General features: G+C 47.8%; 2 protein-coding genes across 3 annotated transcripts; one reads left to right on the top strand and one right to left on the bottom strand.

The window, feature by feature from the left end:
* Nucleotides 1-7,987: 7,987 nt before the first annotated feature.
* On the bottom strand, nt 7,988-12,634 carry RPL6 (ribosomal protein L6). The gene is made up of 6 exons (XM_068163365.1): nt 12,374-12,634; nt 12,193-12,291; nt 11,454-11,597; nt 9,884-9,932; nt 9,284-9,468; nt 7,988-8,189 (listed from the first exon to the last, which is right to left on the bottom strand). Exons 1-6 carry the CDS (start codon nt 12,605-12,607, stop codon nt 8,037-8,039), a joined length of 864 nt encoding a protein of 287 aa, XP_068019466.1. The 5' UTR covers nt 12,608-12,634; the 3' UTR covers nt 7,988-8,036.
* A 1,147-nt stretch (nt 12,635-13,781) lies between these two features.
* On the top strand, nt 13,782-49,683 carry PTPN11 (protein tyrosine phosphatase non-receptor type 11). 2 transcript variants are annotated; one of them, XM_068163364.1, is made up of 16 exons: nt 13,782-13,959; nt 18,966-19,088; nt 20,230-20,424; nt 21,627-21,819; nt 23,135-23,251; nt 23,722-23,835; nt 28,643-28,739; nt 29,343-29,422; nt 29,542-29,700; nt 34,663-34,794; nt 36,027-36,181; nt 37,122-37,189; nt 38,646-38,797; nt 43,401-43,513; nt 43,903-44,000; nt 45,183-49,683. In XM_068163364.1, exons 1-15 carry the CDS (start codon nt 13,946-13,948, stop codon nt 43,970-43,972), a joined length of 1,782 nt encoding a protein of 593 aa, XP_068019465.1. In that variant the 5' UTR covers nt 13,782-13,945; the 3' UTR covers nt 43,973-44,000; nt 45,183-49,683. The 2 variants fall into 2 exon arrangements, with proteins under 2 accessions (XP_068019465.1, XP_068019464.1); XM_068163363.1 differs by having other exon boundaries at nt 43,903-44,004; nt 45,183-49,682.
* The last annotated feature ends 17,225 nt before the right edge of the window (nt 49,684-66,908 follow it).

Here is a 66,908-nt window from a genome sequence, read left to right as displayed (position 1 = left end):
TTTGCTCTGGTTTAGTCTCCTGTTTTCTTCATGAGGTTTAAAGCCTTTCTTAGTGCTGCTTGGTGTGGTTCTCTGTGCCCCCCTGACTCACTCCAAGGGATTGAAGAAATAACTTTATTTTTGTGGACAGATTCTTGGTGTTATAATGGCAGCTTTTACCTCTGCTGGGTACCAGGAGGCCAATGTATGTGAAGTAGAAGTAGTTGTTTGTCATCATCATTAAAACATTCCACAGGCAAAGTGCTGGTAACTGCCAACTGGGGGTGTTTAAGAGCAGGCTGGATGAGGCTCTGGCCAGCCTGATCTAGTGTAGGGTGTCCCTGCCCAGGGGGTTGGAACTAGCTGATCCTTGTGGTCCCTTCCAACCCTGAATGAAACTATGAAACTATGAAAATGCAGAGACCCAGAGTGTCACCAGAGACTAAACCTTTTAGTTGTGCAAATAAAATGACATTACAACTGATAAAGAGGACTATGGAAAACATTTACTCCTCATGCTGCCTGTGTCAGTTCTTCAGCACCACACAGTGTTTTTATTGTACTAAACGTTGTGGTGTCCCTCAGGAGCCTGTGCTGGGACTGATGCTGTTTAATATCTTCATCAGTGATGTAGTAGCATCATGTGCACCTTCAGCAAGTTTGCAGGTAACACCAAGCTGAGTGGTGCAGCTGACATGCCTAAGGATGGGATCCATCCAGAAGGACCAGGACAAGTTGGAGTAGGAGCCTCATGAAGTTCAACAAGGCCGAAGCCAAGGTCCTTGCACCTGGATCAGGGAAATCCTTGGTATCCAGGTATCAACACAGACTGGGTGAAGGGCTGGAGAGCAGCCTGTGGAGAAGGACTGGGGGGTGCTGGTAGGTGAAAAGCTGGACATAAGCTGGTACTGTGCACTCACAGCCCAGAGCCAACCCTATCCTGGGCTGATCCACAGCAGTGTGGGCAGCAGGTCTAAAGAGGGGATTCTGCCCCTCTTCTCTGCTCTATTGAGATCCCACTTGCAGTGCTAGGGCCAGCTCTGGAGTCCTCAGCACAGCATGGATCTGTTGGAGCAGGGCCAGAGCAGGCCACAGCAATGATCCAAGGAGGGATGGAACCTCTCTGCTGAGTGAGGCTGAGAGAGTTGGGGTTGTCTGGCCTGGAGAAGAGAAGGCTCTAAGGAGACCTTCTGGTAGCCTTTCAGTGTTTAAAAAGCTGAGCAGAAAGCTGGGGACAAACTTTTGAGCAGGGCTTGTTGTGACAGGACAAGGGGTGATGGTTTAAACTAAAAGAGGGAGATTCAGACTGGAGAGAAGGAAGAAATATTTGACAATGAGGGTGGTGAGAACCTGCCCCAGGTTGCCCAGAGAAGTAGGACATGCCCCATTCCTGGAGCTATTGCAGGTTGGGTTGGTTTGGGCTCTGAGCAACCTGCTCTAGTTGCAGATGTCCCTGCTGAGTGCGGGGAGGTTGGACTTGGATGATCTTTAAAGGTCCCTTCCAACCCAAACCATCCCACAATTCTCTGACATACTCTCTGTGGGAGAGGATCAGAATGATGGATTGAGCTCCTTCAAGCACAGATTTTTTATTCTTTTAGGTGCTTTAGGGCAGTGTCATAAATTGTACATCTACAGGAGTTTAAAGTGCTTCCTGAGACCCTGTATAAGAAAGCACTGCTGCTGTTCTGCAGCAATAGGAACACTGAGCTCTTGGAAATTGAGCTACTTCCTCAGGATCACACAGAAGATCAATAGAGCTAAGAAAAAAAACCTAAGGAATGTCTTTAATCTGCAGGAATATTTTGACTACAGTGCTTCCTCTCTCCTTGTCATTATTGCTACCTATAAATAGTGGCATCTGGTATGGTGTGAACCATGGTTAGGTCATAGAATTTGCTGGCTGTGTGCTCAATCTATCATACAAAGCCATTTCCACTAAGAAAGATCAACATTGAATCACTGAGGAAAAAAAAAAACATACAAAAAAACCCAAACCAGGATCAACAAGTCAAAAAAGCAGTCAGGGGACAAAAATGGGGTTTGGCTCTTCATCTGCCAGAAGGTTCAACACTGGCTTCATCTAAAAAAAACCCCAAACAACAACCAACCAAACAAGAAATGCCATGGGTGGTCACTGGCAAGCATGTCAGGTTCCACATGTCATCAACAGACCAACCCTTCTGTGTGACTCAGTGCCAGTGCTAGCCACAGCCAGTAGGACTGGCTCTGCTCAATTAGTGGCTTCCTGAACAATAAGAAAGAAAAAATACTGAGAATTATTATGAGGTCCTTGTAAAAATATGTATTTAATTGCTCTAATTGCTTAACAATGAGCTGTCAAGTGCCTAGTGCAGACTGTAATGCAGAGGAACTGGAGAAATCAAATTAACAGGTAAATAGTTCCTCTTTCCTTGCATCCTTATAGTCCCACACAAGTCAGTGGAAACTTCAGATGTTGTCTCCAAAGCAGAAGAGGAGCAGGAGCTCTTAATGCTGTCCCCACACAATTATGTTGAGATGATGCAGGATGAGAGGAAATGGCCTCAAGTTGCACCAGGGGAAGTTTAGGTTGGACATTAGGAGAAACTTCTTCACTGAAAAGATTCTAAAGACTAGAATATATTAATAGAATAGAATAATAAACCAGGTTGGAAGAGACCTTCAAGATCATCATGTCCAACCCATCAACCAATCCAACCCACCTAAACAACTAACCCATGGCAACAAGCACCCCATCAAGTCTCCTCCTGAACACCTCCAGTGATGGTGACTCCACCACCTCCCCAGGCAGCCCATTCCAATGGGCAATCACTCTCTCTGTATAGAACTTCTTCCTAACATCCAACCTAAACCTCCCCTGGTGCAGCCTGAGACTGTGTCCTCTTGGTACTGGCTGCCTGGGAGAAGAGACCAACATCTGCCTGTCTACAGCTTCCCTTCAGGTAGTTGTAGAGAGCAATAAGGTCACCTCTGAGTCTCCTCCTCTCCAGGCTAAGCAACCCCAGCTCCCTCAGTCTCTCCTTGTAGGGCTTGTGTTCCAAACTCCTCACCAGCTTCGTTGCCCTTCTCTGGACTCATTCCAGCAAGTCAACATCCTTCCTAACCTGAGGTGCTAGACAGGTTCCTCAAGGAGGTGCTCAAATCCCCATCCCTAGAGGGGTTTAAAAGATGCAGAGAAGTGGTCTTGAATGATATGGATTAGCACAAGGCTTGGTAGAGTTAGAAAATGGTTGGACTTAGAGTCCCATCTTAAAGGTTTTTTCCAACCAAAACCACTCCATGATTTCAGAGGCAGGTAAAAAAAGGTGTTTGTAGATAACATGATACTGCATCTTATCACTAATTCCCCCAGAAAGCCAACAGCCCTCTCCTGCCTCTCCAAAGGATGCTGTATTGTAATTACACATCATTTTATTAGGCAGCTGAAGCAAAGAGCACATTTGATGCTAATGAAGTGCTGCTGTGGTTGAGCCTGTCACTATTTTTGGAGCTGCTCATCTCCAGCACTTTTGATTGGGTGGCTGAGGCTTTGGATGTCTCTGGCTTCTTCTGTGGGGGCTGCTGGGTGCAAAGCAGTGACTCAGCGAGCCAGGGCTGCAGAACTGTTTACAGGCTCCCAATGAAAAAAGCTGCAGGACAGCCAGAATGCAGACAAAAGCTCTTTATGCGCTGGAAGTCTTTTCCAGGTAGTGGACAGCATTATCTAGATCAAAAACCCCTCCTGAATACTCACTTTGTTTCTGGATTGGCTCATCTGTACAGTCCTTGTTTGGCCTCTTTTCCATCCCCCCACCCCAGAGCATTTCAGATAAATGCCAGATTTCACACAACCCAGGAAAATATTTTACAGGCTAAGAGGGAGATGGATCACAGCTGTCCACCTTGTGCTACACAAGAGGAGGAATTTGCTTCACCATTTTCTGCAGCAGAGCTTGAGGAGCTGCTTGGTGCTGTGAAGACATGATTTGGTGTTGTGAAGACATGATTGGTGTTGAAACCTGACTTCCCAGCTACTGCCTCCAGAACTATGGAATGGTTTGAGTGGGAAGGGGACTTAAAGATCATTTAGTTCCAACCACTCTGCTGTGGGCAGGGACACCTTCCACTAGACCAGGCTGCTCAAAGCCCCATCCAGCTTGGTCTTGAACACCTCCAGGGAGAGGGCATCCACAGGCTCTCTGGGCAACCTGTTCCAGTGTCTTACCACCCTCACTGAAGAATTTCTTCCTAAAGAAGAGCAGGCCTGCTCCCATGCCCCTTTGTGCCAACAGCTGCATTCAACTGGTCCCACCATGACTCAGTTCAGGGAGCTAAACCACCATGAAAATACTCCTTCCTTCCTTCATTTCTCTCCACATCCTGCAGGGTTCTGTTATTGATCTCCAGCCAGCGTGACACATGACAGGGCTGGGGCGAGGGAGGTGATGGCAGCACATGAGATCTTTCCTTCAACAAAGCTCATTAAGACAATTGAACTCTATTATCAAATCACTTCCTGCCAGCACACAGAGCCTCCCCTTTCAGTAAACAAGGTGAGTGGTTGCAGGTACCACCTCGTGTCTTCTGATGCACAAATGAGTGCCAGGATAATCAGCAATTATACAACATGTCACAGAATCCCAGTGTGGTAGGGCTTGGAAGGGACCTCTGGAGATCATCCACTATCTGTGACACTATGTGCTGCTACAAACTGTTTCAGCTAAATGTCTGCTTGCTGGTTTGGGGCTTGTCCCATGAAAGTGTTCAAGACCAGGTTGGTTGTGGCCTTGAGCAACCTGGTTTAGTGGGGTATGTCCCTGCCTATGGCAGGGGACTTGGAGTTCATAGTATCATAGTATCAGTCAGGGTTGGAAGGGACCACAAGGATCAGCTAGTTCCAACCCCCCTGCCATGGGCAGGGACACCCCACACTAGAGCAGGCTGGCCAGAGCCTCATCTAGCCTGGGCTTAAACACCTCCAGGGACGGGGCCCCAACCACCTCCCTGGACAACCCATTCCAGGGCTTCACCACTCTCATGGTGAAGAACTTCCTCCTCACCTCCAGCCTGAATCTCCCCACCTCCAGCTTCATTCCATTCCCCCTAGTCCTATCACTACCTGACATCCTGAGCAGTCCCTCCCCAGCCTTCCTGTAGGCCCCCTTCAGATACTGGAAGGCCACAATTAGGTCACCTCAGAGCCTTCTCTTCTCCAGACTGAACAGCCCCAACTCCTTCAGTCTGAGTTAGATGAGCTTTAAGGTCCTTTCCAACCCAAACCATTCTATGACTACAGTAAGTGTTCCCATAACCAGTTTTTCCTTTCTTTGGTAATATCAGTAAACTTAGTACCAGCAGTGAGATGCATGCAACACCCCTGGCAGAGCTGATTTGTACAAACCACTGCAGTGTACCTCACATCAACTTAAGAAACATCTGCCTATACCCATCACCCACCAAACCACATAGAGCAGAAGTAACAACTCCTCACAGATGTAGCTCTGATGACACTGAAAAAGGAGGAACACGTTCCAGGAGCACCACAGGTTCAGATCCTAGCTGACACCAGGCCTGCACCCAGCCGGTTCTGCACTGGAGACAGCTTGCTCATGGGCTCCCTCTGCTGAAGCACACTCAGATATAACATGCTAATGAGCAAGACAGTGGAAGAGCAACCCGGGCTATGTAATTCCATACTGCAGCATCAGCTGCAGTTGACCATGTTCAGTGAGAGAATCCACCCAAGTGTTCTGAATCCACCTGGTATTCTGCAGGGATTGGGAGTTTTTTGTTGCCTCTGGAGCATCTGAGGCCCAGTTCCTTTGTCCCATTAAAGGTGGCATGTATGTGACATGGCTTCCACCTCAGTGAGGGTTTCTCACTCCCTTTTCTAGTCCCTTTTCATGAGTCTCTGAAATCTCTGCTCCTCATCAAGTTTGACCCCCTTGGCTTCTTTCAGCTAAGAATTAATGGTTAGACAGATGGTGCAGTTACATAAGCCTTGTTTCCTGCCCAGCTCTGGCTAAGAAAGCGCTGGAGCCTGCCAGGTTTGTTAATATGGACATCCTCAGCTTTTGTAGGAGCAGAGCTATTGCTACCCAAGTCTTCCAGATAGCTGCTAACTGACCTCACCAAAGAAAACAGACAGGACTCTCAACTTGCTTTCTGCCAGCTTCTGAGACAGGAAAAAAAACACGTTGTGAGTCTGGAAGTCTCCCAGGATCAAAAAATATTTGCCTTGCACAGAAACAGCTTCTCCTTAACTCATTTCTGAGCCTACAGAATGAAGACTCACATTTTTGCTTTCTGATCCAAGCAGGTGGTTTTCTTCCTGAGTAGAAGTCTTACATTCCACATGGATAAACAAAAAACAGGGGAAAAGTACAAGATTTGGGAAGGGACCAATAGTCCAAGTCCTGTTGTTTCTGCGGATGATGTTAGCCTGAAAAACTCTGAACTTTCTTCAGAATGCAAGGTACAGCTCCTGAAACCACCTAAAAAGTTGCTGTTTGCTGAGGTTTAGGTGGGGATCAATGCATCAAAGCTCATCATCAGGAAAACCATCTCAAAGCTACTGAGATGTTTCAAAATGCTAATGAGGTGCCTAACAGAAGTTGTTGCCAAGACCTGGTTCCTCACAAAAAGTACCTGAAGCATTGGTCTCAGCACAGCCAAGGGGCCCAGAGAAATTGCCAGCATCAGGCTGGACATTTAGAATTATAGAATCATTCTGGTTGGAAAAGACCTTTAGGAATCCACCATTATCTAACTTACCAAGTCTGATGCTAAACCATGTCCCTCAGCATATCTCTTGCCTCTTTTAAACCCCTTCAGGAATGAGGATTCAAGCACCTTCCCCTGAAGAGCCTGTTCCTCTCTTTAAGAACCCTTTCAGTGAAGTAGTATCTCCTAATATCCCAACCTAAAGCTCCTCTGTTGGAACTTGAGGCTGTTTCCTCTTGTCCTATCACTTATTCTCCTGTCCTATCACTTACACTCCATGGCAGAAGAGACCAACTCCCACCTAGCTCTAGCCTCCTTTGAGGGAGCTGTAGAGAGCCAGAAGTTGTAGAGAGTCTCTCAGACTCCTTTTCTCCAGGCTGAACAACCTCACTTCCCTCAGCTGCTCCTCATCAGACCTGTTCTCCAGGCCCTTCACCAGCCCTATTGTCTTTCTCTGGACCCACTCCAGCACCTCAATACCCTTTGTGTAGTGAGGGCAGTTACAGTGAGGACTGTGTCCTATAAGCAGTCAATCCAGAACATGCATCCTCTTTTATCAAGAGAAACTGTTTGTTTTTTCTCCTCCCACCTCATTCCTGGTTAAGAAAGCTCAAATTCAAGTGCTAATTTGCTTCTGGTCGTACTAAACAGCAAAAAAACCAACCCCACCCATCCCCAAACTGCCCAACCAAATGAAACCTTCACCCCAAAACCCTGTCCACCCAAAATTCCAGTCATCTAGATAAGCATCAAGAGCCACCTACACAACAGCAAGAATAGAATAGAAAAAAACAGGTTGGAAGAGACCTTCAAGATCATCGTGTCCAACCTATCACCCAACACCACCTAATCAACTAAACCATGGCACCAAGCACCCCATCAAGTCTCCTCCTGTACACCTCCAATGATGGTGACTCCACCACCTCCCCAGGCAGCACATTCCAATGGGCAATCACTCTCTCTGTGTAGAATTTCTTCCTAACATCCAGCCTGAACCTCCCCTGGGACAGCTTAAGACTGTGTCCTTGTGTTCTGGTGCTGGTTGCCTGGGAGATGAGACCAGCCCGCATCTGTCTACAACCTCCCTTCAGGTAGCTGTAGACAGCAATAAGGTCTCCCCTGAGCCTCCTCTGCTCTATCTACATGCGATGCCTCAGGATTTCATACCACCAGCAGGTCCCCTATCAAAGAGTAGTTAGGGTTGGAAGGGACCTTCAGAGACTGTCTCATCCAACCCTAGCCCTGAAGTAACACACAATGTTTGTTCAACACGTTCCTTTACGGACTGCAATGAGAACACCAGGAACCCTTGCTTTTTTCCATTCAGATTTAATGTGGTGATTTCAGAAGAGTTAGAACACCAACTTGTGTGGGTAAACTCCATTTGAGAGACTGAATGTAGAGCGCAGGTAGCCACGAAGCTGAGGCACCTTCTTGATTTGTGCCAGGACCTGGGAATCCACAGTCTTCTGGTCTGCCTTGCGCTGCTCCGTTAGCTCGTATTTCTAGAAAGTACAAAGGATGGTGTTAAAACCCTGCAGTGACTTCAGACTCTTCTGTGGAGAGGAGGAAATTCAGGGCAAGCCCCAGCTCCTGGCATTTTCAAGAAAGCTTTTCTCCCTTTAGTCTAAATACAGGAAAGGTGGCAGGAGACCAGAGGTGGCAGAGAGAACAGAAGCCAGTGTTTGGCTTTTGTCACGGGTATCGCAGCCAGCAGCATGCTGTTTGCAGTAGCAAAACAGTAAAGGTCTCTTCATCAGAGAGGGGAAAAAATAAACATTGGTGGAATAATCCCAAAGTCCCAGCATGGTGGGGGGTTGGAAGAGACCTCTGGAGATCATCCAGATCAACTCCACTGCTCAAGCAGGGGCACCCACAGCAGCTTGCCCAGGAGCACAATGGCCAGGAGGGTTTGAAATCCCTCCAAAGGAGTCTCCACAACCTCTCTGGGCAGCCTGCTCCAGGGCTCCAGCAACTTCACAGCAAAGAAGTTTCTCCTCCTGCTCAGACTGAAGCTCCTGGGTTCCAGTTTGTGCCCACTGCCCCTTGTCCTGTCACTGCACACCACTGAGGAGAGTCTGGCCCCATCCTCTTGCACCCCACAGGTCCTTTAGCTCTTGCTGAGCAATGAAAACATCCCCACTCAGGCAGCTCTTCAGGCTAAACAGTCCCAGGTTTCTCAGCCTCTCCTCCTCACAGAGATTATTCAGTCCTCTCAGCATCCTTGTAGCCTCTGCTGGACACTATACAACAGTTCCCTGTCTCTCCTGAACTGGGAAGCCTAGAACTGGAGCAAATACTCAAGATGTGGCCTCAGTAAGGCAGAGTGGAGAGCAAAGAAAACCTTCCTTGACCTGTTGGTCACACTTTTCTTCATGCACCCCAGGAGACCATTTGCCTTCTTGCCAGGTTCTGCTTGGGTAGCAGCAAAGAATCCCCCAATTTAAATGGTGTTCATCACAATGCTGCTAAATTAGTTCAGTTAAATGGCATCCCCTCACTTCAGATTCAATTGTCCAAAGCACTCCTCTCCAGTCTGGCTTTTTGTTTTTTAAGCACCATGGACACTCAGCACAGGCTGAGCAATCCTGCTCCTTACCTCTTTCTCCGTGTCGAAGATCTCGCCTTCCTGGTGCTTGGGCTTACGCAGCCTCTTCTTCTTGAAGTAGGCATCAGTGAGATGCTTGGGAATTTTCACTCCTGAGATATCAACCTTTGTGGAAGTGGCAATAACAAATTTCTGATGGGCCCTACGCAGAGGAACACGATTGATAACCAAGGGTCCTAAAGGCAGAAGAGGAAATGAGGTCAGCTGTCTTGGCAACAACCACTGGCTCCGGAGTTGAGGTTTTGTAGTGTGTCAGATGACTTGTTCCTTCAGAGATGCTGACAGCCAGATCTAAACAATCCATAAAGCCCTTCCCACAGCCTCTAGAAAAGCGAAAAAGTGCTTCTGGATCTCCTCCAGATTCAGACTCAGATACTGAAGCTTAATTATCTCCCTTTCACCTCCAGGAGCCACACCATGTGGTTCCACATAGTTACAGGAACACACATTGCACCAAACCATCCATGCGCATACCTGCAGCACTACTGACCCCCAAGACAAACTCCAACTTAAAACACACCCCCAAAACCCCCATATCCACAACCCCCCCCCCCAAACCAATAGCACCATGCTTCTGTAGAAGTATTTTACCTGTAACAAGCAAAAGGCCAGTTGCAAGCTGCTTCAAGAAGACAACACGCTGAAAAGGGAAGACATGCGACGTTAGTCCTCACAGAATGGTTTGGGTTGGAATGGACCTTTAACATCATCTAGTTTCAACCCCCCTCCTCCATGGGCATAACACACATAACACCAGACCAGGTTCCTCAAGGGCTCATCCAACCTCACCTTGAACACTTTTAGGGAAGGAGCACCCACAACCTCCCTGGGCAACCTGTTCCACTGTCTCACCATCCTCAGTGTCAAGGATTTCTTCCTGATCTCCAGTCTAAATCATCTCTCTTCCAGCTCAAAGCCATTGCCCCTTGTCCTATCACTACAAGCCCTAGTAAAATGTGCCAGCACTCTGCAATGCTGTACTGAACCAGGACTGTGCCTACCCTTAACCTGTGTTGCTGGTGTAAGCATCAACCAAGCACCCAGGAATGGGCACCACTGTATGACTCGAGAAGGAGCCGCCACACAAGTCAAGCTGCTAAGACTTAACCCAGTACAGCTTTGACCATTACCTCATCTCCACCAAATCTCTGTGGGCTTCACCATTCGAGGCTGAGCAAAGCCTCTGCCTGTTTTACAGGGTGGTGGGAAAGCTCTCATGTCACCAAAACTCTTTGTAGGTGACAATGGCAGGAACTGATTAAAACCCAGAAGGGCACCACAACCTATCACACAAGCAGAGCCAAACCTCAGCTGCATTTTATTATTTCTGGTCAAGTTTTCCTTCCCTGAACAGTGCTCTTCAGAAACATGACATTGAATAATTCCAGAAAACAACAGATGGCAGTCAAGATCTATCAGTAAACACCATTAAGATGAACACACCTAAATATAACAATAATAATTTTGTATTAAGAATGAAAATGTCTTCCTTCCTGTGCAACAGCTACTCTAAGGTGAAATTCTGTCCTCACTGCAACACCAACAGGCAACAGCTCTGACATTTTGCAGTGCATGGGCTCTATTTTGTCCAAGCAACTGGCCTGGCTTGTTCAACCTCCAAGCTTTGTGTAGAAAATTAGAAACTCCTTCCACTAAAAGAAGGACAAGAGGAAAGCCCCTACATAGGATCCACAGGAAAGGAGATCTGTGGATTCACATCTCCTGGGTGGGCAGCGCCCTGCGAAATCATAGTTTCATTCAGGGTTGGAAGGGACCACAAGGATCATCTAGTTCCAACCCCCCTGCCATGGGCAGGGACACCCTACACTAGATCAGGCTGGCCAGAGCCTCATCCAGCCTGCTCTTAAACACCCCCAGGGATGGGGCCTCGACCACCTCCCTGGACAACCCATTCCAGGGTCTCAGCACTCTCATGGTGAAGAACTTCCTCCTCACATCTAGCCTGAATCCCCCCACCTCCAGCTTCATTCCATTCCCCCTAGTCCTATCACTCCCTGAGATCCTGAGAAGTCCTTCCCCAGCCTTCCTGTATGCCCCCTTCACATACTGAAATCAGCACATAAATTTGTGGTATCTGCTTGTCATGATGGTTTCAGCACAGAAACGCTGTAAAGCCACCTGAAAAGTCCCCAACTATTACCTTGCCTCTGTGACGACCAGTCAGAAGGATAAGAACAGTTCCTGGGGTAATAGAGGCCCGCAGCCTCCTCTTGTGCTGGCAAAAGGGCTTTTTGCCGTGACTCAAAAGCTTGCGAGGAACGTCTTCAGTGGGGTAGTACCTGGGCTAGAAAGAGAAACAAACGTTGTACCAGTGTTGAACCACCCTGAGTTCCACAGCAACACAGATCGCAAAGGACAACCCACTGCCACCCACTAACCATCCCCTAAACTACCATCACCTCCCCTGACGACAAGCACTAGTTCCATATCTCAAGGAGACAACTGCCAGCAGCCCAGTGAAGCACAGGGTGGACTGCAGCTGCTACATCATCCCAGGTAAGAGATGCATCAATCAGCCCAAAACCAAACGTAACGGCCTTAAGCCTTCTCTTGCCCCAAATCAAACATAACGGCCTTAAGCCTTCTCTTGCCCCAAATCAAACATAACGGCCTTAAGCCTTCTCTTGCCCAAAACCAAACACAACGGCCTTAAGCCTTCTCTTGCCCAAAACCAAACATAACGGACTTAAGCCTTCTCTTGCCCCAAATCAAACATAATGGACTTAAACCTTCTCTTGCCCCAAATCAAACATAATGGACTTAAACCTTCTCTTGCCCCAAATCAAACATAATGGCCTTAAGCCTTCTCTTGCCCCAAATCAAACATAATGGCCTTAAGCCTTCTCTTGCCCAAAATCAAACCTTAAGCCTTCTCTTACCATCTTGCGGATTTTAACCACTCGACTGCCTCCGTTCTTGTCTCCCCCCACTGGCTTGGTGATGGTGGCCCGTGGCTTCTCCTTCTTCTTCTTTTCTATCTGCAGGCAATAAAAAGTGACGTTTCAAACTAAAGCCACCACGAAGGAGGCAAGCATTTGAACAGAGTATTTCTCACCCTACCTTTGTTTCCGGAGCAGTGTACTTGCGCTTGTAGAGGGCTTTCCTGACGTACATGGCTGACCGGGAGTATCTCCCGATGCCACGGGCCAGGGCAGGGTTACGGCTGCAATGATACTTCTTCCCCTTCTTCTTCTCACCTGCTCCCTTCTGGCCTGCTTTCTGCTCACCTGGCTTCTTCTCGGCCGGCTTCTTCTTAGCCGGTGCCTTCTCCATTGTCTTTTTCTCACCTGCCATCTGCAGAGCCAAGCAAAACAGGAATTATAACTTAACTGCAAGATACAGAGGAGCCTCCAAGTTGCAGAAACAACTAGAATTTGACTTCTTGCTCCCTTTCAATACTCTTCAGTCACCTCTTTGACTGTTGCGAACACAGACACTACAGAGCCAGAAAGCATTCAGTTTGCTGCACACCCACCATGCAAAAGGCTCCTCCACGGTACTTCCACAACTATAAGCTCCTCATCAAGAAGCCCAACCACAGGCCGAAGATGCAATCGACCCCACCGGCCCAGCGGGAAAGCAAAGCCGCCCTGTGCTCCAGCCCCGCTGGAGTTGCGGGGCCCTGCCACATCGCAGGGCTACGCCGGCCATGCCCGGGTTACCATCGCTCAGCCCTGCAGGGGCCCCCAGTCCGGTTCAAGCCATGTCCTGCTCCCACCTCCCTGCTGGCCGCCAGCGCGCCCTTATAAACTCCGACTTGCCCTGGGAGGCTCCAACTCCATCAGTCACGGCCCAGCGCGGCCTCCATCACCAGCCGCGGCCAGGCCTGCTCACAAATAGCTACACTTCTTTCATCCCCTATCTCCAGATCGGTCTCCAGCCCTTACTACCGCCTCCCTAAAGGTTCCGAGCCAGGCCCATGAGTCCAGTGCAGCCACCCCAGGGCAGATGGCAGCGGATGACGCTCGCCGTATCTGAGCCCTACACATCGCCGATCCGCCATTCTTACCTTCCGGTGAAGGAAAGGGACCTACATCCGGGTACCGGTGGCCTAAAGAGAGCGCTGCGTCTGACGTCACCACGCCGCCCGCAGAACACACTGGGATTTGTAGTCTGGGAGGCCCCCATGTCCCCCTCTCAGTTCCAGGTCACCCGGGGAGAGGGGTAAAGCACCGGCCACCTGCGGCCCGTCTCCGTGGGGACTATGCACTGACTGCCGGCCCCGGCAGCGGGCTTCATGGTCCTGCCCCTTTCTCCAGCCCGGGGCATGGCCGAGGTAAGACTTCGCGCTCGGCTTTGGGAGATGAGACTCCGCTATTTCTATGGCTGGTATCACTCAGGGACCGCTCCTAGGGTGGGTCCCTGCATTCCTCCCTCCACAAACCGCCTCCCCCGTGCTCCCGGTTGCGGCGGGGGTGGGGCGGCGTCGCAGCCGGATGACGCCCGGGTGGGTGACGCAGGGCGGGCCGCGCCGCGCTCCGTGCGCCTCCGGGGCCTGAAGCTGCTGTTGTTCACGCTCCCTTCAGGGCGCCCGTAGGCCGCGGCCCGCGCCGGGGGGACCCCTCCATGTGAGAGGCGGCCGTCGAGGGGGGCGGCCGGGCGCACCGCCACCCACCAGCGCCACGGGGGAAAATGACATCGCGGAGGTGAGGCGGGAGCGAGCAGCGCCGAGCCCGGCGGGGGACTGTGGGGGGAGGGGAAGGGGGCCGGGCAGGGGGCTGCCTGTCTCCAAGGCGTGCAGGGCCCGGGCCCCTTAGCACCCGCTCTTGGGGGGCCGCCGGACTCGGCCTTCTCTCCGCGGCCGCGCTGGACGGGTAGGGCCTCCCGCGCCCCATGGCTGCGGCGCAAGGGCAGCCCCCACCTCGCCGCCCGCAGCCGCGTCCCTGCCCCACTCCCCGCCCGTTCCTGGGGCGGGATGTGCTCCCTCCTGGTGCTGTGGGGCTGCGGCTGCCGCCTCGCCTTGGCTTGGGGCCTGGCTCACTCTGTTGGTCTCGCCTCCCCTTCCTCGGCGAGCAGACCCTCGCCCAACCGGTGCGGCACGGCAGGGAGGGACTGACTCCCTCCCCGGGGTGGGTGGGTTTGGATGGTTTTAGGCTCCACCGACCCCGTTCAGAGGCCAGAGCTGCCCCAATAACATTGGCTTTGGGGAGCGTCCAGACGAGTCTCTCCGCGGCCGCGTGTGCCTTTGATCTCGCGTTGAGGGGTGAATTTTATCCCTGTGCCAGCCCACTCAGCCCAGAATCCGAGGCCGGGGAGGGCCGTGTTGCTGTCGGTGGTCCAGCACTGGTGACCTTACTGAAACCAAACCATGAGCCAACTCCGAAATGAGCCGTTGTAAGCTGACCTGAGCCGGGCTCTCCTTTTATTAGCAGCATCGCTCTAATTACAAAACCTTATGGTGTTGCAAAATCAGGATGATCAACAGTCGAATATGTTCTTTGTTGTAGTTGCTCATTGTCCTTTCAACGTTACTTTGATGTTTGTCTTATCGGTCCTCTTTTGGGCTGAGAGGGTAAGATAAATGATGGATTTAAGAGGAATTATTGCCATAGAAAAAGAAAAAAAAGATGCTTTTATTCTTACCTATCATACCTATTCTAAACTCTGATACATCTCTAAGTAATATCTCTTTAAAGCATAACTTCTCCATTTCATGTTCTGTGTGAGATGGTGACACTAATTGGGTCAGTTTTGAGTCCATTGGCCATTTACAGCTGGATTTGGCTTTGGGGCTCTTCTGAAAGGTGTGGAGGTGTATGCTGGGGTTTCTGAATATCCCTGCTCACACACTGTATAGAAGTTACCTTCTGGAAACACTTGTGAACTTCCTCCTTGTCAGGAGTAAATCCTTTTGATTCTGCTCAGAACTTTAAATGGTAGCTTGTGGGGGGGACTGGGGAAAAGATGAGAAATACAAACTGATGAGCCTATAAATAGAAATAATTAAACTACCAGCCACTGCCTTCCTGAGTGCTACCGTTGTGACAGCTGAGACTCAGAACTGATTTAATCTCTCCTGCTCTTGAAAAGGTGATTAGAAAAGCTCAATCACAGCATGGAAAAATGTATTGATTGCTTCTTTTCTCTCTTCCGTTTGGTAAAAGAGAAATATGCTGGCAGTGGATGACTTAAAAAACACAGGCTGGGCTGATCTGGTGTGCATAATGCTGTCAAAAAAAAGAGAGGATTTTAGCAAGGCCATATTTCTTCACCTGTGTTTTTTCCTCAAAAGGTTTCTTGCTTAGCTGCTATCTCCTTAATTTTATAAATGAGTTTCCCCCTCCATTTCACTGGTTACTTTTTGGCCAACGTTATCATCTTGCTGTAAACTAAGAAGGGACTTGGAATAATCTGCTGCTGAACCCCCAAATCAGAAGTGCTGTGAGGAGTATTCCCTGCATAGTGAGGACAGCCAGCTTAATTAGAGTGTGGGTTTATGTGTGTGTGTGTAGCTTTCCTGATTGTATTTATTGGCTGTGACGCCCTTTGCTTGGGACAGGCTCTGCACCTGCTCCCAGAAGAGGTTGGAGAAGGAAAGGAGGAAAAGGTCTAAACCACATTCCATCCCTATAAAAGGAAGTGCAGGAGAAAGTCCTCTCCAAGGGTTGTGTTACCGGTGCCTGTGTCTGCATCCCCTTGGCTGGTTTTGGAAGGGGTGAGCCCACCACGGTTCAGAAGCACGCATGTGGTGGCAGCACTTCAAATGAAGCCACCTCCATCACCGGGCCGGAACCGCTGAGCAGAGATCATTAACACCCCCATTTTTCTATTTGGGGTGCCTGACAAATGCATCTTCCTACTCAAAGCCAAAAATACGAAGATGAGGGAGCAGGAGAACCGCTTAGCAGTAGAATGAAAGTTACATAAAGTGCATCAAACTCTCCTAGGTCTTCCAGATGTAGCTTTGCTTTTGCTGCGGTTACTTTTTGCCGTCCTCAGCAGGAGAGCGTGGATGTGTGGGGGGAGGTTTTTGGTTTAGACAACCTCTCTTCTTTTTAACCTCTAAGCATAAGTTATTTGCAGTCCTTTCTGTTTGGTTTATCAGTTTTCTCTTGTTTCCTACTATTTTTTTAACCTCTAAGCACAGGCTATTTGAAATCCCTTCTGTTCATTAAATTGCCATTTTTTTTGCCCTGTTGTTTTACTCTGTTTAACAACCCACGTACAGTTAGTTGAGATGTAGCAGGGTTTGGGTTAAGATCCAGAAAATACTATCTTAATTACAGTTTATAGACTATCACTACATAGTCAACCTGTAGGACTGACTCAGTTAATTTCTCCTTTATGTGTTTAATACATTTTTGAATGTAAACTCAAAGCTTGCCAAAGTGTCCCTTGAATCCCCTGTGTGTTTTAAAAGCTTGTCAACTGTTCAGACTGTCTTTTTTGTGTGTGCTTGTGGTGGGTTTTTATCTTTGTTTGTTTTCTGTTTTCTCCTAAATTAACCAAACTGTTAGGGCTGGGAGTTTGGTAGATAGGTTGTCAGCTTCTGCAGACCACCCTGTCATGTTCTGAAACGTCTCAGTTCATCCCAGGTACTGATGCTTGTGCACTTCCTTCTATCTGCGTCCAACCAGAATTTTCTTGACCTTTTGAGTAGTCATTAGATAAATGTAGCATTATTTATTAATTCATTCCCATTTGCTGTAATAACTTGGAAGTATTTTTACCATATATTTTTCATGACCTGTGCTGCAGAGGTTTGATTTTTTTTGTTGTTGTTGTTGACTTAAAGCTGTGGTAGCATGCACTAGATATTCTTGGTGCAAGCAGAGTGTCCTGAAGTAGAACAGCAACAAAATGAGATTACCCAGAAGAATCCTGTGTTACTGAAATGGAATTGGTTCATGAGTAATCCCAATTCCCATTGGAATGACTTGCTAATGTTTGGGTACTCTAGAATTTTGAAAGCTCTCTAGAATGTTTCTGTGGACTGGGTAAGGCCTTGATAGGAGCATCTCTGTGAGGAGCAAAGGCTTAGAGATCTGGGGCTGTTAAGCCTGGAGAAGAGCAGCCTGAGAGGAGATGATCTTAGTGCTCAGCCAGAGCTCTAGGACCTGTGGGGGGCAAGAGGATGGGGCCAGGCTCTTTTCAGTAGTGTCCAATAGCAGGACAAGGGGCAAAGGTCACAAACAAAACCAGGAAGTGCCACCTCAACATGAGGAGGAACTTAGGTGTGAGGGTGCTGGGGCCCTGGAAGAGGCTGCCCAGAGAGGTTGCGGAGTCGTCTTCTGTGGAGAGATTCCAAACCCTCCTGGCCTAGACGAGCTGCTGTGGGTGCCCCTGCTTGAGCAGGGGAGCTGGATTGGATGATCATCCTTCCACACCATTCTGTGAACTTTACAGTGCAGAAGAAACTGCTGAAACAATTGAAGTAATAACCCTAAATTTAGCTATGCACTTGCATATTTTGCTGTTCTGGCAATTTAGCACGAAACGCTGACTGTGTCAGGAACGATCTGAAATGTGATTCAGTTTTGGTTTAGATACAGCACTCGTGTCTGTAATGAGATTGATTGCAGGGTCTTTTGCCTTAACATTTTGCTTTGCTTTGGAGAAGCTAAGAACCTGGTGTACAAAGAGGAGCAGCCCGTGTTCTTTCCACAGATGTGGATGTGCAGTTTCCTTTGTACCCTGCAGAGTGTCCGATGTGTGGCAGCCCTGGAAAACAAAGATGAGCTTTTGATTGCCAAATGCAAGCGTGACAAAGCCACTAAACCAGTTCTTAGTTGCTGGGTTCACATCTCTGTCCCTGGGCTGCTGGGGGTTTACAAAGTTTGCTGTCTAAAATCATGCCTCATCAAAAACTTCTTTCATCCACAACACACAGATGTAGTTTAGTACTGCAGCGGTGCAACCAAAGTCCTCCATTGTCGGTAAAGAGAAAACGCAGATGTGGAGCTGGGTGGCTAAGAATAAGCCTCTCAGTGCCATAGGTGGGGACACTGAGCCTTTTAGCTATAGCCCATATACAGCTCTCTTTTGGCAGGGCACCCTTTGGAAGGGTGTTTGTGGGTGGTGGATATCAATATGAGATTCCATTGTGGTTGTATTTAAGTGGGATCTTCTCAGACCGGGGAAATAGCCGCGGTAGCTGGGAGCCAGAGCAGTGCTGTTGAATCTGGCAGCACCAAGCACCGCATCGCTTGAGGAAGGTGGAAGAAGTGAAGTTCTTTCTTGACCTGGGTCACCTGGTGGTCAGCCTGTGCCCTAAAGCATGAGGTTTTGTTAATTATTTTTAATCTTTAAAGCAGTGTCAAGTGTTGCTTGGGATGTTTTGGTTTATTTTTAAGTGTCTTTTCTAAGTGTCTGTGAGTTGTTGGTTTTTTTGTGTGTGTGTTGTGCCTTCCTGGAGGAAGGAAAATGTGTGACTTGTGGTCTGTGCTTACCTTTGCTATAATTCTAATCCCAGCAGTTGAGTGTGTGCTGAAAAGACATCTCTTGCCAATCCATAGGACTGCAATACAATAGGAAATGAATAATTTATACTTTTTACTGTGGTGGCCTTATTAATTGAGGATCAGAATTCAGTGCTTCCTGGTGTGGAAGCTCTTGGGTTGTTCTGTTTAGCCTTACCATGTCAGTTAATTTTGAGAACCCCAAGATCTTCTGTTTATTTATTAACACTCTTTTTCTTTTTAACCTCTTGTAGATGGTTTCATCCAAATATTACTGGGGTGGAGGCAGAAAACCTGCTGCTAACAAGAGGAGTAGATGGCAGCTTTTTGGCACGGCCCAGCAAAAGCAACCCAGGAGACTTCACCCTCTCTGTTAGGTAAGTTTAAATGGCTTCTGTCTTTGCCCCCAGCCTGGTGAGAGTCTTAGATGCTGTGCTGTGAGGGGAGATTGTAAATGAACTACTTCCAAGAGCTGAAAGAATGCACAGATCACTTTTTAGTCTGTCGTTCACTTTTTTGTCTTCTTGCTCTGCTGTTTTCCCTGAAGAGGTTCTCAAATACTTTTATCCAACTTGGGGAAACCATAGTTTGGAGCAGAGTGAAGTCTGATTCTGTAGAGACACAGAAAAGTTGAGGGGAAGCAGAAGTAAGTTCATAATAGCATTACTTTTAGCCCTTTAAAAAACCTTATCTGATAATCATCTGAAAGCAGCAGAGATGATAGGATTTACTGATAAGACACGTGCAAGGAAATGCTCTCCAGACTCTCTTCTTACAGGAAAAGTCAGCAAGTTTTTAAGGGCAACTGGAGTGCTATTTCAGCTTCCAAAATAGGCCTTTTGTAACACTTGTCCCCTGGCACTCTGCAGTGGTAGGGATGGGGAAAGGATGATGAGAGGAAATAGATAAAGGAGAAAGGAAAAGTGGGATTGGTGATAAGAGCAGTGGTGCCTGGGTTGAGCATGAGGGGAGACTCTTTGAGAGCTGTTCCTCATTAATACCAGAGACTGGGAGCAAATGACTTGCATCAGGTAAAGGCAGCTGTTTACTGCAGGAGAGATCTTAGGAGTCAAGTGTGAAATTCTAGGGGGAGGGGCAAACAGGCTCTGCTGGGTGACTTGAGAATGCTGAATTCTTTTCACCCCTCCACCCTTGGTGCTTGTGTGCAATTCTTGGAGGTCTGGGGGCTCGCTGTTGGAGATTGTGAGGCCACAGAGCTTGTAATGGCTTCAGGGATCCCTTCAGTACAGAACTAATGTTTGGGTTTTTTTCCCCCCTATTCTTTTGACTGTTGAACAACCACTTCCCCTTGCAAGCCTCTGGGATGTGGCTGTAGCACACCTCAGAGGTGCACTGGCTTAGCTCTTCTGCAGTATTTCAGTTGGAAGGTGATGCAAATGATGTATGGATTTCTCCAGCTCGGATAACAGAGCACTAAATAGAGCAGTGATTGATTAGAAATCAGCTGACTTATGTGGGTTTTGGTTTCCCCCCTCCCCCCTTTGTTTCAAATATTAGACGAACTGGAGCTGTCACCCACATCAAGATCCAGAACACAGGAGACTACTATGACCTCTATGGAGGGGAGAAGTTTGCTACGTTGGCTGAGTTAGTCCAGTATTACATGGAACATCATGGGCAGCTCAAGGAAAAGAATGGAGATGTTATAGAGCTGAAGTACCCCCTGAACTGTGCTGATCCTACATCTGAAAGGTCAGAGAAATGGTGGTGCAAACCTCAGGGTCCATGACTTCTTAATTAAATGCATGTTTGTCCCTGTTAACACAACAGGCAGCTCCCAGTTGATGAAAGGGGTGGCCACTGTTTTGTACTGGAAGTGGTCCCACTGATTTCAGTGAGGTTACTTGCAGAGTAGACTAAACATGACTGAAGCTAAAGCCATCCAAGCCTCACAACCTGTTTATTACAGCAGGAAGAATGCTGTCAAACAATACTAAAAAGAAGGCAGAATTCCCTGTATTTTTAGTGGGAGAATTTATTATAGGAGTTCTCCCAAAGCTTCCTGAAGCTGTTGCCACTACAAGGAACTCCCAAGTATATTTCTGGGCATAGCTTTTTGCCTGGCTTTTCCAGGAGTGGGAAGGAAATTAATGGCCTGCAAATCCTCACATTGCTCAAACTCCTGTTTTGGGAAGAGTGGCTAATAAGGAGACACTCAGACTTTAGACTTGACATATTTGAAGTGTTTTCAAGTCAGAAACAAACCTCTGTGGCCAGAAGGTGTCAGTTTATTTCTGTGCTCTCAAAGGTCTCTTCCAACCTGGCTAATTCTAATTCTAAAAGGAACAAGGGAAAATATTAAAGCAAGTTCTCTCACTCTTCAGGATGGCTTGTATCTAACACTAGTAGGGAGGATTATTGCCTTGTAGGCCCCATATCTCTTGAAGAAGTGAGGCTGATGTGCTTATCCTGCCCAGTTCCCCTTATGGGGTGGCAAGGTAAGGTCTGAAAGCTGCCGAGATCCTACGGCTTTTATCAGGGGAGTCCATCCTCCTGAAGGAAATAAAAAGAAGAAATGAGAAGACTGAGGAAAATACAGCAGCATAAGCTGGTGTTTACTGGACACCAGGGAATCCATTTGTGATTGTTGTAAAGGATCCAAATCAAAGCTTCATTTGAAGCCTGCGTGAAATGCAAATGTCCCTGCCGGTGGCGGTGCTTGCTTTGAAGTGGTTCTGTCATCAGCCGTGTGGCTGCACACGTACACTTCCAAGGCTCATTCCATTATTTATTTGTGTGAAGCTGAGGCTTTCTGCAGCCCTGGCCACCCTGCTGCTCAGCCTGTAATTGAGGAGAAACGTTTTTACTTTCATGATAAATATTTATGACAAGCAGATTCAGCCATGGCTGGAATGACGAGCAGGGTACCTGTCTATATCTTACTTTATTTAAAGGTGGTTTCATGGGCATCTCTCTGGAAGAGAAGCTGAAAAGCTATTAACAGAAAAAGGAAAACATGGAAGCTTTCTTGTGCGTGAGAGTCAAAGCCACCCTGGGGACTTTGTTCTTTCTGTCCGGACAGGAGATGATAAAGGAGAGAGTAATGATGGGAAATCTAAAGTGACACATGTCATGATTCACTGCCAGGTATGATGAAGCACAAGCTTCTTTAACAGAGCTACTTCCATGGGGTTTATTCTTCCAGGAAAGGCCATCTTGCACTTCCCTACAGAGCTGTCTACATTGCCCTTTCCCCACGGTCCTGTGTGTGCTGTAGATCATCTTTTTGACCTCACTGACTAATTTGGTAGCAACAAAAATCTATTAGTGTCTTATTTATTATATATATCTATTTTTTTTCCCCCCCCCCGACTGCTTGCCTGACTGAATCACATCATATTATACTGTGCTGTCAAGTACCTTCTAATAGATTTGCTTCTGATTGCATCAGAAGTCTGTCTCAAATCCTCTGCTGATGGAGCCTTTCTTGTTCATGAATCTTCTTAAGTGAGTTGCAGTCTCCTGGATAAATTACATAAAAATAGGGGTAATTGGACAAATAAAGATCTCCCTGGCTAGATCTATTTCTCTTGTCAGTTTATGATGTTGCAGTTGATGGATGATCCACATTCTGTGGAAGTTTCTAGTGTTGAATCCGAGGAACACTTCACATCTGAAGCTGGAATTTAATATAGGGTAGTTCCACTTCTGCTCAAGTATTATTAAATTAGGTCTGTTGAGATCTTTGATAGAAAAGATCTTTTGGATATATTTATATGTGCCCCTGGGTTCCTATGTAAAAGCAATAAATCACAGCTTTTGTCACTTTCTTCTGGTGTCCTAAAAGCCACTGCAACAACTTCATGGTTTAAAAACAAATAACAGGTTTGGGGGTAGAAATGACCTACCCAGGCTGTCAGACTAAGCTACCAGCATGTTCTAAGACCACCTGTTTGATTTGCACTTAACTACTCATAGCATTGGTGACATTAAGGACAGTAACTCAGCACTGCTTCCTTAAGATGGGAGGGTGCCAGTCAGTAGCAGCCTTTCAGGACCCAACAATACTCCTGTAGGAAATTAGTTTGGAAATCAGTTCATCTCCTGGGTTTCTAATCCAGAAGATCAAGTCACTTGCTTGAGCTGGCTTGAAGCTCAGCTCAGAAGGAATCAGCTCTCTTGAAAAGGCAGATGAAATGATTTGGGGCTAGCTGGCAAAAAGTGCAGCGTCCGTGGTGTGCAAGTGTGTTCCTTTTTATTAAGGCTCTACCATCCCTCAGCAGAAGGATTTTACTGAGGTTGGACCAGATGATCCTTGAGGTCCCTTCCAGCCTGGCATTCTAGATGCCTCTTTATTAGGTTTTAAAGAGAAGCTCTCCTTTGTTCCATATCCTAAAGATGATGTTAGTGTGGACCTCACCCTGTGAAGTGCCTTTATTTTGATCAACCTCTGTCTTTCAAGGACCTAAAATACGATGTCGGTGGAGGGGAGAAATTTGACTCTCTGACAGATCTAGTGGAGCATTACAAGAAGAACCCCATGGTAGAAACGTTGGGCACAGTGTTGCAGCTTAAGCAGGTGAGTGAATGAAGAAGACACCACCAAGCTTTGTTGCAGTGCAGCCTTTTTCCATCTGTTCCCTGAAACACTTGTTTTTGTTTTCTTTCCTAATGCAAAAAATGAAGAGTTAAATTTTGTGGAAACAGATGACCAAAGTTGGTCATTTAAACAGGAGCAACTTTTTGTATGCCTGGGAAGGGTAGACTCTTGTCTCTGATGCAGAACTGCTCTTGGTTTCATTGTGATCCATAGGAATTGCAGGACCAGTGCAGAAATGAGACAGCTTCCTGTGTTGAAGAACAGCTGTGAGACTTCTCTACTCTCACTGGCCTTCAGTGCATGAATGACAACATTTTGAAGTCCAAATAGCTGCCTGGGTCCTAAAATTGCCTGTGTAAAACATACTTAGTGCAGGGGATTTGTGTTTTCTCTCTCTTGTCACAGCTCTCATCTGTTTTACCTGTGTTTCATGTTTGTGTCTCTCTCAGCCTCTGAACACCACCCGGATTAATGCTGCAGAGATTGAAAGCAGGGTGCGAGAGCTAAGCAAGCTGGCAGAGACTACAGATAAAGTCAAGCAGGGCTTCTGGGAAGAATTTGAGGTACTTCATCACATTTCAAGTATTGTGGTATTAAATATGCTCTCCTGAAAAGTTAGGTTTGTTGCTGCCTTCCTGATAGTTTCTCTTCTTCCCCTCCATCACTTCAAATCCCTCTTCTTCCTCCCATCTGTGTCAGGTAGAACAGGTGTTAACATTTTGCCAGTTTACCCATCTTTGCTAGTTACATGATTGAAATATTTGCCCTTTTTTCTGATTCTGAGACCTAATTATGTTATGCAGGAATGCTCATTCATTACCTAGCACAATCCCTCCCTCAATATCCTCCCCATCATCAGGGAGCCTCACCTACAGCTGTGTCTGGCCCACCAGGACAGCTTCAGTCCTGTGTCCCTTTTCTCCATGGGGGCAGGAAGAGGTCTGTAGCTGGATTAATGTTTCTGGAGGTACTGGATTAATATTTCTGCAGGTAAAGGATTCATTCCCAGCCTGTGATACTCATGCTGACCAGAGTTTCCAGTGCAGCAGTGCTGTCTGGTGCAGCTGGGCTATGTCACATGTGCACATGAACTGCGCCATGGTTTCTGTGCATGTCTCAGTGCAGGGGGTGTTTCAGTTTGTACTAAAACTGCTGTGTTTGGGAGGTTGGGTGCCATTGCTTTAAGGAAACTTAAGAAGGATTTTTCTGTCAATATAAATTCTTGTCCTCGAGCCTGTGGCTTTTTGATAGCCATTTCTGGAGGATCTTAAAGGTGTTGTGAAGTGGTAGCAAGCTGAGGATGAAGCAGCATTGATTATATGTATTCCTTGGACTCCTGAAGATTTATTTCTTTGTTTCTTTGGGTGTTTCAGTTCTGCCTGCAGCCAGCATTTCATTTCTCTCCCAGAAAGTAGCATTGCCTTTCCCTTGTCTTATCTGTGTACCTCTCGTGTGCCTGACTTAGCTGTGCTGGCCCAGCTGAGAAAATGCAGCTGAACCTGGTGATTTTTTATGTAGAGCAAATGAAGTATGAGCATTAACTGACACATTCCAAACTCCTTGAGTCTAGCCTGGGTCCTAACCCTTGTCTGACAATTGGAGTCACTTAACAGCTGCCTGCACATGATGGCCATAGCCAAAAGCTTAAAAAGCTCTTAAATATACTGGGCTGGTTTATACCACCCACAGATTAAAAAAAAGCCAACAGTGAAGTCTGGAACTCCACCAGCAGATGGCAACAGGGAACTGAAAAGCCCTGGTCTTTTGGCAGGGAGGCTGGTCTGGGCTGTGTAATGCTCCTCTGAGAAACTTCTTGAATAGTGATGGATTTGCAAAGCAGCTGTTCTCGAAGAAACTTTGTTTTAATCAGACATAATCATTAGCTGAATGCATTGCACTGTCTGCTCTGAGGTTATTGTCAGGAGGAGAAAAACAAGACTTGCCCAAGAGGTAACACTTTTGACTAGGAATGTGGATGGGATATAAGAAGGGGAGCTCATGGTAGTGGGGAAATCAATACAATGAAGATCAAGCTTTTTTCTCTCTCCTCCCCTGTGCTCAGTGTGAGGGGAGAGTCCTTGACTCAGGACTGCTGGGTGGTCAGAACCGTCCCTGGAGAGCAGAGCAAGCCAACAGGCCTTGAGCTGGTGGGAGAGAAGAAGTAGAGCATTGACTCTGGTCAATACTGAGGACTTAGGACTTTGTTTCTACACTAACAGTGGAGTGGTGGATCCCTGGGGAACAGTTTACACCTGTTGCTTGTGACTTCTCCTGGAGGTAAATCAGCCTTTGAATGTAGATTGTGCCTGGGATCACCCTGGACTTTAGCCTGAACATGTATTTGCAAGTTGGTCAAGCAGAGAGTGTCTTTTGGCTTCCCTGGAGACTCTGAACATACATTACTATTACTCAGAGGCACAAAAAGGAAGAAGTGTGCCCTGCTATCTTACCTTCTTAGGGCTGGCTTCCTAGAAACTGTGTGAATTAGTGTTTGTTATTCTTTCTTCAGGGAAGCACTTTGAGTGGTGTGTTTAGGCATGGATGGTTGATTTGTCAGAATAGAACAGGACTGTGATGGTGAGATACTGGTCCAGGATACCCAGAGAGGTGGTAGATGCCCCATCCCTAAAACCATTCCAGGTCAGGGTGTTTGGGGCTCTGAGCAACCTGCTTTAATTGCAGATGTCCCTGCTGAATGGGGGAGGTTGGACTAGATGAGCTTTAAAGGTCCCTTCCAACCCAAATGGGTCTGTGATTCTATGATTCTATTACTTGACACTTGTGATTTCTGACCTCTGGTCTTGGTTGAATAGATCAATCTTGTAATGGATTTACCAGCAGGTGCTTAGAAGCAAAGAGTTTTCCTGTCTTGTGGCTTTCCTATGGAAGCCTTACAGAAAAAGTGAAGTATGAAATGGAAGGTTTTATGTGTGAGACAGTTCACTTCTCTCAGCCCTTCACTGCTGTTTGTGGGGTCAGCTCTACACCTTACTTGTGCCCACTCTGGTTTTGGAAATGAAGCAATTTCCCAGCAGTTTTAGTGTCAGGCTTTGTGACTCAGCTCAAGTGAGCTCTTAGCTATCAGCTGTAGTGGCAGGGGGGGGCCAAACTCCAGGTTGTCCATGGATCTCCTCCTGTGCTGTTTATGATTTGGCAGTCCAGATGGTGGTTATAAATTACTTGTCTTCAGGCATAGTTAAGAATGTACCTCTTGTCCTGTCAGCTGCTAGACAGAAAATGTTGACAGTCCTTGTAATGTTTTTGCTGCTGAAAAATGGCACTTTGGTGAGCTTAATGCCTGGAGTGGTAGTGAAATTGAGGACAGCCTTTCAGATTTATTGTTGCATTGTGTACGTCTGGTAATGGGCTTGTTAGAAGTCGCTGCTGCTCATGGATCTCTCCTCAGAGATGCTCCAAGCAATAATAATTAACTGTATGAAGGGAAGATGTTGGAAGCTCTGCTTTCCACACACTTAGTTGTTTCATTCTTTGTTTTAACCCACTAGCAAAGTTTAGCTTTTGGTTCTTGTGCTTGCTGGTTTATGTGACTGAGACTCCAAAGTGTTAATGTTACAGGAAGGTGCTCTGTGCCGGTGGCACTTGAAAGCTGCTGCAGACAAGAGGTGAGCTTGCTGCAAAGTGCTTTTACCCACCTCTAGCAGCAGCAGCAAGCAGTGCTTTATGGAGATGTGCTTTCTGTCCCTGCTTAGCTTGAAGCCTCACAGCTTTCCTGTATTGCTTTTGTTCTTTGGCTTCCCTGTCTTTAGATGAGCCTAATTGTCCAAGGTCACTAAGTGAGGCAGGAACAATTACAGGGACTGAAATAGAAGTGAGCAAATGTGCCTGCCATGCCCAAACCTTAAAGTGAAAATAATCTCTGCAGGAGTATTAATGGTGGGAATAACAAGGGGAGCTGTTTCCACAGCCTGAGTCTTCCTTTCAGTCAGGCTAGTCCTGTTTCGGACAGCTGGACTCAGTGATCTTAGAGGTCTTTTCCAACTGAAACAGTTCTGTGATTCTCTGCTTGTTGGGATTAACACCTGGAGCAAAGACACCCAAGATTTTGGTCTCTCCAGCTTCACTGCAGGCAGGGAGATTTGCAGTGAAGCAGCGTGGCTGTGAGGTTGGAATTGCTGTTGTCCCAGTCGTGTTAATTGTGAGCCAGACACTGCAAAACTAGCTCCATGCCAGCAGCAGAAATCCCCATGGACTTTTGTTGTTTCTGCACTGGGATGGTTTATGGATAAACCCTGTTTATAGTTTACCTAATGCTTCCCTCTCTTCTCCAAACAGCTAATGTGTGTGGAAAGTCTGCACAGAGTTTTGTGCTGGTTTAGTGAAAAGGCCTTGAGCTGGTGGGAGAGAAGAAGTAGAGCATTCAAAAAGTGGAACCTGGCCTTGGTGTGGTGGCTTTCCTCCTGTCTCATTTCTGCCTTTGAAAAAACTATAGCATTCCCATGTGGATTTTTGGTGTTTTTTTAGGGAGGTGGGAAATAAACAAGAATAACTTCTAACTGCTGAAGGACTTCTTGCTGTGCTTGATATTTAAATGCAGCTCCTTGTGTTGATGCGCTCTGGGCTTTCTGTGTGCTCCTTCCTCCTTTTCAGCTGTCTAGAGCTGGTCTGGCTACAGCTTGCAAGGATCTGCTCTGGTGGCATTGCCACCTTTGTCACCTCAGGGACTTGTTTTGGAGGTTTGCAGCAGTGTTACTACAGAATCCCTGTAGCTGAAGAGAGGAAGAGGGGGCTGGTAAGGCTTGGGGAAACACAGTAGAGCTGAGGCGGAGAAGCACTGGGTCACATCGTGCTTTGCTCCTTTGCAGGTTGGCAGTGTTCTGAACACATTTTCTTTAGGACACAAGCCTAGTGCCAGTTCAGTAGAAGTATTTTAACTCCTTACCTGCCTGAGTTAGCAAAAAGAAGAGAAGCAATAGTACTGCTGACTTTTGTGCTTGGTGAGAAAGACCTGGTGATAAATGTCCGTTTGGACCTGCTCTGCAGAACGCGGCTGATGTCAGGTGGTTTATTTCATGTGGCCAGGTTTGCACAGCCCCACTTTTGTTGCAGTTGTTTGCAATCAGTTGCAGCTTTAAGAGACCCACTTGAGTGTGCATGGTCAGAACACTGTCATGAGGACTTGGTGATTATAGTTTGGTTTGAAGAAGGTGGAAAATAGGCTGACTTGTCACTCACACTCTTGTATCCTACATCCCTCGGAAGCAACGCTGTACTAAATCCGAATGGACAAATCCAGTACCTCCCTCTCTTGCTCTGACTCTGTCATACTCAAATACCACCCATTTTGTGAGGAAGGATCACTGGAATGATGGTGCTCTTCTTGAACCACTTCTCTGTCCTGTTTTCATTTAGACTTTACAGCAGCAAGAGTGCAAACTTCTCTACAGTCGTAAAGAAGGTCAACGCCAGGAAAACAAAAACAAAAATAGATACAAAAACATTTTACCCTGTAAGTATTGATCTCTTTCATTACAGTGTAAGCCTTGGCTTTAATTTTCCTAGCTCATAAATACAGGGGTTAATTAAGCACCACTGTGCTTTTCCTTCTCTGGAGTGATCACTTCCCCTCTTACATTTAAATCGTTATTAGCCCCGCACCCTTTCCAATTTGGGTTCCAGCATTTGCACTTTGTAGATACTGATAGTTTGAGTCTCAAGTTATTAGCTTTATTTTTGGCTTTCATTGAAAAGCATCATATCCCTCAACTCTTACTCAGCAAAACGAAATGCTTAAATTTAAGAGGATTAATTTGTGGTTCTAAACTGTGTGGTGCCAGTCTGGCAGCTGTGTTGCCCTGACCTAGTGCTTGGCTGTCGTCAGTTCTTAGGGAGGATGAAACACTTTGATCCAACTTGTTGTGAGTTGGCCACTTGTTTTGAAAAATAACCAGAGAGGAAGGGTTGAGTAGTCTAGCCACTAATTTACTGGGATGAGTAACTTCATTTCTTGCTGCTACCAGAAGCTATTTACCTGTCTGTGGGATGTTTACAAGTAGCTGTGTGTTCACAACTGTAGGATGCAAGTGTTTAACATTCATCTCTGTTCTTCCAGTTGATCACACCAGAGTTGTTTTACATGATGGTGATCCAAATGAACCTGTTTCAGACTATATCAATGCTAATATTATTATGGTAAGTACACTCCAACCTCCAGGAACCTTGCTGGCACAGCCTGTGTCTTCCTTTCAGCACGCTCACCTAGATTTTCAGTTACTCTTGTAACCTGTTTGCTCAATTCTTCTTTCTTCCAGCCTGAGTTTGAAACCAAGTGCAACAACTCAAAGCCAAAAAAAAGCTACATTGCTACTCAAGGTTGTCTACAGAACACAGTGAATGACTTTTGGAGGATGGTGTTCCAGGAGAATTCTCGAGTTATTGTTATGACAACAAAAGAAGTTGAAAGAGGAAAGGTAAAAAACAGGCTCTCAACTGGCTTTAGGAGAAGCTGTGATACTTGAGTGCAAGTTAGGACTAACTGGACCTGCTTATCTTGATCTGTATGCTGGAATCTGGTGTGCCACCTGTCTTTGGAGACCTGGAAGGTGCAGAGTGTCCTTTTTAGATCAGTGCTTGTGGGAACTTGAGGGTACATTGATATTATCAGGACTCCATTTTTTAAGAGCTGGCTGATTAAATCTTAGCTGCTGAGTGTCAATCTGTGTATCTCAGAATTATTCACTGGAATGCAAGATGTAACCCAACAGGCATTCTGAGTACCTGATGGGGTAAACTTCCTGTTGCTCTGGCAAAAGTATTGCCATTTATTTTCATTTACCCAGCCTGGATAAGCTTGATTAAAAAAGCAGATCTCTGGGACTTCATTATTATAAGAATGAGTGTAGATGAAATTGCTTCTTAGTAAAACCCTACAATGAGATGTGACAGTTGTTGTCCCAGCTTCATCTTATTCAGGTCACATTTACTAGACTACTCCAGTGCCCTTCTCTCTTCTGATTTGCTTGCTGTGCTTGAATTTGGCACCATTTTTATTGTGTGCTGAGCTGGGTGAAGTGGACCTGGGTGGGAGCTCCCCAGCCAGCTGTGATTGCACACTTGTATCCCCAATTCATGTTCCTTGCTTCTGACTACCCTGTTCTGGAGAAACACCTCTGTCTCTTCAGCCTTGGCAGTCTGCAAACCTCTTGTGATCTGCTCTGGAAGAGGAAATTTTCCTGCAGTGGTGTATCCCAAGAACCTCCATTTTCCCTTTGAAGTAGAGACCTTGGTTTAATCACTGTCCTCTGGCAAATCTGAGGCTGTTGCTTTGTTTCTGGGCTCTAATGACGCATGACAGGAAGGAATAGGAAACAGCTGAACACTAACATTCCAGCAACAGTCACATACTGCTTCCTGTGCATTGGGCACTTTTATCTTTGCAATGTCTCACTTCTGATGTCTTGGTTTCTTTTCTTTTCTGTTTGGCAAACACCTTCTGTTCTTTCTTTAAGTTTCCCTGCTTTTATCCACCTTTTTTCACTGTCCTGGTGGTCTCTTTCCAAATGAAAGCTGTTGTCTTGTCAATGAGTGTCACTTGGGAAAGAAATGGAAATGATAGTGTAGCTGATCTGTGGGTGATTGATAATTGGGGGATTCCTTACCACTGCCTCAAAAAAAGAAAGAGGCTTTGCTGCTATTTGTCTTCAGTGCATATAGGCAGACTTTATGGGCTTCTCTTCTTAATCTGCATATCAAAGCTGCTGGTAATGCTGTTTGTAGAAACCATTAGACTCTGACCTTGGAATTTTCTAGGCTTTGTTTCACCTCTTCTATAAAGACAGGATGAGAGAGTTGGGGTTATTCAGCCTGGAGAAGAGAAGGCTGCAGGGGACCTTAGTGCAGCCTTCCAATATTTGAAGGGGGCCTCCAGGAGAGCTGGAGAGGGATTCTTTCTGTACAGAGGCACAGTGACAGGATGAGGGTAGATGGCTTCAAAATGGACAACTGAGATTAAGCTTTTAGGAAGAAATTCTTCCCTATGAGGCTGGTGAGTCACTGAAACAGGCTACCCAGAGAAGCTGTGGAGGCCTGGAAGTGTTCAAAAGCAGGCTGGATTAGAGCCTTGAGCAACCTGGTCTGGTAAGAGGTGTCCCTGCCTGTGGCAGGGGGCTGCAACTAGATGACCTTTAAGGTCCCTTCCAACCCAACTGATTCTATGATTCATCACCCTTGTGATGTGGCATGATTTGTGTTTCTGCCTGAGAATGCACAGAAGGATGGAGAAGTTACCCCTTTCTAGTGCCCTTCTCATAGATCTTTCTTTTGGAAGAGCTGAGTTGAATGCTCTTTGTGGGATAACCTGCTGTGCTCCTCTGCAGGTTCTCCATGATCTTTTCCACATTTTGCCACACCTGTTTTCTGTGCTGTATGTAGAAAAGGAATTGAATTGGTGCTGCTGCATCCACTGATGTTTTGTTGGCTTTTTTAATGTCAATTTTCTTTCTTCTTCTTTTTGTTCTCTCTCTTGATGCCTGTTTCACTCATCAGGGATTGCAAATAACAGTCCTGATGGAAAAGCTTTTTTTTTTTTTAATCTCAGGGCCAAGATGCTTTGAGAGCTGCAGGAAGGAGAGGAATCTCTGCAGCAGAGATGACTTCAAGAGCACATTGCCTGAGGAAGTGAGGAACTCTGAAACATCTCTGATCTGCAGAGTGTTCTGACCACGCTTTAGCATGTGCTGCAGGAGCAGCAAGTACTTGCAAATTAAGCCAGTGGTGTTTCAGAGACAGTCCAGTGAGCTGGCAATACCTGCATCTCCTCTGGCAGACTAAAGCTTGTTTTAACCTCATGTGTTTCTGGTCAGACTGCTATCCCAGCTGCTCTTACCTCCAGAGTTTTGAGGCTGCAAATTATGTTGGCATATAGAATCACAGAGGTTGGAAAAAGCCTTGAAGATCATCAAGTTCAACTTTCTACCCAACACCTCCACAACCATGTCCCAACGTGCCACATGTGATTTTTTTTGAGTGCCTCCAGGGACAGTGACTCTGTCACCTCCCTGGACAGCTTGTTCCAATGCCTGACCATTCTTGCAGGAAAGAAATTTTTCCTAATATCCAGCCTAATCTTCCCCTGGTGCAGCTTGAGGCCATTACCTCTCATTCTGTCATTAGTTACTTGGGAGAAGAGGGCAACATTGGTCTCACTCCAACCTCCCTTCAGGTAGCTGTAGACAGCAAGAAGGTCTCCCCTGAGCCTCCTCTTCTCCAGGCTAACCAACCCAGGCTCCCTCAGCCTCCCCTCATAAGACATGCTCTCCCAACCCCTCACCAGCTTCATTGCCCTTCTCTGCACCTGCTCCAGCACCTCAATGTCTTTCTTACACTGCAGTGCCCCAGACTAAGATCAACATCTTTTTAGCTTATACCCTTCTGGAGAAGACAGGGGAGGAAGGACCAGAATAACACAGAAAGGTCTTGCTGTTGAAGAGGACTGCAAAGCTTGTGTTCAGTCTTCCCTTACTGCACTTGTGTTGGCAGAAGGAACTGTCTTGTTGCTGTGTCTTGTCATAAATACAGAGTGGTAACTGCCAGAAGGAGCTGTTCTCCATAGTTCTGGGTGTTTGGTCTGTGTTTGCTATTGCTGGAGCTGCATCTGGACACCCCCTAGAATTTCTGATACTCTGTGGGCCCGTGCTGCACTCGTGGGCCAACAGGAGTCACTCCTTCCTGAACTGTCACAGGGACCAAATGGAAGTAGTAATAGGTGAGCCCATTCTTTGGTGGGTGGACACTATCCCTGGCCAAAGATGAGAGAGAAGCAGCACACCAAAAGCTCTAAGCTTCAGAAGAGACAGACAGAGGAGCCTTGAGTCCCCTGTCACAGGCAGCAATTCTTTGTTGCTTTGGTGATTGAATTAGAGAGCTGGGTTAGCCCTTGCTGCTCTGAGTGATGAAAAGCAAGCAGCCAAGCTTCATTGCTGCTAAAAATGGCTTAGACCTTTGACTTGTGTTTCTTTTGCAGCCTGTTAGGTTTTGATCCACGAACAGCTACAGCTTTCCACTGGAAATTCTCAGTGGTTGAAACCCATAGCTAGGTGGAGATAAAAGTAACAGTATTTTAATCTCTGGGTTTTAGAACTATTGAGGCAAAGCAGGTACTAGGATGATGATGACAGCTGCTAAAAGGAGATTGTGCCTGCACCTCTTTGTCTGAAATCATCTGGTGTTTGTTATGGGGAAGAGAATTGTCCACTTCCTGTGGACAGTAATCCATGGGACAGCCATGTGCCCTTGTAGCCAAGAATGCTAAAGGTGTCCTGGGGTACATGAAGAAGAGTGTAGCCAGCAGAGTGAGGGAAGTTCTCCTGCCCCTCTACCCTACCCTGTTGAGGTCACATCTGGAGAACTGTGTCCAGTTCTGGGCTCCCCAGTTCAAGAGAAATAACACTACTGGGGAGAGTCCATTGAAGGGCTATGGGAGTGATTAAGAGTCTGGAACATCTCTCTGATGAGGAAAGACCAAGAAACCTGGGGCTGCTTAGTCTGGAGAAGAGCAGCCTGGGAGGCATCTTCTCAATGCTCAACAAGAGCTAGAGGGCCCATGGTGGGCAAGAGGATGGGGCCAGACTCTTTGCAGTGCCCAGTAACAGGAGAAGAGGCAATGGGTGCAAACCACCAGCTGGTGACCCCACCAGCTCCCTGGGCAGCACATTCCATGCCTGACCACTCTTGCTGTGAAAAAATACTTCCTACTCCAGTCTAAACCTACCCTGTGGCAGCTTGAGGCCATTCCCTCTTGTTCTGTCACTAATCATGTGGGAGAAAAGACCAGCAGCAGCCTCTCCACGACCTTCTTTCAGGTAGTTGTAGAGAGCCAGGAGGTCTCCCCTCAGCCTCCTCTTTTTCACACTAACCATCCCCAGCTCCTTCAGTTGCTCTTCATCAGATTTATTGTCCAGGCCCTTCACAGCTTCCTTGCCCTCCTGTGCCCTGGCTCCAGCACCTCCACATCTCTTGCAGATTGTGGTGCCCAGAACTGGGCACAGCACTTGAGTTGTGGCCTCACCAGAGTTGAGTACCAGGGGACGATCCCTTCCCTGCTCCTGCTGGACACAGCATTTCTAATCCCAGCCAGGATGCCTTTGGCTTTCTTGGCCACCTGGGCACACTGCTGGCTCCTATTCAGTTGCTTGTCAATTAGAATGATTGCTTGTCCTTTACAATATTAGATACAGGTTTAATTAATGTGAAATGAATGCTTTGTGTTTCTAGACTAAATGTCCAAGTCCTCACCTTCGGTTGAACCTGCAGGGGCAGCTGAGGCTGGGTGTAATCACACTGGGTGTAATCACAGAATCACCCAGGTTAGGGAGCAACCTTTCATCCTACTGATTGCTTTGATTTTTTTTTTTTTCCACCCCTCAATCTTGCAGAGTAAGTGTGTCAAGTACTGGCCTGATGAATATTCCCTCAAGGAGTACGGAGTTATGCGTGTCAGGAACGTCAAGGAGAGCGCAGCACACGACTACACGCTAAGGGAACTGAAGCTTTCTAAAGTTGGGCAAGTAAGTGCCTCACTAACTCTCTCTTTTTAATTTAGGTTGCAGCTCACACACACAAAATCCCCAAGCAGATATAGGCTGCTGCTTTGGAATCAATAAAAGCACTAAGAGATTAATAGATTGAGCCCTGTCTCTCTCTTTGAAGCTCCAGGTTTACTTCCATACATCTTTCTCTTTGTCCTTGGGATAATTGAAGATTCTTACACCTAAGCACTTTTTGGCAGAAGATGCATGGCTGCAGAGCTGTGAAGAGATCTGGAATGATGCTTTTAAGTAATCACACTTCAGTCTAGCGAGGCATTTGTTCCTTTTCATGCAGCTGGTTGCACTAGAAGCAAATGGTTGTGTGTGGGTCCAGTGTGTAGGCTCCCAGCTGACCTAATTGTGGCCTTGCAGTATCTGAAGGGGGCTACAAGAAGGCTGGGGAGGGACTTTTCAGGATGTCAGGTAGTGATAGGGCTAGGGGGAATGGAATGAAGCTGGAGGTGGGGAGATTCAGGCTGGATATGAGGAGGAGGTTCTTCACCACGAGAGTGGTGAAGCCCTGGAATGGGTTGTCCAGGGAGGTGGTTGAGGCCCCATCCCTAGAGGTGTTTAAGAGCAGGCTGGATGAGGCTCTGGCCAGCCTGCTCTAGTGTGGGGTGTCCCTGCCCATGGCAGGGGGGTTGGAACTAGCTGATCCTTGTGGTCCCTTCCAACCCTGACTGATACTATAAGAACACTGAAGGCATGAAATGGAAAAAATGAGGAAGGAAATGGTCAGCTGGTATGGAAGTAGCACTTCCTTAAGGAACAATCCAGATCAGGGTGCAAAAAGGTGGTGTGTAAGAAGGAAATGAGCAGCATGTATTAGATTGGTGTGTCAAGGGGAATGAAACTGAGTGGAAAGAAGTGTGTGAGGTTAAGTGCCACGAGGTATCAATGATGAGGGTGACAGATGAAGCTCTCTTGTTGCTGGTCACCTTCAGACAGAACTTTTCCACAGCTTCTAAAGGTGGGGGTGGAAATGTTGGAAACAACTGCATGATAAAGAGGGAGCTGAGTGTGTTTGACTTGCCAGGCCAGGAAGAGTTCTGGCATGTCCCCACTCTAAAGAGACTTCTGGTACCGTGGATAATGAGCAGCATGTTGGATTTGCTACCTTCTGACCTTGAGTCAGCTGTACCCCATAAATGTTTTTAGCTGGATTTTGATCTGAAGGATTTTGTTTTCACTTGTTGGCATCTTCCTTGCAGGGGAACACAGAGAGAACAGTTTGGCAATATCACTTCAGAACTTGGCCTGATCATGGAGTCCCAAGTGACCCTGGTGGTGTATTAGACTTTCTAGAGGAGGTGCACCACAAGCAGGAGAGCATTTCTGATGCAGGACCTGTTGTGGTCCATTGCAGGTATGGTGATACACTGTGCCTCTCTTGCTGCTTCTCTCTCCACCTGTGGAGTTCTGTTGGATGTCTCTTGGTTTTTGGTGGGGGGACCTGCAATCTATAAAAGATGGCAGCTTTCCCTGAGAGTTGCTGAGCCTTTCATCTGCCAAAGTGTTTGTGCTCTCTGTTTCACAGAATGACATTCTAGATAGGTGTCAAGTGGTCACCTTTCAGTCTGTGTGAAGCATTTCTGATGTGGCATGAGAAGGTGGTGTCAGTATTGACTAGACACATGGAACCATAAAACTCTTGAGGTTGGAAGAGCCCTTTTGGTGAGCAGTTGGACTTGACGTTCTCAAAGCTCACCACTACAGCTAAGCCACTGCCATTAAACCATGCCCCTCAACAGCCCAGCCACACATCTTTTAAGCACCTCCAGGAACAGTGACTCCACCACCTCCCTGGGCAGCCTGTTCCAATGCCTCAGAACCCTTGCTGTGAAGAAATTTTTTCCTAATGTCCAGCTTGAACCTTGGCACAACTTGAGGCTGTTTTCTCTTGTCCTGTCCCATGTGGCACGTGAGAAGAGACTGACCCTCACCTTGCTCCAGTCTCCTTTTGGGTGCAGGATCATGGTAATTCCAGTATCCCATCCCATCTCCTGTGAGTGCTGTCTCCTCAGTCTTGGCTTATCAATGAGTTATTTTTGTAAGGCAGAGAAATGTTGGATCTGACCCTCTAGGTTTTTTTTTCTGATTCAAGGCCATTAACAACAGCACTTTTGTACCCCTGTGTTGATGACTTCTATCTCCTCCATGCAAAGCTGTTGAGGATTCTAGTTCCTTTTGGCTGTGTGGCTATCATTTGGAAGTCTAATGTCTCTCAAAGTTAGATTCTTGCTTGGCCTTAGTGTCTGTTCAGAAAGAGCAAAATAATTCACTTCATTCCTGTTCTCTCTTTGCAGCGCTGGGATTGGGCGAACAGGAACCTTCATTGTGATTGATATCCTGATTGACATAATCAGAGAAAAAGGTAGGGCCCCACACACTTCATCTCTTTGGGACACTGGCAGATGCATCACAGTAAACCCATGGGAACAGAGGATTGTTTTAGTGATGCTACAACTTAGGTCTGTGGGTTTGGAACAGAAGGGACTTGCTCTGGAAGACATAGAAGGGAATTTAGCTGGAACCCAAGTGCTGAAATCCTGCTCCAGCTCAGCATAATAAAAACTGCAGGCTGAGCATTGGCCAAGAGCCTGATTGTGGTTTTGACTATTATTTCTGTTACTTATTCATCTGTTTTTCTTTTTACATCATTTATGAGTGCATGGCTGTCAGTGTACTCACAGGTGGTGAATTTGAGTGACCTTTTCTGAGAATGATGTTCTATTTGTGTGTAGAATCACAGAGTTGTTTTGGTTGGGAAAGCCCTCTAAGAGCATCCAGTCCAACCATCAACCCAGCACCACTGTGGCCATTAAGCCATGTCCAAAAGTGGCATGTCCACATATTTTTGTGAACATCTCCAGGGATGGTGACTCTACCACCTCCCTGGACAGTCTGTTCCAATGCCTGACCGCTCTTTCAGTAAAGAAGTTGCTCCTTTTGCCCAGCCTAAACCTCCCCTGGCACAATTTGAGGCAATCAAACCTGGCCTGTATGTTGAGCTAGGTTACATTGCAAATTGTCTTGGGAAAAGGGTGAAGTGATGAGCTCTTGTGCCCCAGGCCAACTTTCCACATTGTCACAGTTCTACAGATCACAGAATCACAGAATGCATTGGCATGGAAGGGACCCTTGAGGGTCATCTTTTCCAACCCTCCTGCAGTGAGCCTGGACATCTCCAAGTAGAATCACAGAACCAATAAGGTTGGAAAAGAACTCAGAGATCATCAAGTCCAACCTGTCACCCAACACCTCATGACTATCTAAACCATGGCCATGTCCAATCCCCTCTTGACCACCTTCAGGGATGGTGACTCCACCACCTCCCTGGGCAGCACATTCCAATGGCTAAAAACTCTCTTTCTGGAAAGAACTCTTTCCTCACCTCCAGCCTAAACCTCCCCTGGCACAGCTTGAGACTGTGTCCTCTTGTTGTGGTGCTGGTTGCCTGGGGGAAGAGACCAACCCCCACCTTGCTACAACCTCCGTTCAGGTAGTTGTAGAGAGCAATAAAGTCTCCCCTGAGCCTCCTCTTCTCCAGGCTAAGCAACTCCAGCTCCCTCAGCCTCTTCTTGTAGGGGTTGTGTTATAGGCCTGCCCCCAGCCTTGTTGCCTCTTTGAACACCTCTTGAACTAGATCAGGTTGCTCAGAGTCCCATTGAGTTTGACCTCAAATATCTCCAGATCTGAACTTTAGTAGTGAAGGACAAATCCTCTGTGCTAACCTTGCTTATTGTATTCAACCATGCTGGAAGATGAAACCAGTCTCTCCTCCAAAGCCCAGTTTACTGTCTCTTACTGTTGTGCTGATTCTCCCCTAGGTGTGGACTGTGACATTGATGTTCCCAAGACCATTCAGATGGTGAGGTCGCAGCGCTCAGGAATGGTCCAGACCGAAGCTCAGTACAGGTTCATTTACATGGCAGTGCAGCACTACATCGAAACGCTGCAGCGCAGAATCGAAGAGGAGCAGGTATGCTTGGCCTGAGTGGGCAGTGTTACAGGGCAACATGCTCTTATCCTTGGAACAGGGAGCAGAGCTGCTCTCAGAGTGGCTGGGGAGCGGCCAGGCAGAAAGGGACCTGGGGGTGCTGGTTGATAGTAGGCTGAACATGAGCCAGCAGTGTGCCCAGGTGGCCAAGAAGGCCAATGGCATCCTGGGCTGTATCAGGAACAGTGTGGCTGCAGGAGCAGGGAAGTCATTGTGCCCCTGTACTCAGCACTGGTTAGGCCCCACCTTGAGTACTGAGAGTGGTAAGCTGGAGTCAGAGGTGAAACCAGCAGCCCAGCTGCAGTGCATGTACACTAATGCACAAAGCAGGGGTAATAAACAAGAGAAGCTGGAAGCCTTGTTACAGCAGGAAAGTTATGATGTAGTTGCCATCACAGAAACGTGGTGGGATGACTCACATGACTGGAGCACTGTAATTGATGGCTATAGGCTCTTCAGGAGAGACAGGTGAGGGAGGAGGTGTCCTGTGTCCAGTTCTGGGCTCCTCAGCTTAGGAAAGATGTTGAGGTGCTGGAAGGTGTCCAGAGAAGGGCAACAAAGCTGGGGAGGGGTCTGGAGCACAGCCCTGTGAGGAAAGTCTGAGGGAGCTGGGGTTGCTTAGCCTGGAGAAGAGGAGGCTCAGGGGAGACCTTCTTGCTGTCTACAACTACCTGAAGGGAGGCTGTAGCCAGGTGGGGGTTGGTCTCTTCTCCCAGGTAGTGAGCACCAGAACAAGAGGACACAGTCTCAAGCTGTGCCAGGGGAGGTTTAGGCTGGATGTTAGGAAGAAATTCTTCCCAGAAAGAGTTATTGGCCATTGGAATGTGCTGCCCAGGGAGGTGGTGGAGTCACCATCCCTGGAGGTGTTTAGGAAGAGCCTGGATGAGGCACTTGGTGCCATGGTTTAGTTGATTAGATGGTGTTGGGTGATAGGTTGGACTTGATGATCTCAAAGGTCTTTTCCAACCTGGTTAATTCTATTCTACTCAGAGTGTGTGGTTTGCTGCTTGTGACTTTTGGAGGCATGACTGCTGGCTGTATGATCAATGGTGAGAAGGCTGGGTTTGTCATCTCTTAACCCTTCTTGGGGAGGTTAGCTTTTGTTCAGCTCCTTATGCTGAAGAGTTACTGAAATTGTTGAGTGGAATTAGAAAAGTGAAATAAAAACTGTGTTTGACCACTGGCAGAGGAATAAAATCAGCAGGCTGAGGAGCTTCTCCATGGGACTGCAGCTAGTGCTGGTTTATCTTCCATGAGAATGCTGCATATATGGGATCCTGTCCTCCCTATCCCCCAGACCCTGCCAACCAGGTCTCAGATTCCTTTAGTATTATTTAAAGGATAATTTTGAATTACCCTTTAATTCATTTTAAGGATAATTTCCCTCTTGAGAGTGAAAACCAAGACTTTGTTAGTTAATACAGAGCCTTGAGCAACCACGTCTCACTGAGAGGTGGCCCTGCCTAAGGCAGGGAAGTTGGAGTAGGTGATCTCTGAGGTCCCTTTCAACCTGTGTTACAGAGCCTTGTGTTCTGGTGAGTTCTAAAGTGACTTCAAATCTGTTGGCTGTGCTAGTCACATTCAAATGCTGGGTATTCTAACACTAAGTTTGAGGTCTTCAATAACATGTTAGTAAGAGGTAAGAGCATTGGGCTGGAAGTTTCAAGCCTGAGTGTGGGCATCTTTTGTCCAACAAAAAGCAGTCTGAGGAGTAAGATGAGAGAGCTTTGGAATCTGTGGTGATTGTCTAAGACTTTCACCCCACTCTTCCTGTTTAAGTACTTCACTCAAATACTCATTTCTGCACTCTTTAACCTCATTTTGTAATAAAGAACTGCCATTCTGCTCCCTGGTGCTTCCATTCTGTGCCCTAGCCTTTGGTCATCTGGAATTTGTATCTGTTTGAGCATGTCAGTATCTCCCCTCCTGCAGCTGGCTTGCTGCTCAGAAGGAGATAAAGCCCTGCAGGTGATGTGGCAGATGTGGGGAGGTGCATGGTCAGCATGGTGCCAGGTGTGGGATGTAATCCTTTAGAGATGGAGTGTGCCAGCTTGGGCTTGGCACTTCTGGCTGCTTCTGGAGTGTGGCAGAGCTTATTCTATATTTGCCTACATGATGTAGATGCACCAATGTTCAGCTGAGAGGATAGAGACTTTATTCCTCTCCCCACGACAGCTGTTGTGTGCTCTGATGGTGATTAGACACAAAGTGGAGAACAACAAATCCCTCAGGTGTGCTTTTTTTCCCTGGCTTTGTTGTCTCACTTCTCTTCAGAGCTGCCTCATAGCTCTGTGTGTGTGTAATTATGCAAGCCTTGTATCCTCAGCTCTTTGAATCTGGCCTTTTTCTGCTGCTGCCATTTGCAGAGTAGATCCGTAACTCTCTTGATTGTTGTGAAGGGCTTTGAGTGGTATTTTGGAGTGGAGCAGTGTGTTTCTCCTGTGGTGATGAGGATCAATTGGTTGTGTTTCATCCTCTCTTTCTGGCTCAGAAAGCACAGATCTGAAAGTTTTAAGAAACTGGAAATAGAACATGGCTTTACTTCAGGAGGTTTTGACCTATAAAGAGGACTAGTGGCAGCTGAGGAATAAGACTACAGAACTTTGCAGCCAAGAGCAAAGCTTTGTGGTGGCTGCAGGAAGTAATATCCTGAAAAAAAACCCCAACATGGTGAATTGGGAATGCTCCAAAGTGTGTTGGCTTTGGCTGAGTAGTAGAATACTGCAGAATGCTTGAATTTCACCTCTAAGATAGTTTGGGAATGAAATCCTGTGTTTGGAGAAACCTTAATTTCTGGAACCTTCTTATCTATGCTTGCTTTAATTAAAACACCTGGTGGAGTCAATTAGGCTGTCTCTATAGGGGACAACCTGAGGTCATGCTCCCTGTCTGAGGTCTGCTTTTCAGTCTGGATGAACACCAGCCAGCTCTGATAAGAAGTGAGGTAGTCACATTAGCTGGCCTGTTGTCATGCAGGCATGGACTGAAGCAGTGGGTATGTGAATAGCTGCACATGTTCACATGGATGTCCCTGCTTTTTGTTTGTGCTCAGGATAACATTACTCTGCTCTGCTAACATTCCCTCTTCGTTGCAACTGCTGAGAGCCTCCAGGTTTCAGGGAGTGAAATGTTGTGTTAAATGTTGTTTGTTGTCTTACAAGCATAGAAGAGAAGCAGAGTGAATTAGGTTTGGGGTTGGTGGTAGTTGGTTTTTTTTCCCCCCTCCTCACCTGTGGGAATGTGGATTTCTGTGATACCTAGGGAACAAGTTCTTACCACATTTCTGTCCTGAATTAGAAAGGTCAGTTACAGGGAATTAGGGAAGAGAAGCCAAATACCTACTTTTCCTTGGCTTGTTTAATCTGTTTCAGTCAGCTTAAGTAAGGGAAGAGCTGACTGATGCTTTTTAAATTGCTTTTACTTGAATTGTCATTCATCATGAAGCTGGGAGGGGAGGGGGAGGGGTGGAAATCATGCCCTAGCTTGGGGCTTCAGAGGATTATTGTTAAGTGAGGTCTTTGTAGCCATAGCACTGTAGAATGCAACAGTTTGAGCCTTTTGTATTTTGTTTAAATCTGATTGTTTTTTAGCATTGCCCTCTCAGAGCTGGAGCCTGTTGGAAAGCAATTTGTCAGGAGTAAGTAGGAGGCTGGGAGGGGAGAAGTTCAGGAAAGGGACAGAATGAGTTGAGCAAGTTTTGAGCCAGTTTCAGAAGGGCCATCTTGGAAAAACTTCAGCCTACACTGCTCTGCAGTGTTCTTAATGGAAACTCAGCAGCCAGAGCTCCCCAGAGGCTCTGACAGCCCCTGCTGCGAGATTGATCCACACCGGATACATAGCACTTGTTTGAGCATGAAACACAAAACCCACAAACCCTCCACCCAAACCCCAGTACCCTGCAAAACTGAAGGGGAACTTCATTTCTGTGGGGGTTTCAGTGTATGCATGTGCTGAGAATGTTTGTCTTGAGAAAGAAGAAAACCATTTCCACTTTCATTCTTGGCGTAGCTTGGCTTTGCTGGAGCCTTCAGTATGGTTAGATGAATGCCAGCACAATTGGCTGCAGCTCATAACATATGCTGCAGAACACAAATAAACAGCTTGGGTTCTTTTTATATCAAACCTAATGGGTTAAGATGTTATTTTATTAGAGATCTTGCAAGCAACATCGTTACTCATTTGGCCTCGTCTCCAAGCTGGAAATAAGGTCAGTGGGAAGCCCACAGGCTGATGCTGTCTATTAAAGAATGAAGTGTGGTTTCTTCTGCCAAGTCAAATGAGGATTACATACCAGGGCTGGTTCATGAGGTTGGTATAATCTGCTGGAGATGGTGGTGGAAAGGGGAGTACGGGAAAGTGGAGACTTTGCAGGTCTTATAACCAGCAGCCAAAGGCCAGCCTTTAGGCCTTATTCACGTTGTGTGTGCTGTCTATGCAATGGAGCTCTCTTCTCCTCATAGGCAAACCTTGCTTCTAAAATCATACATGCTTAGTCACAGGTGTCATTTCTGCACTGCTTCAATGGTGGTTTTCTATTAGTAACTCAAAACCTGGCTTTGTGTTTTCTTGTTTTTCTGCCTCACAGAAGAGTAAGAGGAAAGGTCACGAGTACACAAACATTAAATATTCTTTATCGGACCAGACAAGTGGGGATCAGAGCCCTCTTCCACCCTGTACCCCAACCCCAACATGTCCAGAGTAAGTACACTTCAGTTGTTGGTGTGGAAGGTTTAGACTGTAGTGATCTTCAGGGCTCTCAAATGAGCAAAAGTTACCGCAGAGCCTGCCCTAGATTGTTGCCCTGTGTCTTGGTCTTCTCATTAATGAGCAAAAGGAATAGTCACTGAATTACATTATGGGTACAAAAAGGCTGCCCAGGGCAGTGGTGGAGTGTCCATCCCTGGAGAGGTTTCAAAGCCATGGAGATGTGGTGCTGAGGGACCTGGTTTAGTGGTGAGCTGGCAGTGCTGTGTTAATGGTTGGACTTGATGATCTTAAAGGTCTCTTCCAACCTAAACAATTCTATGGTTTTCTCAAACTAGATTCTTTGAGTTGTTAATATATACATGTGTATATTTCCATTTCAGAATGAGAGAAGATAGTGCTAGAGTATATGAAAATGTGGGACTGATGCAACAGCAGAAAAGCTTCAGATGAGAAGATGTACAGAGCCTTCCATGCAAAGGCAGGTATGTGTGTTCAGGAGTGTTTGGAGACAATGTGCACAAAACCAAACTGTCCTGAACAGGAGGAGAAAATTCTTTGGTGTGAGTGTGCTAGAGCCCTGGAGCAGGCTGCCCAGAGAGGTTTTGGAGTCTCCTTCTCTGGAGAGATTCCAAACCCTCCTGGACAGTGTGATCCTGGGCAAGTTGCTGTGGGTGCCCCTGCTTGAGCAGTGGGGTTGGACTGGATGATCTCCCCTTCCAACCCCCCACTAGGCTGGGATCCAGGGATTCTTTTGGGGTGTTTGAATTCCAGGAGCTAATTGTGATTGAGCTGCATCTCTGTCCACCCTTTCCATGTAAGGTGGAATATTGGCTTGGTAGTTTGGCCTTTGTTCTCTTGTCCTGACTCACCAGTGACCTGAGCTGAGGCAATTGAAATGGTTAGGTAAATTCCTAGACAAATTCAGAAGCCTGAAATCCTGTGTGCTACCAAAAGCTGAGGAGCAACTGCAGTCTGAACTTCCCATGTCTCATAAAAGTGGTCTTTGCCCCTGGTTGATGATTGGGGTGCATACCCAGAGAGGCCCAAAGACCATTTAGTCTCCTGCTCAGCCTCATAAAAGATGTGATGAGCAAAGATACTGCAGTGCCTGCCTGGGGTGCAGTATTATTGTCACAAGAATTAAACCCTTGCTTTTGCAGGGAGGGAAAGCTGTGGATTTTCTTTGTTATATTTTAGGTATCTGTTATAATTTGGCTCTTGCAGTCAGACAGCTGAATATAAATAGAGTTCATTAGCTAAAAGGTTTATGTGATACTTCACCTTGCTGTGAAACAGAAAGGAGGAACTTTAAATTCGAGGTGTCATTAGTCATTAACTTCTTCAGGACTCTAATCTGCAGCCTTTTGTCATCTTTCCCCCTGTGTTTTCAAGGGCCTCAGAAATCCTATTTTCTCTTTTCCATGTGGTAACCAAGTGTTTCATCCATTTAGTCCAGAGACCTTCTCCAAGTTAATACACAAACTCATCTGCTGCTGCCAAAGCCCCGTGCAGTTTAGGAGCAAAGCCCGAGACGTTTGGTTGAGTTTGAAGCCTTTCTTGAGCCAGAATGAAGCAATTCTGTGTGATGGCAGGATGAGAAATGACTGCTGGGTTTCTTCCCCTAAATAATTCTTTGTTTTCTTCTCCCTTCCTTTCCCAGAAATGAATATGTTTTATAACAAGGTCAAGAAAGAGACGGAAGAAGCTTCACGTGTGAAAAGTGAACTCTGAGGGCTTGGTACCTTTTGTATTTACGGTTTTAATCCTTCAACAGTAGGCAAACCTCCAGACCATCTAAAGATTGTTTATCTCTCTTCCCTCCAATACCTGATTTACAGTTGCTCATTTTCCAAATAAAAGGAAATCCTTTCTACAATGTAGGCAACTACTTTGTAGAGTCAGCTTTGAATCCCACAGACTGTTGGACTGTCATCCATTTGTTGGTTTTAAATAGTATTTGTTTTTGTCTCACTGTATGGCTGTTAGTTGGGTTTTCTGTTTTGGTTTTCCCTTATTTGAGCAGTTGTGGGATTACTTTTGTTGTTTTATTTCCTTGTTGTTGTTGTTGTTTTGGGGGGGGTGGTGGGAGAGCAGTGACCTGGATAAATTCATTACACTAATGTAAAATATTGATGGGAACAAGGCTTGCTTGTTTGAAACCAGTGGATCACCAGTGTGAGTAGAATCAGCTCCATGATAAAATTAGTCCTGATACATTTCAAACTCAGACTGAGTTTCACAGGGGTGAATGGTTATTGATATGAAGGTGCTTTTTGTGATCATAGGGTGGCTTAGGTTGGAAGGGACCTTAGAGATCATCTGCTCCAACCTCCCCCGCCGTGGGCAGGGATGCCTCTCAACCAGACTTGGTAACTGATGACTTTGATTCCGATGTAGCTGGGTGGCTGGATGGGCTGTGTTTGAGTTCATTAGGCAAGGTAGCCTTTACACCAAACAAAATTTCTTTTGCATGGTCTTTACCCAATCCAGAAAATTGCTGTATCTCTCAAAGGACACATTAGTGTAGTGGTTTGTGAGGACACTGCCTGTGTTCGTTTGTCTGTGTTCATCTGTTAAGCAAGAGATTGAACTTGTAGGGTTAAGGTATTGTAAAAAGTCACCTGATGACACCTTGGCAGCATATTCAAAGCAGTGAAACATGTAACCCACTGTGCAGGCTGCTACCTTAGTGTGAGGCAACCCTCTTCCCCTTCTGCTAGGGAGGTGGAAGGTTGAACCTTCTGGTCTTTTAGTCAGGCCTTATGCTAGGGTGAGGGGCTGAATCAGCGTGGGGGAAGCAGGGCATGGAAGCTAGCTATCCACTCAGATTGCCTTAGCTGAAAGGGCAGCACAGGCAGCAAGGCCAGCAGGCTCCTTTGGTTCCTCTCATCAGGCAGGAGTTAATTACTGTTCTACCTTGAAGTGCCTTTCAGAGCTGCATGGAATTTGCTGTCCCTATTCGATTAACAACATCACATCCATCTGAAACCACTTCAGATCCTTGTCAGTGAGACAAAGTCCTCTTCTAGTCTCTCCAGAACAAAGAGTTGCTGTTAAGCTGCCAGTTAATTGGGTTTCTTCACTTTGCTCTGTCCGGTCATCTGGACCAGGCTCCCCTGGAAGCCATGAGCACCTGCACATGGCAGAGCTGGCCCTTAGGAGGGGGCACTGGTGGGATCTTTCCAACATCTTTCCCCATATTTCTGGGGAAATTCTGTGACCTCAGTGGTGTTGAGGAATTATTGCCATTTTCATATAGTGGCTGCAGCTGGTGAATGCTGCATGAAAGGCTGGATGTGAAGGGGCAGGGTCTGTGAAATGATGCTGAAGCCCGGTCTGTTGTTACTGCAGCTTTGTGAAAGGTTAAGTGGGAGATGACATTACCTTTTCCTGAGAGTGCTTTGCTAAATCAAATATTTGAACACTTTGTTTGAACTGAATGAAGGTGCTTCTTTAATGTTAAGCAGAATTTTGTTTGCCAATTGTCCTTTTTGTCTTTGGAGGCTCTGGGTTCTGTTTCTCTGTTTGTTTTTCTTTTCCTTTGGAACTCCTGTCACCAGCATACCATAATATGTGTTTTAATGTCATAGCCTTATGCTCTAATCATAAAATACTTGTGCCCTTTCAGGATCTAAAGCTTTTTAGTCATGATGAGAGAGAAATCTGTTTGTTTGGTAGTGAGATACCTATTTGACATCACCTGCTTCCTCTCCTGTCCTTGTTCACGCCTTCAACCTGCTGAACAGGCCTGGCTTAGAAGTGTTGGGATTTGTATAGAGCTGTTGACAGCAATTCAGTATTGGTGTAAAAGTGTGCAGAGTTAGACAAATTCTACACTTCATACATTCTGGGGAGGTGGAACATGTGTTCCAGTTTGGAGCTGTTGTGCACCAAACCAAACAGTCAGGGGAAAAGGTCCAGAGAAGGATCCTGGATGAATCTGAACTGTTTGTGAACTCAGTTAATGTGATGTGTCTTAAAAGATTGACCTCTATAAGCAGCAATCAGTTACCTGGCCAACAGCAAGTTGCCTCTTGTGACCTCATTTCAGCTGGTTAGAACCTGCCACTGTAGGGTGGTTTTTTTCCTTCCTTTTTGCTTTCCTTTTGCTTCTTGGAACCAGGGAATTCTTACTGCAGAATGTGTATTAATCCTGGGGAGCATATGGTGGAAGAATGTCAATGAGGAGGGGAGCAGAATCTGAAAGATTGTGAAGAAATGCTCCTCTGGTGACTGGAGCATTAAACCCTCCTGAATACCAAAGGGGAGACCTTGCAAAACAAAAGTCTGTCTGCCTTTCCTGCGCCAGCAAGAGAGGGATGGTTCTTCAAGCAGCTTTTGCATGATTTCAAGCTGTGGCTGGGGTTTGTGACAGGTGAAGCAAGAAAGAGAAATGTCCTTTGGTTCAGGGGAGGAAAGTGAATGTGGGTTTCATGTGTTTCTAGTGAGTTTGTAGAGAGCAGAATTTTTCAGTGTGGATTTACAAGCATTGGCTGTGTCAGTGGAATGGAAAAGGGATGCAGTTCTGAAGTGTTCTGCTGTAGAAGACTCTATACCACAAGGGAAACTTTAACCCAACTCCTAAGGCACAATGACTTATGCCAGCATGAATGTGCTGCAGGCTTCATTTACTGAATGTTTGATAGCAAACACTTCCATTTCAGCTAAGTGTTGCTGGGACTGATTGGTTCTCCTGTTAATCCTGACCAAAATTTCCTTTTCCTTCTTGTGATCATAGAATGGTTTGGGTTGGATGGGACCTTAAAGATCATCTAGTTCCAACCTGCTGCCATGGGCAGGGACACCTGCTACTAGAGCAGGTTGCCCAGGACCCCTTCCATCCTTGGCTTGAACACTTCCTGGCTTAGAGCCTCCACAACTTCTCTGGGCACCCTGTTCCAGTGCCTCATCACCCTCATGGGGGAGAATTTCCTCCCTAGTATCTAATCTAAATGCAGCTTCTTCCATTGTTTGAAGATGTTTGAAACACAATTAACTAGGATACAGCTAACAAAAGTCTAGAACCTGTTCCCCTTTTTTGTTGTAGGGATGGGGAGGAGGGGGGGGGAGGAAAAAAAAATCACAGCTGGTACTAGGATGTGTGTCAGGTTCTGAAGTTTATTTTTCTTACTGGTTTTTTCCTCCCCCCCTCAACTTCATTATTTCCAATTCATTTTTTTCACTTCTCCCTTTTACATAGTGAAAGGTAATTAATAATTTCCAGCCTGTTTATTTATGACATTGTTGTGATGATGGGTTTTATTCTTACAGTACTAAAGACTAATGGGGAAAAAAAAAACAAACAAAGGATCCTCTTCTTAGGTGGAGTAGACCTTGCAGTTATGATTTTGGTTTGGTTTGGTTTTGGTTTTTGTTTCTTTCCTGCAATGTATGAAGTATTGTACCAGAGTATTAAATGAAATGTAATATTTTATTGAGAAATTTCTATCCTTTAAAAGGAAGACACTCTAGGATGTCATCAATTTGATGTGAATCATGTACATGTTGGCAATGAGCTGTTTTATTATGCACCTCTAGTGTTTCAAAGGACTCACCCCCTCTTGCCTTTTTGCCCACCTCCATTCTGTAGACCCATTTTACCAGTTGTCAAAATGTGACATTAAAAGAATAGCTCCTGTATAGAAGTACTGCTGGTTGTCCCATTTGTTTTCTGTGCTGGTGTGTGTGGGCCTCAGTTCAGCTGCTCTGCTAGCTGCCCTTGCAAGGGGCGGGGGGGTGGTTTGTTGGTTTTTTTCCTAGCTGTGAAGTTATAGTACCAGGAATAAAATATCTGTAAACAGCAGAACTTCAGAAAAAAAGGGGGGAAAAAAAGAAGAAGAAAAAAAAAATCCAAGTAAGAAAATAAAGAAACCTCTCTTTCTTCAGATGGTTTGTCAGTCACTCTGTTCTCCAGAACCGAAGGCCTTGTCTGAGCGCTGACCTTCCAGCCCAGAGCACGGCGTTTGGAGCTGCACCACTGAGCCTCCCCCCCTGTGGGATGAGCTGCTGTGGGAGAGAGCAGCTGTCCTTCCTCAGAGCCAGCAGAGCAAAACCTACACTAAATATAGAATTATAGAACCATTAAGGGTGGAAGAGACCTTTAAGATCATCAAGTCCAACTACAACCCAACTACCATGACTGCTAAACTATCCTGACTTGCCTCATCTCCACGCTTCTTGAGCACCTCCGAGGATGGTGACTCTACCACTGCCCTGGACAGCCTGTTCCACTGCCAGCTGGCTGCCCTGTGGAAGGTTCTCTATGCTGTCCAGGTACTGCCTCTCCAGTTAGACCTCCATGCCTGGAGTTCTGCACTTGAGTCCCTGTGACCTCCTGCTTTCCCTTTCCTCTCTTCCACCTCCAGCTGACTGGACTCAGATGAAGGAAACAATGACCCCCATTGTTTCCTTCAGGATTTTGGAACTTGATGTGAAAGATGAGCTGGGATGGGGTGGGGATTGGGCCCTTCTTTGTTTTTTTACCTTCTATTGGTGTATAATTGATCCATTTTAATTGGGGAACATGAAGGACAGTCCTGTCCTCAAACAGTCACAACAGTGTTGCAACCAGCTCTTCTGGGGGGAGGAAGAAGCAAGCTGTTGCTCTCACTCCTGCTGCTCCATCCATCCAGATATTTAATCTCCTGCACCATTTGTCTTTGGGACTCTGCTGTTGCCTCAGATCCTTTTATGCCAGCACCGTGCAGTGACTCAAAAGAGGGACTGGTGCTTTGAAAGGGAGCTGGCTGCACCCCAAGCTCCTTGCTGCCAGCTGCTGCTACCATACTTCAAAACCTGTAAACATTTCTGACTCTGTAGCACTTGGAGCTAGACAATTCCAAAAATGTCATGTCCTACCTGTTCCCTAGCCTGCAGCAGAAGAGTGTTCCTCTGTCCCTAGGTATTGCAGATCTAATTTTGGATCCATTGATGCTGCTTTTTCCTACAGCTGGTGGAATCACAGAATGGTAGGGATGGGACCTCTGGAGATGGAGTCTACCCTCCCTACCCAGGTAGGTTCACCTAGCAAAGGTCAGCACAGGAACATGTCCAGGTGGGTTTGAAATGTCTTCAGAGATGGAGAATCCACCAGCCCCCCTTGAGGGCTCACATACCCTTCAATTCAAGAAGTTCCTCCTTGTGTTTAGATGGAACTTCTTATGTTCCAGTTTGTGCCTGTTACCCTTTGTCCTGTCACTGGGCACCACTGAAAAAAAGCCTGGTGCCATCCTCCTGACACCCAGCCTTGAAGTATTGATCAGCATTGATGAGATCCCCCCTCAGTCTGCTCTTCTCCAGAATAAAAAGCCCCAGTTCTCTCAGGTGATCTTTAAGGTCCCCTCCAACCTAAACCATTCTGGGAATCAATGAATCAACCCAGGTCTAACCCCCCTGCCACGGGCAGGAACACCTTGCACTACAACAGCTTGCTCAAGGCCCCATCCAGCCTTCCTTTGAAACCTCCAGGAAGGGGGCATCCACAACTTTTAGGGCAACCTGTTCCAGTGTCTCCCCACCCTCACTGTAAAGAATTTCCTCCTAATCTCCAGTCTGAATCTCCCCTCTTCCACCTCAAAGCCATTGCCCCCTCATCCTATCGCTACAAGCCCCTGCAAAAATTCCCTCCCCAGCTTTCTTGTGGGTCCCTTTCAAGTACTGGAAGGTTGCTCCGAAGTCTCCCTTGGGCCTGAGTAGCTTTGCTGACATGAAGAGTTTAGCATTCAAGGAAATGATCCACTAGGCATTAGCTGTCCCCTTGCTGCTGCTTTTGGGGCTGAGCCATCCTGCAGCATTTTAGGAAATAAATCCTGTGTGCTGTAAGAAGATGAGCAGGGCTGCTGCAACCCAGAGCAAATAGCAGCTGAGGCTGTAGTAAAACAAGCTTAATCTCAAGGCAATGGTGGAGCCTGGAGATAATCTACTGAAATGGCAGGAATGGAGGCCAGGGCCCTGTGGTTGAGTCCCCTGCAGATTCAGGGAGCAGCTGAATTCAAATGAGGACAGGAGCTATCTGGAGCAGCTTGGGTTTAAGGCGATTATCCCTCAGAGGAAGGCTGTTTATGTTTATGAAGGCATCTAACAGGTTTTTGTCCAGCTCTGTGTGTAGCACTGGGTTCATACATTCATGCTGTTACTTTTCTGGTGCTGGGAAGAGCTGGAGCTACTCAGCCTGGAGAAGAGAAGGCGCTGGGGAGACCTTAGAGCAGCATTTCAGTATCTGAAGGGTGGCCTATAGGAAGGCTGGAGAGGGGCTGTTTAGAAAGAGCATGGAGTGACAGGGTGAGGGGCAATGGTTTGAAACAAGCAGGGTGGGTTTAGGTTGGATGTTAGGAGGAAGTTCTTCACAATGAGGATAGTGAAACACTGAAACAAGTTGCCCAGAAACGTGGTTGAGGCCCCATCCCTGGAGACCTTCAAGACCAAACTTGGTGTGGCTATGGGCAGCCTGCTCTAGTTGGAGATGTCCCTGCTGACTGCAGGGGGGTTGCACAAGATGACCTTTGAGGGTCCCTCCTAACTCAGTGCAATCTGTGAGCATTGGTCCAGCCTGAGAACTTTGACAAAGATCCAAAGCCATAGTGATAGCATAGAATAAACCAGGTTAGGAAAGACCTTTGAGATCAAGTCCAACCTATCATCCAACACCATCTAATCAACTAAACCATGGCACCAAGTGCTTCATTCAGTTTCCTCCTAAACACCTCCAGTGATGGTGACTCCACCACCTCCCTGGGCAGCACATCCCAATGGCCAATCTCTCTGTGAAGAACTTCTTCCTAACATCCAGCCTAAACCTCCCCTGGCGCAGCTTGAGACTCTGTCCTCTTGTTCTGGTGCTGGTTGCCTGATGTGGTGACACTTCCACAGGATCACAGGATGTTAGGGGTTGGAAGGGGCCTCCAAAGATCATCAAGTCCACCCCTCCTGCTGTCTCCCAACCTGTGGTGCTGCCTCTTTGCTTGCCCTGTGTTAGGGCTGTATGACCAGAATTTATTCTTGCGGCGCTCAGAGTGTTTATCCAAACCTAGATGATTGGATACTGCTCAAGGACAAGTTTATCTCCATAAAACCTTGAAACTTTGGCTGACTTTCTTCAGCAGGAAGGTCTGTGCAGTTGGTGTTTATGTCAGGTGAATGCTGAAGCGTGTCTCCTGTTAGACAGGCAGGCGTGTATGTGCATCACACCACTCTGATCCTGGGAGGAGAGGAGCTGGATGGCCCTGGAAAAAACAAAGATGTCCTTCAATCCACCTATTAGCTGTTCCCAAAGAGAATGTTTCTCCCAGCACATCTCTCTTGGTAGAACTGGTGCAGATTGGGCTTTCAGGGGAGCAATTCTTGTTTCATGTCCTGGTGTATTGCCCCTGGTGGTGCTGTTTAAGCCTTCACGTCCCATTCCCTTCGCTTGGGGTGGCCCTGGAGCCCCATCACGTGGAGCTTGTGCTTCACATCTCTGAAATCTTCCTTTTGCCTGCAGCTGGGGCCTGAGGCTTAAATGTGTTGTCTATTCTTCTCCTTATTTTCCCTCTTTTTTAATGGCTGGGAAAGATCCCTCCAAAGGCTTCTTAGTATTCCTTGTTTCCTCGCTGAGTGAGACTCAGCATAACGATTCAGAGATTAAAACCTCTGATTTGGAAACTCCAGCTCTCCCAACCAAGTCTTGGATGGGCTGCTCCACTTTTCAGTGTGCATCATCTTGACAACTCACTGTTCCTTTTGGCTGAGTGCAGATTTGCTCCTAATGGAGGAAAGCACTTTGAGTTCTCAGCTGATGCTTTCCTCAGGTTCCTTATTTGTGTCACTGGATGTGAAATGGGAGGGGGAAGGAGGTCTCTGGTGTGCTGGAAATCATGCTGCAAAGATGTTGTGATTCCTCCTGGTCTCTTTATTTAATACTCCTATGTCTGAGTTTAGTTTATGATTGTTTCTTCTGGCCACAATGTTTAATTTTATGGCTTTGTGACAGTCCTGTGTATATTTACAGCTACAAACGAGAGCAGCAGAGATACAAAGTGCTGCATCACAAAGAGGAGAGAGAAATAATGTGTAAGTGGTGGCCTTTTCAAACTGCTTGATCTCACTTTATCCTCTGCATTTAGAGTGTGCATTTGTAAGTGGGTGAGTGTCCTTCTGAAGAAAGGCAACAGCTCTGTCATCCCTGATGGCTGCTGAGCTGTGGGTTCGCTGAGGAGGTCAAGGGCTGGTTAGTCAAGACTGAGTGAGGGGGTCTAGAGAACAGGTCTAGTGAGGAGCACCTGAGGGAACTGGGCTTTTTTTTCAGCCTGGGGAAGAGGAAGCTGATGGGAGGCCTCGTTCCTCTCTACAGCTTCCTGAAAGGAGGTTGCAGTGGGGTTGGGGTTGGTGTTGGTCTCATCTCCCTAATACCAGGTGATAGAAGGAAAGGAAATGGCCTGAAATTGTGCCAGGGGAGGTGTGGGTTGGAGATTAAGAAGCATTTGTTTCCTGCAGAAGTGGTCAGGCATTGGAACAGGCTGTCCAGGGAGATGGTGGGGCTACCATCCCTGGAGGTGTTCAAGAAATGTGTAGGCATAGCACTTTGGGACGTGGTTTAGTGGTCGTGGTGATGCTGGATTGGGAGTTGGACTGGATGGTCATAGAGGTCTCTAGCAAATGAAACAGTTCTATGATTTTATGACTAATTGCTCTCACTGTTAATTCTTTCCTCAGCTCCTGCTCATTTGCAGCCATCCTGGCTTGGTCTGTACCTACTTGTCCACTCTGAACTTCCCGTGTGAGCTGCCTTCCCTATGCTTCTGGCTCGCTTTGACAGCAGCTTATCCTACCAGTGGCACTGTGGAGAGCCCACTCTGTCTTCCCACAGAGACCTGGGGCTGTTTAGCCTAGAGAAGAGAATGCTGAGAGGGAATCTTCTCAAGGTTTACAAATACCTTAAGGATAGGCATCAAGAAGAAGGTGCCAGTCTCCTTTTGGTGGTGCCCAGTGATAGGATGAGGGTCAATGGGCACAAACTGGAACGCAGGAAGTTCCACCTCAACATTTCATTTAGCTGAGCAGAAAGCTGCTTTAATTGGGGTGCAGGCAAAGACCAAACCTCCCCAGCACTTCACAGCCTCAGAAGCTTGCAGCTTGGCAAGCCCTTCCCCCAGCAGTGGCAGGCTCTGAGTTTTGCTGTTCACCACCTCAACCAGTGTGCTGTCAGTGTGCAATCTGCTCTCCCTCATTCCTTCCATCTCCTGCAGTCCTCTTGTTAATCACAGCTGTTTGCAGTGACTTGTGCTATCGTAATTAACAGCCTTTCTGCAGGTTGCAGTCAATTCTCATTCCTCATGGCTCATGAGCTCAGGGAACTGCAGTACTTCCAGAGCTGGATCGCTTTGCGCTGCTGTCCCTGCACATGTCCTGCAGTAACCTCGGGGTAGCCTTCAGCCTCCTGGTTCTGTGATCCAGGAGAGGGCTGTTGTCCCCCTAATAAAGAGATCTGACTGAATACTCTGAAGTTGGAAATCAGTCCCTAAGGGCTCTCCCACAAGGTCCTGTCTGAAAGTTAACCTTTTGATTCATAGCAGCTCATAATTGCACAAATCATCAGTGGCTGAGCTGAATTTCTATTAGCTTTGGTCCATTTCCCAGGCCTAGATCTGCATCATGATGGCAGTGTCTGGACAATCTGCTCCTGAAATTCAGTTAATTCCATCAAAAGGCTCTGAGTAGTGACTTGTGTTCACTTTTAGGCCACTCACTCCAAGAAGGACATTTGGGCTGCTGGAGTGTGTCCAGAGAAAGGCAATAAAGCTGGTGGAGGGTCTGAAGAACAGGGCTGGTGAGGAGCAGCTGGAGGAACTGGGGTTGTTCAGCCTGGAGAAAAGGAGGCCAAGGGGAGCTCTCACTGCTCTCCACAACTGGTGCCCACTAATAGCATGAGGGGCAGTGGACACAAAATGGAACCTAGGAAGTTCTGTCTCAGCAGGAAAGGCTTCTTTGGTGTGAGGGTGCTGGAGCCCTGGGGCAGGCTGCCCAGAGAGGTTGTGGAGTCTCCGTCTCTGAAGAGATTCCAAACCTGCCTGGACATTTTGATCCTGGGCAACTTTGCTGTGGGTCACCCTGCTTTAGCAGAGGGGTTGGACTGGATGATCCCCTAGAGGTCCCTTCCAGCCCCATCATGCTGAGATTCTATGACAGGGGAGCTGGGAGGGCTGATGTTAGGAGGGATTTCCCACCCTGGGGCTCAGAGCCTTTTTTTTATCCCCTGTTTCATGAAGGATGCAGGAAGAAGAGCTGTGGTCATCGTGGGATCCTTTCTGCAAGCCTTATTCCCCTTTCTGTAGCTGGTGGCTGAGTGTTTCTGACGTGCAGCATGCTCAGTGTGATCAGAAGCACTGGGGAGAGGCTTTGTTCCAGTCTGTGCTGCGGAGGGGCTGACTGCTGGTGCGTAAGAGCCTGCAGGCTCCTGCCTCTGAGTGCTTCAAGCTCCACTGCAGGAGCTGCTTTAACACCTTCAGCTCCTCCCTGCTTTGGGGCAATGGGTTAAGTTAATTCACTGACTGTCTCTGGCTCTCCTGAGGTTGACTCTCAGAGGCATTTGGAATAATCAACTGTGCTGGCTTGTCAGGTATACTGTGCAAATAAACACTGTGGAGGTCTCAGACCTTGACTATTACCCCAGCGGGCACCATCAGTACCTGGTGTGAGATGGTTATGTATGGTTCACCTGGTTGGATTGCTGACTTGGCTCCCCTGGAAGCCTCTTTGCTGGAGCACAGAGGTAATTTTGCACTCTGGTGCTGTCAGGTCTGGTGAGGGCTTGCTGAGAGCCCTGAGCATCGCTTGCTGTGAGCCCCAAGTGTCGTTTGAGGAGGCTGTGAGCAGTGTTTGCTTCAGCATCCCTGTGCCACCACCACAGCATGGTTACCCAGTCCCTCCACAGCACTGAGTCTCGCTCTTACATGCTTTTGTCTTGGCTGTTTGTGTGTTAAATGTGCAAGGGGGAAAGAAAGGAATGAAGGGATGGGTTTGTGTGTTCCAGGACAGACCCTGTCTGCCTTCCCTTTGGCTGGAGGCTGTGTCTTGCTCATGGTGCCTTCAACACTTTGGGACATGGGTCTTGTGCTTGGATCACAACAGCCCCGTGTAGGCTCCAGGCTTGGGGCAGAGTGGCTGGAAAGTTGCCTGGTAGGAGAGTTGCTGTGGGGTGCTGGTTGACAGCAACTGAAGATGAGCCAGCAGTGTGCTCAGACGGCCAAGAAAGCCACCAGCATCCCGGCTTGGATCAGTAACAGCGTAGCCAGGAGGAGTGGGGAAGTGTTTGTGCCTCTGTGCTGAGCTCTGATGAGGCCACACCTTGAGTACTGAGCTCAGTTTTGGGCCCTTCACTGCAAGAAGAACCTTGAGGTGCTGGAGGAAGGTAACAAAGCTGTTGAAGGGTCTGGAGAAAGAGGGCTGGTGAGAAGCAGCTGAGGGAGCTGGGGTGGTTCAGCCTGGAGAAGGGGAGGCTGAGGGGAGACCTCCCTGAAAGGAGGTGGGGGGGTCAGTCTCTTCTGCCTACTATCAGGTGAAAGAAGGAGGGGAAATAGCCTGGAACTGTGCCAGGGGAGGCTTAGGTTGGAAATGAAGAAAACTTTCTTTGCTGGAAGAGTGATCAGGCACTGGAACAGGCTGCCCAGGGAGGTGGTGGAGTCCCCATCCCTGGAGGTATTCAAGAACTGTGTGGACATGGCACTGGGGGACATGGTTTGATGGCCACGAGGGTCTTAGCTTAATTGTTGGACTGGGTGATCTTAGGGATCTTTCCCAACCCAAACAACTCCACGACTCAAGGTTCAGCAGGGATGTGCAGGCACAAAACGTGCCACGTGTGCCCTCAGTCTGGGGCTGCTGGCTCTCTCTATTAATAGTCATTTCCTCACCGAGGATTTTTCTGCTTGCCTGCACTTAGGGAAGGTTGCTTTCAAATCCCCCTTCCTATCACTCACGATAAATGGTGTGTCAGCTCCGGGATAAATAGGCAGGCTGGGAACGGCGTTGCCATAGCAACGGAGGGATTGCAGTGATCGGTATCCATGGCGATCGCTGCTAAATTCCGAGGGGTTGGAGAGAGGCTTCCTTCCCCAGCCCCGGCGGCGGTGGGGAGCGGAGCGGAGCGGAGCGCGGCGGGCGGCGCTGGGGCAGCGCTTCTGGGAGGGGGCTTCGTCCCGCCTCAGAAAGGGAGGAGAAGTTTGTTCGGAGGCCCTTCAGGTGCTGCTGCGTCATGTGGCAGAGGGGAGGGTGGCAACAGCCCCGTTCCAGCCTTCCCGGGCTGAGAGTCACGGAATTGTGGAATGGTTTGTGTCGGAAGGGGCCTTAGAGGTCATTTGGCTCCAACCTCAGAGTCCCTTGCTCGGCCAGGGGGCCTGGGGTCTGCCTGGCTTCGGGGGGCACAAGCAGGGCAAGAAGTGGTGAAGCTGCAGCTCACCCACCCCACCAGCACCAGCCTGGGATGTGCTGCCCCTCTTTTACAGAATCCCAGGATCCTAGCGTGGTGGGGGGTGGAAGGGACCTCTGGAGATTATCCAGTGCTACCCTCCCCCTAAAACAGGGTCACCCCCAGCAGCCTGCCCAGAATCACGATGTCCAGGTGGATTTGGAATCTCTCCAAAGAAGGAGACCTCACAGTCCCTGGGGGCTCCTGTGTGGTGGCCACTTTTGAGGCCACCTGGCCCCTGGAAGGCAGGGCTGTGCGTTTGAGAGGATGAACAAAATACCCGGGGCTATCTTTCCAGGCCTGTGATGATGGGAGCACCTTTAGAGAGCTGTGGATGGGTACAGTGCTTCAACCTGCTGTGGAAGCTGGTTTATGGCACAGATGTACATTGACCCGTGTGGAACAGGGCTTTACCAGTGCACCTGCCTTGCCCCTGTTGTGTCAGAGGGGTTTTAATTACCTCTGTCTTCTCCACACCTTGCTACAGTGGCTTTGCTTTTGCTCCCCATGGAGGAACAGCCCATATGGAAGTCACCCTGTGAGCTGGGAGGGATGCTCCTGGCCCTGTCACACAGAGCAGTGGTGGGAAGAGCAGCCTGGCACCATCTGGGTTCTGCTTCTGCTCCAGCAGACCCACTAGGCTGGGAAGGCTCCCGAGGATGTGGCTTTGCCATCCTCTATGGCCTGGTGAGGCAAGCACTGCTGTGTTTTGGCATGGGCTGGGAACAACCAGGTGGAAAAATCCCTTTGCTGTAAGCCCTGTGGTGGGGGAGCTGGCAGAGGAGCTGGTGGGTGTCCATACCTGCAGGCAGCAATGGTTGATGAGCTGGTGGCTTGGTGCTGCCTCCTACAACCCTGTTATTGTGAGAGGAGCAGGAGCAGCTGCTGCCCACTTCATTAACTGTCCCATCCTGGCAGGGGGCTGGGAAGCTTCTGCCATCAGTGCCAATTAAAGACCTTTCCAAAATGATCCTGGACCAGGCAGGAATTAATTTGATTAGCAGGGATGGAAAGCATCAGAAAACTCTTCCTTGGAGACCTGGCTGGTGGGGGTGGCTTGGTTTTCATTTTGTATCTGCAGAATGCAAATCTTTAACCTGCTCACTTGGAAAAGGTCCATGTAACACAAACAAGGGGCAGGTGAAGGTCCACTCAGCTCCATCTGTCAGCACATCTCCCCCTGGCTGGGCTCAGGGACAGCCCTGAGAGCCTCAGGCAGCCCTGGAGGTCCTGAGAACCAAACTCACCTTTTAGTTTTTTTTTCCTACAGTGAAAAGACAAAAAAGTCATTTTGGGAAAAGCAGCTGGTGAGAGAGTCTGAGTCTTAGTGGCTGGTTTGGTTTAGCAGGGGGAATGTCTCCTTCCACCTCTTGGTCCAAATACCTTTCTTCTGAGCCAGAAACCCTCTGCTGTTTTTCACCCCAGGCTTCACCTTCTGTCGGTGCCCTGCGATGCAGAGCTGGGTGCTTGTTCATCCACTTTGTAGGGAAATGCCTCCACCTTTGCTGGCAGAGATGCATTGAGGACATGGAGAAGAGGACACTGAAGGATGAAGTGCTTTGTAGGTCCTACGAAATAACAAGTTTGTGTGATTGCACTTTGAGCTGTGATCTTGTAAATGCTTCCATGCAAGACAAACAGCCTGGAGAAGAGGAGGCTCAGGGGAAACCTTATTGCTGCCTACAACTGCCTGAAGGGAGGTTGTAGCCAGGAGGGGGTTGGTCTCTTCTCCCAGGCACCCAGCACCAGAACAAGAGGACACAGTCTCAAGCTGTGCCAGGGGAGGTTTAGGCTAGATGTTAGGAAGAAGTTCTTCACAGAAAGAGAGATTGGCCATTGGGATGTGCTGCCCAGGGAGGTGGTGGAGTCACCATCACTGGAGGTGTTTAGGAAGAGGCTGGATGAGGCACTTGGTGCCCTGGCTTAGTTGATTAGATGGTGCTGGGTTGATAGGTTGCACTGGATGATCTCAAAGGTCTTTTCCAGCCTGGTTAATTCTGTATTCTGTAGCACTTCCAGCACTGCAGGAAGCTTTTTCCTTGCTGTGTTTTTTATTGAATCATAGAATTGTTTGGGTTGGAAAAGACCTTTAAGATCATCAAGTCTGTTCTCCAACTCTACCAAGTCTGGTGCTAAAACATGTCCCTCAGCCCCACATCTCCGCATCTTTGAAACCCCTCCAGGGATGGGGATTCAACCACCTCCCTGGGGACCCTGTTCCAGTGTTTGAGAACCCTTTCAGTGAAGAAGTTTCTTCTAATGTCCAACCTAAATCCCCCCTGCTGCCACTTGAGGCCACTTCTTCCTATCCTATCACTTCTCCCATGGGAGGAGGGACCAACCCCCACCTGGCTCCAGCCTCCATTCAGGGAGTTACAGAGAGCCAGAAGGTCTTTCCTCAGCCTCCTGTTCTCCAGGATGAACAACCCTGGTAGCAAACACTTTTGCTATGCTTTTCAGCATGATTGTGCCAGGGATTGAAACCATCACTGACCTTTGTGCTGGGTTTGGTGAGCTGACTCCTGCTAGCCCTGCTGAGTGCTGTTTTCTCTACAGCAAACCTTGTTCATTTAGAGGCCTTTTGAGGGCATCCTCCACCGCAGCCTGGCCTGGAGGCTGCAGCTTTCTGCTGCAATCTCCTGGGTTGTTCTCAATGTGGTGGCTTCCCATCAGGCTGACATCCATGACCACTTTGAGCACGCTCCACTCCATCAACTGATGAGGCACTGGGGATAAATATTGTTGATAAACACAACCCACTTGACCTCAATGGGCTGCGTTAGTGCTGCTTCGCCTGCTCCGCGTCTGCCCGTAGCGCCTGGCTGGTCCCCTGCCGCCTCCCACCAGCTGATGTCATTTGGGGGGCAGTCACCACCAAGGGCAATGTTTTCTACCTGCTTCAGATGTTAAATCACTTGATGTTTTGAATGGAGATGTAACCTCGGGTTCCTGTCTGGGTAGCCAAAGCCAGCAGCACTGAAGCGTGCGCGCCACTGGAAAGCTCCGTAGCGTTTTAGGATGGATGCTTGCGCTGCTGCGAGAAGGAGGGAAGGATCTCCAGTGCCTGCAGCATTTCCCCATCTGAGGAGGTGTGGTGGGTTTTTTTTTTTCCTTTTCTTGGGAATACATCAACTTTGGCACACTCCAACTGCTGGGGTTCCTCTATTTTTGTCATTTAGGGCTAAAAAATGAAGCGTGCGCTCGTGGCGATGCCAACGTTCCGCAGAGTTTGTTAAAGGAGCTTTTGATGAGCTGATCTGCACAGGGCTCTTTCCAAGCTGCTGGGCATGATAAACTGCTGCAGTTTGGCCTGTCACGGGGATAATTGGTTGGCATTATGAATCATAAAAGTGTCTTCCCCCCCTGGAATTGTGTCCTGACACTTGATTTAATTTTTCTTGACATCACATCCATTATATTGTGTTGCTTCAACCTCCGGAGCTGCATTTGTGTGCTGGGAGTCATAGAAGCCTCGAATGGTTTTGGCTTGGAAGGGACTTGAGAGATCACCTAGTTCCAACCACCCTTCTTTCCTCTTGTAGAATAGAATAGAATAAAGCAGGTTGGAAGAGACCTTCAAGATCATTGCATCCAACCCATCAACCAATCCAACCCATCAACCAATCCAACCCACCTAGACAACTAACCCATGGCACCAAGCACCCCATCAAGTCTCCTCCTGAACACCTCCAATGATGGTGACTCCACCACCTCCCCAGGCAGCCCATTCCAATGGGCAATCACTCTCTCTGTATAGAACTTCTTCCTAACATCCAACCTAAACCTCCCCTGGTGCAGCCTGAGACTGTGTCCTCTTGTTCTGGTGCTGGCTGCCTGGGAGAAGAGACCAACCCCTGCCTGTCTACAACCTCCCTTCAGGTAGTTGTAGAGAGCAATAAGGTCACCCCTGAGTCTCCTCCTCTCCAGGCTAAGCAACCCCAGCTCCCTCAGCCTCTCCTCATAGGGCTTGCAGGGACAGGGGCAAATTCTACTGGACCAGTTTGCTCAAGGCCTTGTCCAACCTGGTCTCTAATGCCTCCAGGGAGGGGGCAACAGGTTGCTTCAAGAGCAAAGTGGCTGTGGGTGGGAATGTTTGCTCTGTGTGGAGGAACCTATTGCTAAATGAGCTAAAATGGTACAAAAGTGCTGGTGAGGAAGCAAGATTCTCCCTCCTGCTCAAACCTGCAGAAGGAGAAGCAGCAACTCTGCTTAGTCACAAAGAGGGCTGGAGCACTTTCCCTATGGGGACAGGCTGGGAGAGTTGGGGTTGTTCAGCCTGGAGAAGAGAAAGGTCCAGGGAGAACTTAGAGCAGCCTTCCAGTGCATGAAAGGGGCTACAGGAGAACTGGGGAAGGACTTTTCACAAGGGCTTGTGGTGATAGGATGAGAGGCAATGGCTTTGAGCTGGAAGAGGGGAGCTTTAGACTGGAAATTAGGAAGAAATTCCTTACAGTGAGAGTGGAGAGACAGTGGAACAGACTGCCCAGGAATGTTGTGGATGCTCCCCTCCCTGAAGGTGTTCAAGGCCTGTTTGGATGGGGCCTTGAGCACCCTGGGCTAGTAGGAGGTGTCCCTGCCCATGGTGGGGTGGGTGGAACTAGATGATCTTTAAAGACCCTTCTAGCACCAACCAGCCTGTGAATCTAGATGAGGCTGTGTCTAAGCTGGGCTCATGGAGCAGAAAGGATGAGGGGGTTGGGGGTTGTTCTACCCAGCTTTGATATTTCTGAGCTTTCAACACTCCTAAAACAAGAGGATGGGGTAATTTCTGTCCTGGCTACTGGAGGTGTGGAGCAGACGTCGTGTCCTGCATGCACTGCTTTAGCCAGGACCCTCCTGGCACATGGTAACACACTTGGCATGGTCATGGTGTGGTCTGCAGCCCACCATAACCAGACTGAATCATGGCAGGGTGAGCCTGGTTACAGCCTCAGTTCCTTTCCCAGTTTAAAGCCTGTGTGACTGCAGGTCTGGGGCCATGCAGCAATGCCACCAAGAGCAGGTTTGGCTTGCTGGAGGTTGAACAAGCTTTGTGCCAGGCTCTGATCGCCCTGGCACATCTCTGAAGGCATGAGGTCCCCCTGAGCCCTCCAGTCATCCCTGCTGCTTCCATCTGAGCACAAGTCCAGATGGGACTCCCCCAGCTGGGGCTGGGACCTGCTGCTGCAGTGAGTCTGCTGGCTCCCTCCCTCCTGGCACCGCTGCCTCTCGCCCAGACTGGTAATTAGTACAAGTGTAAGACCCCATTAATTGCAGCAATTGTGATGTTTGGATTTCTGGGTTAATTGGTAATATCTGGTGTCACATTATTTTTCCCCCCCCCCCGGATGTTTTTGATCACAGTAATTAACCTCCCTCCACTCAGAGGAGCAACCATTCATGGCTGCACTCTCCAGCAGCCCATGAAGGTCTTGGTGGGCTCCCTCTCTGTGGCTGCAGTGTTGGGTGGATGCTGGGGGTAGAGACTCACTGTGGGGCATCCTTTCCATGCACCTACCTGGCACATCCCTGGGAAGCTCAGGAAAGCAGAAGCCATGCTGGCTTGGCTTTGAACATGCAGCAAGAAAGCTGCTGCTGGTGATCTCCACAGGGCCCTCCAGATATGGAGAGAGCTGGCAGTAAGACCTCCAGAGTATTTACTGCAACAAATCAATATCTTCTTTTTTTTCTCCTCTCTCTCTTTTTTTAAGGCAAAACCCACTTTCTAATCCCTGTTCTAGACATTCTGTCTAAACCTACCCCTGTTCCCAAGTGTGGAGACCTCTCCAAGCAGGTCAGGCTCAGCAGCTGGAGAGGCAATTCTTTGGCCAGCTGGTCTGCCAGGGTAGGTTGCTGGGTTTCCAAAATCCTGTTAATGTTAACAAATTTTCCTCCAACTGGGCACAAGCTTGGAGCTGTAACTTTGGCAGGAGCATGGAGAAGCTGGGATGCTGCCCTGGCAGCTCATGTGGCCCTGTTTGAACAGGCAATGTGGCTGTAGGGGAGACTAAACCATCCCTGGGTGTCCTCCTGGTTTTAGCTCAAAGCTGGATGACAAGCTGGGCTCATTGGAGGGCTGAACACAGAGACCTCTGCAGAGGTTCATTGCCCTGGATTTCCAACAGGCTGGGGCAACATCCTTTGAGAGCTCCAGCTGAAGCCCAGACCAAGCACAGCTCACTTGATTTTTCAATTGGTGCTTGATCCATTTTCTATTTTAAACTGGAGGGGAGGGGGGGGAAATGAAGAAGCTGAGGATCAGCTGGGATGACGTGGGCTGGACAGGAGAGGAGGGGATGGCCAGCACCCCACTGAACCATGGAGCTGTGGGGGCCTTCAAAGGGGTGAACAAAGACCAGGTTTGATGGAAATCCACCACCTAATTTTTCAGAGGATTATCCTTCCTAATTGCCTTTTAAAATAATTAGGCTGACAGCGATGCTGCTTTGTGATTTATCTTTTTATCTTCCCTGCTCTTGGAAGATAACAGAAGGTGTCCATCTTCTCTGGGAAGGTGAATTGAATTAATTGCCTTTAGCAGGACCTGGAGAGCTTTTGATGGGAGACAAAGTGTGAATCCAAGAGCCGTGGGTCTGAGCCGTGGCTGCTGCTGGGTCGTCTTCAGACACTCGTCTGGATTCCAAATCAGCTCCATCCTCTCTCTCTGCTTCAGCTTTCCACTGTGGCACTGGTCCTGTCTGCTGGCACACGTGCTTCCTTGCGTGGATTCAGCAGCTCAGGAGGGGCAGAAAAAGCAAAGTGGCACCATCCTGGTACCCTGTGTCCTTGGGTCATAGAGCCACAGAGTCATTTTGCTGGGAAGAGTCCTCCGAGATTATTAAATCCAGCCCTTAACCCAGCACTGCCAGGCCACCACTAAACCATGCCCCTCAGCACCACATCTTCACAGCTTTGAAACCCCTCCAGGGGTAGGGACTCCACTGCCCTGGGCAGCCTGGGCCAGGCTTTGACTGCTGTCAAGGGAAGAAATTGTTTCTCGTGTCCAACCTAAACCTCTCCTGGAGCAACCTGAGGCCATTTCCTCTTGTCCTGATGGTTGATCCTTGGGAGAAGAGCCAACCCCAGCTCACTCCCTCACTCCTACCTCCTTTCAGGGAGTTGTAGAGAGCCAGGAGGTCTCTCCTCAGACTCTTTCTCTCCAGGCTGAACTGCCACAGTTACCCCACAGTTCTCTTTAGTAGACTTTTTATGTCCAGGGCTCAAGAGCCCCCTGGGAGCAGAGAAACCATTCCATTTCCCTCTCTGGTGGGAAGACTAGCAAACAAGAATCACAGAATCTGTCAGTCCTCCCACCAGAGAGAGGGACATGGGATGATTTCTCTGCTCCCAGGGGCCTCTTGAGCCCTGGACATTAAAAAGACACAGGGATGTGGTGCTGAGGGGCATGGTTTAGCTCCAGGCTTAGTAGAGTTAGAGAAGGGTTAGACTTGATGATTTTAGAGGTCTTTTCCAACCAAAAGGATTCTATGAGTTGTCTGTGAAGAGCCAGAAGGTTTCTACCTCACTGAGCAGAGCATGTTTTGCCCACTGATGAAGGCTCTCACTGGTCATAGTTACCCATGAACTCATCTGGATCTGGTTGGGAGAACAATTGCTCTTCACCTGAACAGCCTTGGACTGCTTCTGCCACGTCAGGTTCCTCCTATGAAGGAAGGATGAGGACAAAATATTTTTCTCCAGCTGGAGCATCCTCTCAGCTTGCTTTGGGTAGGGATAAGTGATGATGAAGAGAGTGGAACTAATTCTGGACTGTCTTAAAGTTGACTTTGCCATGATGATGATGATGATATTTTTTAGCTGGAGATGAGAGAGATGTGATCTGAGCTGCCTGCAGCTCCACAGCTTCTGAGGGCCACTCACTGTGCCAGCCTGTCTTTCATCATTCTTGTCAGGGCTTTACTGGCTTTCCCATTTTCCCTTTGGTTCTTTTACAGGAGTTCTTCCCCCTCCCCTTCAACTGAACTAAAATGTTTGACATTTAATTGGGAAGTGCCTAATTAATTGCACAGGTCAATGGAAAGCTCTAGGCATAGAGAACATCTGGAATAATTCCATTGTTGGAAGCTGCTGGTCTATGCAGACCTCCAGCAAGAGAGAAGAGTGTCAGAGAGGTCACTGGGAAGCACTGGAAGCTCCCCAAAGCAATCAATAGCTTGTTTGATCACAGAATCAACCAGGTTGGAAGAGACCTCCAAGGTCATCAAGGTCTCTGCCTTGTGTCCCATCAAGTCCAAACCCAGAGGGATGAGAGCTCCTGATTTTGGGAGCCAAGACCCTCCACATCCTGGGGGTGGGCTGGATGGGCACATCCCATGTGCTGCTGCCTCCCTGTTCCCTGGAGGAACTGGTTGCTGCCCAGTGTCACATGGCTTTCTGCTCCAGTGCCACATCCCCTCACTGTATTGCAGTGTTCAGGTCAGCTTCTCCTCTGGTGCAAGCAGAGCACATAATGCAGGAATGAACTCCAGGCAGGTGAAGAGGATGTTCATGGGGCACTGGAGCGAGAGTGCTTGGATGGAGACCCATCATGTGCATCCCTCAGTGTCCTCCCTCAGGTTTGAGTCATCTCTGAAGGCATCATCCAGCCAGGTTCCTCTTGCACCCTTGATCTGGAGTCTCTGTGTCTCTGAGCATCAGACCAGGTGCCTGATGTGATAAGGGTTGGAGCTGATGATCTTAAAGGTCTTTTGTGACCAGCATGATTCTGTGATTCTATGTGACGTGTCCTTCAAGGTCCCATCTCCTGGTTTTGCCTGGAGGAGGAGGAGAGGGGAGTGGGGAAGGCCCATTGGTAGCTGCAGCTTCGAGATGAGCCAGAAGATTATGTCTGAGTGTAAAACTCTCCAGGGAGGAGTGATGAGAGTGTTTGGGGCTCCACAGGCAGGCTGGGCAGGTGTGCTCCTGAGCCATCAGGAGGTAGCAGCCTCAGGCTGTCACTAGCAGGCT

The sequence above is a fragment of the Melanerpes formicivorus genome, unplaced genomic scaffold (assembly GCF_026170545.1).
Source record: "Melanerpes formicivorus ecotype bairdi unplaced genomic scaffold, bMelFor1.0.p_v2 SCAF_72, whole genome shotgun sequence".
NCBI classification, from domain to species: Eukaryota; Metazoa; Chordata; class Aves; order Piciformes; family Picidae; genus Melanerpes; species Melanerpes formicivorus.
This window is presented reverse-complemented; position numbering and strand designations above follow the sequence as displayed.

Bases quoted from the DNA above. Each gene is read 5' to 3' on its own strand.
- PTPN11 (XM_068163364.1), top strand. The intron at 19,089-20,229 runs GTAAGTTTAAAT...TTCAAATATTAG, and splicing joins GACTTCACCCTCTCTGTTAG to ACGAACTGGAGCTGTCACCC. The intron at 23,836-28,642 runs GTACTTCATCAC...GTTTTCATTTAG, and splicing joins GCTTCTGGGAAGAATTTGAG to ACTTTACAGCAGCAAGAGTG.
- RPL6 (XM_068163365.1), bottom strand. From the start codon at position 12,607: ATGGCAGGTGAGAAAAAGACAATGGAGAAGGCACCGGCTAAGAAGAAG. The intron at 12,292-12,373 runs GTAGGGTGAGAA...TATTGCCTGCAG, and splicing joins ACACTGCTCCGGAAACAAAG to ATAGAAAAGAAGAAGAAGGA. The intron at 8,190-9,283 runs GTAAGGAGCAGG...TGTACTTTCTAG, and splicing joins TCTTCGACACGGAGAAAGAG to AAATACGAGCTAACGGAGCA.